The following is a 64,276-nucleotide window of genomic DNA, read 5'->3' as shown; positions in this document are numbered from 1 at the left end:
AGCACCAGTTCAGTAGGTCCCATTTTCTAACGGTGGCTTTTTTTTTTCACTTCCTATCAGCCAGAACAGAGTATGTGACTGCCATGGAATAAGTTTATTTGAGACATTGATATCCAATTAAATTCAGTCTTCATTTTCAATCTATTGTACATCGTACTAAGAATTAAAAAAAAAAAAAAAGTCTATGTGTTAGATTAACGCACATACTGTGTAAGTGTCATTTTATTTGGATAGGCTTGTCTAGTTCTTGAATTTAATTTAAAGTATTTATATTCATAACCCTCCCGAACATGGAACATCACATCTATTCTTGTGCTGTAGAAATTGCTTCTTCGATTATTTTAAATGTAACATTGATTTTCTGCCAGGTGCACTTTATATGATGCCTCTCCAAATGCCAGTGTAATTTAATGTAACAACAACAAAAATACATCACAATTACAGTATATACCATGTTCAGTGGGTATTGACATCTCCATTTTGGTTTGATGCTTAAACACAATGCATAATGTTTTTTAGTACTAAAAAAAAATGGTCACATATTTAAAACTTCATTGGTGTTCAAAAAAAGGATCAGCCCATTTAGAGGGATTATTGCATATGCTCATTTTCCATGAAGCCTTTTTAATAATCATCTAATTACATCATCACTGGATAACTGGGGCCCCATGCATGTGTCTTAAAGTGCAAATATTTAAACTACAAAGAAAAACTGCTGCATCCTAGTACCTTCTCCTGTAGGTGTCTAATTTCCAGCTACTTTTAAATTACAATACATAAACGGTTGGTTTCAGAGACCCTGATTAGCACTATTCTTGGACTAACTAATGTTATTTTAGGTAAGGCAGTCCACGATTAGTGCTGATCGGGACTGTGAAACCAGCCGAAGTATAAAATACAAGCAAAGACCAAAAGGTTTTAATAAAAGCAGAGCCGGTAAAACCATTGTTAACACTCCAGAGCCGTGGTGTCTTTTGATTCTGGTGAGGTACCATAGTGGTTTACCCGTGGGTGACACAGTGTTTATCACAGGCACAGACAGACTGACCCAGATTCCGTTCCGCTGTATTCCCAAGCGTGCCCTCTTTGAGACGTCCAGCTGGTTCTTATCACAAGCTCCTCTTAGCATGGGGGGCGCAAGATGGCAAACTGGAATGATGTTGGGTGGTTTCTAACATAACATGAATGCATATTAAAAATGAAAAACAAAGGTGTTCAGACTCAACCTAAATACATGCTGTCTGCAAGACAATAACATGGCATTTGCCTCCCAAAACGACAGTATATTTATAATTTTACATATGTGTTTAATATACAGCTTTATGTTGCAAATTATTGACCTCTAAATAAGTAGATTGTAAGTACAAACAAAAAATACATTTAATAATAAAATCATTAGCTGCTAGTGTGCATCTCTATAGGTGAAAAAGAAAAACTCCAAGTACTGTACCTGTTTTTTGTAAATTTGTTTTATTTTTTTTAGATGAAGACGCTTTGCGAAATGATCATATTTTCAGCTAACGAAAGTTTTTTTTGTTGTTCTGCTTTGTTTTGTTTGTTTGTTTGTTTGTAGGCTTAAGATATAAACATCCTAATGCAATTATCCTGGTTTGCATTGACTGTGTGATCCATTGGGTCAGTTCACAAAGATTCATGGGTTTATCAGACCTGCATTAAAAGGCAGTTACATTTGTGCTAATAATAATGTGGTTAATAATGTCTAAGAGTGCAATTAGTTTAATTACAATGGAACTGTATGTAGGATTGTGTAAGGTTTGGGTTGTTTGCTTTATGTATTTTGACTGATTTAGAAAGAAGCACAGTCAGGTCTTAAATCTGTCACGTGATGAACTTGTGCCAAACATAATAAAGAAAGAAAAAAAAATCTATATACAAATTGCAGTTTCAGTATGGAAATCATTCTGCAGCATAAAAGACCTCAGATGTGTTTGTTGGTGTTTTTTGTACAATGTGTTTATTATTATTATTATTATTATTATTATTATTATTATTATTATTATTATTAATGAAAATCAATGTGATTTACTCTAATAAATTATTCTTCTGTGAGAAGGATTCTGAATTTATCTTGTCTTGTTTTATTTGCAAATTACATTAATGTTTTGTTGTACATTGCTGAGTTTGAGTTGAGAATTGAAAAATGAACTGTGTTGCGTGCCTTGTTTTTTAATAGTTAATAATTCATGACACATTTGTTCCTTTGTGGCTTTTTCCCTAGAAATGTTGCAAAACTAAGAAAGCAAAATGGTGCCGTTACATTTATTGTTTTTGTATTTTGAAAAAAATGCTGCATACTTAATCAAGTAGTCTACCGGTAATGCAGTATGAACAATACATTATTAAATCATTTTCGAAAGGGTAAAAGACCGGTAAATAAATAAGATAAAGGTTAAAGACATTAACTAAACTCAGATGTTTTCAGAATGAATTTGGATGCTGTCCTGGACCAAGGCAACAATGTTAAGCCCAGCTCAAGGGGATAAAGGTTTCATTATCTGCACTGGTTTATGCCTCTGCTTGCGATGGGTTATTTATTGAAGCTAGGTTTAAAAGATTATTTTGGATGAACCACAGGTGTACTAGAAAATGTTCCTTCTCTCACTTTTGCATAACACTTAAGTGCTATTTATAATGTAATCACATTGGAACTAACATGAATAAGATTCCTAATAAAGTGGACCCTTTTCATTACATATGTATGTGAGTAATTGTGGAATATAAACATGAATTAAAGAGATACCTTTATTTAAACTCTTGGCCTAACACCTCTATCCAGCATACATTGAATAACCCAGAAATGTAGTTGACATTTTGGTTTTAATGTATGTACATTGATCAGCTGTCCTGGTACTTTACAAGTGTGTAAATGCAGGAAAGTTAAAAGGTTGTGGCATCTATTTAACATTTAAAAATGACATTTAGCTGTTTGATGATTGTAACTTTTTTTCACTAAAACATTGGGGTAGATGTAAGTATAGACGCAGTGCAAATAAATATGGATGCAAAATTCAAATTGCATTGCGGCCATGCAATTATTTTTAACTGCGCCCTGTCTAAGCTTAAGAGTAGTGCAAATTACTCAACGCACAAAAAATGATCCGCAATTATGATAATGAGGGTCTCAATGAACACATCGGTCTATTTAGCGGCTGCACTTGCAGAGTTAGGAGTACAGAGAGCAATAGGAGCTGTATGACAGTCGTGGAGCACGAAAATGCAAACCAAAAAATACGTCAGAGGAAAGGCAGCAAAGTCCTCTTGGCGCACAGAAAAGAAAAGGAAAGTTTTCTGAGGAGCAGCTGAGAGTCCTTATGGCTGAGGTCACTCAGCCTGAAACGGAGTTGTTTGGAAAAGCCTCAGCCAACATCAGTTATGCTAATGATATGTATTGGCCTGCCCTTTTTAGCATGACATCCATAAATTTCCCTAGCACTCTGAAAAAGGTGGATTGTGCTTCCCTCCAGACATTCCAAACTGTGGTCTGAAAGGAACCAGAGGCTAAATAGTTCAGAGAACACAGCACTTTCACATGTGCAGGGATAGCGGTCGCTAGATTGACACTGGGGTCTAGCTCATCCCTCAATTCAGCTATTAGGTCTAGGATGACCTGCGGAGTGAGACGATAACGCTTTAGCACTGCATCCTGCGGCATCCTAAACAAAGTGACCCTGGGATTGAATATGAGGGGTCTTCTTCGTCTTGCCCTTCTCCTCCGAACATGTTCCTGCCTCTCCTCAACAGGAGCCAAGTGTCGCCGCATCAGGAAGTGTACCACAGCAGCTATCCTGAAGCCAATGACAGGTCTCTGCAGGTGTGTGCTTTTATGCAGCTCTTAGTTACTCACTTCTACAATGGTTTGCACCTTGTAAGAAGAGGTGTAAAGTTTTTGGAGGGTCAGCAATTGCCTAAGTGCAAGGCAAAATCCTTACATCACATTATAATGTTTGCACCCGTTTAGTATCCAGATCCCGACCAATTCCATGCTCTTTTCTTCATTTGAATGCATTTCAATATAATTTTAATGGCTTAATGATGGCAAAGTGCAAAGGTGATAGCGGTTGCAGAACTCTAGGCCAACACCATTCTTTACATACGCTGCATTTTTAGCGGCCGCTAAAATCAGACTTAACAGCTCCTAAACACGATTTACGGACGCATTATGGGAGTTTTGCACCCATAAATCACTTATCCTTACATCTACCCCCATTATATCTACCACTGCGATGTTTCAGGCAGCGTTTGGAAGATAAGGTACAATTTGCTATTGTTCTATGACATGGTTATATATGTTACTCTTGACATTGTAATCCTGCTACTTCCCTCCAGTTGTCAAGATAACACCATGGAAAATAACTGTCAGTTGAGTGAATGTGACCTCAAGTACATCCTTTCAGCACCACACCCAACAAACAATCAAACCTGGAATTGTACAGATGCCTGAAACCACCAGCTTCTTCATTACTAGAAAGAAGAAAAAAACGGAACATGAACACTACTACCCTTAAAACCACTTCCCACTCTAAACCACACAATTTTTCCAAACTATTATCTGGCATTTATGGGCTGTACTGCCTTTAGTTACTACCTACATATATTTAAATGATGAGTCCAATAGAGCAACCACTAATATTACCTTTACTCATGAAAACGCTATGAAGAGTCATTCATTTAAAGCTCTTGGAAATATTTCTAATGCGTACGTAAGTGGGTTGTGCAGACAGGAGAAGCTGTTGTGCCAGTAGAGTAGGGAATAGGGAGATGCATTACACAAACATTTTACACACAGTGCTGAATCTGCATTGGTATATACAAAAAGGAGGTAAATAATAAAAAAGAGGTGGAGAACCTGTTAATCTGTTTTTCCAACAGGTACACCTTTGTTCACCTTTCGGTCCAGCAGAGTTGTGTATGTAAATTCTAGTTATATTTGGAGGCGACTGGGTTTGTCGCTGTGTTGTTTTCTGTAGTTGACTTTCTTGGTTCCTGAGGACATCCTGTTACAAAATGAGCCCATGGGAACTCAGAGGTTTATTTATTGGTATTTTGTATACTATATATTGTAGTCACATACAATGTAAATTAGTGTAAAAACAAGGTTCTCACACTTATGTATCTTAGACCTCCTGACCCATGTTAAATTTTGAAATTACTTTTTTTTATTTCAGGAATTCATTCATAAAAGGTAAGGCAGGCTTGTTTTTATATGAAAGCAAACTTGGGCTTATATTCTCAGTTACTGTTTCAAATGCATCACTTTCAGTACATTTAGAGGCGGTGTTAATAAATGATTAACAAGAAGAAAGACCTTCAGCACCTTATAAATTGCTCTGAAGCAATGTCTTGATTATACTAATGTAAATCATGGGAAAGGTCAAAGCTACATCTCTGAATATAGAGTGATGACTATAATAACTGTTTATATCTAATATTAAAAGCATTTTAATGTAATACTTACTGTGTACATAAATATATTTGTTATTATTTTTGTTTTTACTATTTTTAGTAAATTAATATGTATTCAAATTCGTTTTGCCATTTGTCTTCTTATTACTGGCTCTTTTTTAATCTTTTGATCTCTATATAAAACACTGACATTCTTCTTAAACCCCAGAAGGGCTTTTTGTTTACAATATCTGCTAACCTTGGCCTTGAAGACTGAAGATACCATCTGATACTTTAGGGAAATAGCAGCAGTGTGGAGTAGTGGTTAGAGCTCTGGACTCTTGACCGGAGGGTTCTGGGTTCAATTCCCGATGGGGGACACTGCTGCTGTACCGTTGAGCAAGGTACTTTACCTAGATTGCTCTAGTAAATACCCTGTATAATATACTGTATAAATGGGTAATTGTATGTAAAAATGTGATATCTTGTAACAATTGTAAGTCACCCTGGCTAAGGGCGTCTGCTAAGAAATAAATAATAATAATAAATAAAACTGATAAACAATATTATTCAAATCAAATATATGTTTATTTGTATAGCTCAGAAAATAATAACTTTATATGGATGTAGTTATAGGCTCTGGGCTACAGCGAGATCAAACTAAGCAATCGGCACAGCACTCCTTTCAGTTTTTAAAAATGCCTGCACACACACGCTTGTAGTGATGGAATTGGACTGTAAGGTTTATGTAGTTTTTAAGAAGGTAGAAACATTCCTGTGAATTTCTTATCAGTGCATTCACCCATAGACCCCTTTCCCCCTCCTGCCCTTTATGACATTACTGAACTATAGTGACCTATTCTCAGATTCTCATATATGTCTGCTGTAGACAACAACATTTAAATAAGAATTTATTCTAATATATAAACTACTACAAAATTCCTGCAATACCGATGTGTCAAACACAAGGCCCCTGGGGCATATGAATCCTCCAAAAGATAAACTTATATGTTAAAAAATATTAGCAATATTTATTTGAATACATTTTCATTTACTAAAAATAGTACAGATAATTTAAAACACTTAACATTTGTCTATTAAATATCAGTTTTTTTTAAACATTCTACTCACATTCAATCTCCTGCTCTGTTTTCTACTGCTATCAACAGGAAGGGAGTGTTAAAACAGAAGAACGAACACACACACACACACAAACACACACAGACAGACAGAGTAGACATTGTTAGAAATGAATGCCTGTACATTTCTGCAGCAAGCATATAAAAAATCTGTTCTATATCGAAATAAACATTTGGCAGCAGTCAAAACTCACAATTGTACAGTGAAACCACCAATCAGGGTAATATTCAAGTAGGGTAAAACCAAGTAGACAGTGAATTTGTCTGATTCAGTGTTTTCTAGTTCTGGAATGATTCAGATGAGTAAGGACTAGTCAGAACTCAGATGTTTAAACCCTTCTCATTGTGTTCCACAGACCATGTTCAATGTGACGCTCATGAGTGAAACTCTTACCATGTTTAAAGAAACCCGGGTATTCATGCTGACATTTTTTTTTACAGGGTTTCATCTGGTCAAATGCGCCTGATCAAATGCATGAGAAGGTAAATCCTGGATTAGCCCTTGTGTAGCAGTGCCTGTGTTCATTAATCTGAATCAGTCCCTCGGTTTTCAAGGAGAACAGCATAAACTACACAGGATCATTTAAAGCACATTATCTCTGTGGTATATTCCAGTATCTTTGGCAGTTTTACCTCATATTTAATCTGTAGCTTGCAGAGACGTAAGGGATAAACAACGCCAAATGTTGAATCAGTAAAAATAATTCACTGCTTCAAGTGGATTATTTTCTCACCGATTCAACACCTAAATGATATTTGTTCGATAACAATGTTCAATTGATTGTTAATTTGGTAATTGGATTTGGTTTTTGCTCTTTTGCCAAGCTTAGTTCATACAAACATGTTTGTATCTCTCATATTGTGAGAATGTTGTCATGAGTGAAGTGAAGATAGCAGTGAGGACTAGGTTTTAGATGTAGAAAAGTGGAATTATAAAAATAAAAATGCAAAAAACAAAGGAATGTGAATCAGCAATGGAAATATTGATTGTTTTGCAGAACCTAAAAAAGATGTAGACCTAATATCGTTTTATGAGAAGTACTCAGGCAGTGTAAGTGGGCTGTAAGCTTGTTTAAACAATGGTTAAACAATAGAAATGCAGAAGCTGAGGATTCCCTTACCAAAGTGATACAGAATACTTTCAGATAAATGTCATATAAAGTACATTGTTTACAATAAAATATATACACTCTATACAGATAAATAAGCACTGTGATCTATTATAAAACACATGCAACACATGCAGATGAGTTTATATCTAATGCTCAGGTAATTGATGGAGATTTACAAAGCGATGATGCTGAACCTGTCCAGAAGATATGTGAAATACAGTTTAGAAGGGGGTGTATATGTGGAAATGTATTAAAGTTAGAATATGGGCTAAAATGGTAGAAGACAGATACATCGGATTCCACAGGAATAGTACAGTCTTTACCCTGGAATGTAAGGTAGGAATTAAAAAATATGGGTGGAAAAAAGGAAACATACAGCTCCCTGTCTGATTGACTGACATTAGCTGTCTGTGTGGAGGTAAGGATCAGCGTATAGACCTAAATGCAGTGTATGTTAAAACAAAGAATACTAAATCCTGGATTTGTGAATATATGTTTAAAGTCAGAGATCCTGTTAAGTTTAATTAGTGCTCAGGAGCTAGGATTTCTTTTAGTTTTGTATCTTTTGTTAAAAGAAGCTGCGTCCCACTGGAAAAGGACACCGTGGAACAGATAAGCAATCAGGTACAATCCTATTTAAACCCATCCTTTGTTGTCGAGAGTGCCTTTATCCACCAAAGAGTGTTAAGAACCTAGAACTGTGTTTAAAGTTATACTGTAAATAAAGAAGCTTTTTCACAATGTGTAATTATGAAAACCTTCTTTTACATTATGTTAATGTATAATTGTATTACTTTCAGCAAATAATATGAAATGCTAAAGTGAAATTGCAAGTCCTTTTCTTAATTGTTATATTTGAAATGTGTAATACTATAATTAACTAATAGTTGAAATGATTGTTGCATATTAAAATGGTATTCGCTTTTCTGTTGAATTATCAATATATCTGCCCCACACTCCCCTTCACTTCAAAGCCACACAGCCAATTTTTAGTTAGAAGATTCATAGAATTAATCAATCAAAATATCAAAGGGTGACGTCACAGAAATGTTTTAAAAACAGTTAACTATGTGGCCTTGGCTTACATGGAGTTGCTATAGCAACCATCTCACCTGACCACCTTAGACAGTCTGATTTTCCAGCAGGTAGGCATTTACATCTCTAGTGAGAGGAGTACAAATTCTCCTTTTAAGGAGTGGGTCTTTTATTTTGTTTCCCCCAGCAACGTACACACACAAACACAGAGTTCTGGAGTTGTGCTCTTTGGTAATTGAATCCACAATTGTGACAGTACAAAAGTGAAACAGAATACTTTCAGATAATTGTTATACAAAGTAGATTGTTTACAATAATATATATACACTCTATACAGATAAGTACTGTCATCTCCATCTTGTAAAGCGCTTTGTGATGGTGGTCCATTATGAAAGGTGCTATATAAAATAAAGATTGATTGATTGATTTACTATAAAACACATGCAACATCACTACATGCCCCTATCCCCAGTTAGGGGTCATTTAACTAGGTTAGTAATCCCCTCAATTAAACCATAGATCTAAGCAATTATTTCACAGTAATCTACTAAGAAGATCAATGACAAAAGAGGGTATGAAGAACCGCAGCAGACAGCAATGTCATAGGATGCATAATAGGCTCTCAAGTCCATCTAAACATTAAATCAAAATAAACTGACTCTCAGTTTGTCTGCCTGAAATGAGGCGCAGGATGCTGGCCAATGCCAAACTGCAGTGTTCCTCGTTGGGTCAAGGGCCAATCACACCTCTCAAAAAGCTCACAGTACACATGAGACTGTGTAAGAAATACATTGCATCCCCTCCTTGAGTTTTTATGAATAGCAATGACATGCAGGCGAGCGTGGTATTCCACACTGAGCCTGCATTACTTCACCACAGAAATGGGAGAAATCAGCAGTCTGCTCACTGTCGAGGTGTTTGAAGTTTCCTCTTGTGCTTGTAAAATAACAAAAAAGATGAATCCCATTCAGCTGATAATTGATTTATGATAATGTTTTGTGTGTGTAAGTATCTGTCAAATCATGCCTCAATTTGAATCCCATTGAGGAATGGTAATGTGATGAAATAATATAGCATCTGCCTGCCATATTGAAATGTAATTTGTATTATTATTAACTTTGTATTTGTCTAGTGGGTGAATATCTGGAGTTCCGTAGCTATAGGAATAGAATCACCAGTACTTCCTCTAACTACATTTGAACTAGAAAATAAGGCAGATTATACCTTTGAGGTCAGAATATTAGTAACTGTAGGTTGTGCAGTATGTACAGTATATTAAGTGTTTTTTTGTGATACAGAAGGGTGCAATATTGTATTAACTTCCACCTTAATAGCAGCTATACAGTCACCCTAACTGGCAAGGCAGCAAGTGAGAGGCTTCCATTAACAATTTATTTGCTAATACATTTACATCCCAGTCACCACCTGGCTCTATCTTCATTGCTTAAAAAAAACCTCACTCAATAAAAACATTAAATCATCAGTCGATCAGCGTTAAATATAATACTTAAATAATCTTTGTACATGCCACATGAGCATGATCAGAAAACATAAAAAACTGGAAAAATGTACCAATTATTTAGATTGCTACTGCCAAACAATGCAAAGTGATGCCTTAAGATAAGCACGCACTATGAGCTAGTTTAACAAGAACATTGAACAACTGCACTGTGAATGATCTGTGCATCTCTAGCATCTCTTTGAGTCTGGCTTGGGGGTGTGCTGTGATAGATTTAGCAGCTGACTGGGTTTCATTTGATTCACATTATTTTCATGTGTTTAATAGGTTTGATTGTTACTATTGATTGTTAATATTGAAAATGAATATATCAATTGTATTAGCTTCAGTCCAGCAATGGCAAAAATGTATCAGCCTACTGTAAAATAAAACATGTTGTCATTTCATAAGAATCACATTCCAGGACCCTATTACCCTAGACATTTCCTTACTTTACATATTTCCTTAATGCCATACAAATGGATGTTCCTTTGATGAAGTATAGTTTGTAATGTACAACATCTGTAATATTTCTATAAGACATTTAAAGGTTTGTAGAGGTAAAAGCCACAAATGGACTTTCTTAGAGCATTGTACAGGTAGGGTAAGATACACAGTACTTTTCTTTGCAATATGTTCACTACCTTTATGGAAATGACCTTGCTATAAAGCTGAAATCTTTAAAAACCATCCTGATAACTTAATTGATTCCCCGAGACACTTACTGTGAAGAGTAACACAAAAGTATACGTGTACGTAGTAAAACATGAGAGTTATTTGGACAGAGTACGTTATTATTTCTTTAATTTTGCCTGAGCAACACTAAAGCTTTTACCAGCTACAAGAAAAAAATGAACTCTAGTATCCAAAAAATACAACAGCAGGAATATAGAAACTTATAGCAAACTGTCTGAACAGAAAAGGAAATATATTATATGTTATCTGTCAGTCCACCATTCTCTGTGTCTTCTTGGTTTCTGGTCACAAACTCCCCCACTGACAAAGAATGCTTTTAAAACTGCTGAACAAATGGCTTATCGTCACAATTGCGGAATGACTGTTTCGGCGCCGCAACCCAGATAGTTCTGGGTGTTTTGACACCTAAGACAAGAACCAGTCCATCACATAAACCCAGCCGACAGGGGGCGGAATAGCGGACCGATGGAGAACAAGGGGTTGCATCTAAACGAGAACAACCAATGAAAAATACTCCATGTGGACTCAGGCACCGCCCAAAATAACCAAACTATCCAAACTAGCCGCTGGGGTGTCAGCGGGACTCACCCCAGCAGGCTGCTGGCTGTCAGAAACAGCTGGCGATGTGGAAGTTGCAGGCAAAGGTGACCCTGAGGGCCCAGCCCCCAGGTTGTCGCTGTGCGTCCCCCCCCCCTGGTATGGACAACGCAGGGCTGCAGCTGGACGACTCCTGCATGGCAGTAGGGGGGGGCTAACAGGACCAGGGGCAGCTGTCTATACCAGTCTTTCTGGTTGCTAGCGGTGACAATAGCCAACTGGGCAGAAAGGGTACAGTTAAACTGCTCCACCAGCAGACTGGTGGTGCTCCACCCACCTCTGGGGGTGCAGCAGTGGTGCAGGTCTTATGTATCCCCAGGTGATGTCACATTGCGCCCCTGGTCCAAGTGCAGCTCCTGTGGTACTTCAAACCGTCAGAAAAAGCATTCCAGCAGTACTTCTGCCACTGTCTCCGCTTCTTGATCCGGTGTTGCATACGCCTCTGGCCACTTCACGAAGTAGTCCATAGCTACCACAATGTAGCGGTTCCCCTGATCAGACCACAGAAAGGGGCCCAGGATATCGATCCCGATCCGTCCTATGGGCTCCCCGGCTGGAAACTGCTGCAGTGGGGCGTGCGACTGGCCCGGAAGTCCCTTCCTTGTGACACACTCATTACAGCGCCTGCAGAAATCCCCCACGCCCTGACGGCAGCGACCCCAGTAGAACATCTGTTGGAGCCGCATGAGTATTTTGGCATGCTGTAGTAGCCCGTCCCGGATGGCCAGACTGCTCCACTGTGCCCACATCGCCTTTGACGATAGTGACTGCAGGGCTATACTGTCCTACAGCGACCTCTGGTGTTCCTCCAGCCAGCGCAGCACTGGCTGCAAATCAGCATCCTGCCGCCTCCACTCCGCTGCTGTGACCATGGTCAGCTCACTAAAAGGTCACGGTGGTCGCCCGGCTCTCCCGCACTGCCTGGTGCACTTCTCGGTCCCTACCCCCTCTTTGCTCTGTCGCAACCAGCTCTTACTCCCAGATCTCCCGCTTGTGGCAGTGGCTGCAGTCCTCCTCAGTACAGGGGCGACAGGACGGTATGTCCGCATTGTTGTGGTGAGTCCCGGCTCTGTGCTGGATTCGGTTTAAGGGCTGTAGCTTGATCGAGCATGCCACCTGCCCCTCTAGTTCCTGAAATGACAACAGCCACTGCAACGCAGCATGATCTGTGTAGATAAGGATGGGCAATCCACACAGATTGATAAGCAACTCCTGTTAGGTGACGCCGTACCACCGCTATGCCTTGTTCAGGGACCTGTTGAAATAAGCCCCTACCAGCTCCCAGTCTACGCCCTGTTGTGACAAAACAGCTCTGATCCCTTCATTGCTGGCTTCCGTGTGAAGTAGGAATGGAAGAGTTGGATCAGGGGGAAGCAGTACAGGTGCCTGAGTCAGTGCTGCTCTCAGGCTATCAAAGGCATACGGCTCTTCCTTCCTCAGCAACCGGTGTAAGGGTACAGAGATGGTGGCAAACTGGGCGACGAAGCAGCGGTAATAGGAGGCGAGCACCAGGAATCCTCGCAGCTGGCGTTGGTCTGACAGAACGGGCCAGTCCCGGACAGCTCTGATCAGCGGGCTCAGTGTCGATGCCTTCCCCTTCTACTCTGGTGTCCCAGGAAGGAGACCTCTCTCTGCATGAACCTGCACTGGGTAAGTTCTGGCGGGTCACTTAATTCAGCTGCTGGTAGTTCACACAGAACCTCCAGTTTCCATCCTTCTTGGGGACCATAACGACCGACGCAGCCCATGGGCTGTCGGATAGTTTGATGAACCCATCCTATCAGCTGTTTCTGGGGTGTGCATAGATGGGGGACTGCAGACCCGGAGTCGTTTTCCGACACCCAGGGTCCCGAAGTGGGGAGGCTGTTGCCTGGCAGTGCGCCTGCAAGTGACCAGGCTGGCCACAGTTCCAGCAGAGCCGGACCTGAGAGCTGGAGTGCTGGCAGCCACTGGTGGTAAGCACCTGCACAAGGGCGACGATTTCAGGGAGCCAGGGTGGTGTAGGCGCGCTGCTATCGGGTTCCCTTTGGCTGAGCTGGGCTTGGCGCACTGCAGATCAGCTCCTTATTGATTCCTCTTCCACCATCACCTCCTCCCAGTCCTGCGCCAATTTTTATTCTGCCTGGCTGTTCTCTTGACCCCACGTGTTTTCTTTTGACCATTTGGGTCTTGCTGCTTGAGGCTGGTCTCTTCCTCTGCAGCGCCCGCTTTGACTCCGCTCAGGAGACGCTCTCTCTTGCTGCCGATTTCCGCCTGGACAGTGGCTGTGTGGTGGCTCCAGTCGCATATTCTTTACTTTCCATGGTGTTCGATCCATCCCACCCTGACACCAATGTAGCACTGGATGAAATTGCTATCAGGAAAAGAAGGCAGTCTTAGCATCAGCAGGTTCACAGCAATTAACACAGCTCACAGCACACGATTCTCCACCGTCTGAAGCCACACACACACACACACCTGATGCACCTTCTTTTATCCCCCCTCAGAACCAGACACAGAAAACACAAAGTTACAAGTATGTGAGGCTTCGACCAATCAGTGCCCATTGACCTTTAACTAATAACAATGTAATAGATTCACGTTCCTCACCCAATCAGAGTCCTGTACAGCCACATGAGCTTCACCTGAACAGCACCTGGTGACCCGTGTAGACTGCCTGATCCAGCGCCAAGTCCCAGCACCCTGCCACATGGTGCAAGCAATCAAGTCCCATAAGTTAACAGTTCCGGAATGCAATACAGCCGCAGACAAAGCCGGTCCGCCAGCACCCGCCGCTACAATATATTCTTTAAATACTACAGAGTGAGGACCAACTGAGAGAAAACAAAATGTCTGTGCACAACCTGGTGGATGCTAAATATGAAATGGGAAATCCCTTTTTTTCTGTTAATGCCAAATATAAGCATTTGGTGCTCTCAAAAAATAATAATACTGTAATACAAATAGGTGGGACAACTGTTGTTGTGATACTATTATATGGGTCAGAATGCTGGAACATGAGGGATTCTGAAGAGCGCAAAATAGGAATTGCAGAAATTACCTGGTTTAGGGGAATGCTAGGTGTCTAAGATGCAGAAAAAAAAGAAAATGATCATTATGAAGCGGCTGAAACGGGAAACAACTCTGCTGCAGAAAATTCAAGAAATATGACTGCGATGGTTTGGTCATGTATCAGGAATGGACACTGATAGAATACACCACTTGGATAGATACCATCAAGAACAACCTGCAGCAGAAAGGATTAAACTAGATGAACGAGGCTGTGGAGTTTTTTTTTTTTTCAATAATTCTGTATTGAGAACATGTTAATAGTCTTATTTAAATTAGGATTTTTTCAATTAGGATAATGACTTACTTAAATGTTGGGGTAATTTGCATAGCTGTATAAAATGGTTATGGAGGTTAGGGAGTAAGGTAAGGCAATGGCTTAATCCACTAGTCTCATCATCAGGCGGTCTAAATTTAGCACTCAGTGGATAGTAGTTTACGTCACTAAACCACCTACGAGGAGCAATCAGCATAGGGCACCTTAGCTGACAGTTTCAGTCAGGCAGAGAATTTGACAGGCAGGCTTGAGGAAGTGATTCGTACTTATTTTTTAATGAAAAGATAATTAGTTCTATTGGATGCAGTGGTACGTCATAAGAGTCCTATTGCGAGTTGTAATTAAAATCAGGAGCTTGCAGCTGTAATTAGCTATTTTTTTTTTTTTTAAATCCATACTTCAAAACGTCACTTAAAAAAAAAAAAACCCTAATGCACTTTCTATTCAACAGATTTACACTGCAGTAAGATGCTAATCCTGTCTATGTTGTTTGGTATCCTCTAGTGAAAGGGTCTTGCTGGGAGATTGCTTACAGTAATAGCATGAAGCATTCCCTTGTCTGCTGTTCTATAGTCCAGCACGCAGTATAAAGTGCTGGATTTAAGGGGATGGAATTATATGACTCAGCTTTTATCCTCATCAACCACCTCCTTTCAGCATAGCCCCTTGGGGACAGGTTGTGATGAATAGGGGGCAGATCTTCCATCTCACAGAAGATTATTAAAATGAAAGCCTTTCTCATTTGACAGCTACTTAGACTAGGTCCAGATCATTTCAATCTTCTACCAAAAATGATTTCAACACAGAACTTTAACTTCTAATATAATTAGGAGTCATAATTAACCAGGAATTCAATTAGCTGAAATACCATTCCAAGATGAATAAAACAAAGTTACCTTCATGACTGTATTCTTCACAACCCCACGTACTCATCATAGCCCCTCCCAAATAACAGATCACCATAAGAAATGGTATTCTATAGTTGCAATCCAAGCACTATCATTGTGCAGAACAGCACAACAATTCCTTGAGAGTTTTTCACTCTATGTTAAATTAGTAGATTGGTGTGCCCTGTCAAGGATGAGAAATTTGGTAGAATCTTGTGTTTTTGAGTTAAGTGTACCGTACCTACGGTTTATGTCCATTTGCTTCAATCACCAGAAATTCGGGCATAAACGTTTTCATTTCTGACGCACGATTCCAGATCTTCCTGAAGACTTCTATCTGCCCACAGAGAAACTAGAGCCTTTCTCATCACACTCACTGCCCACCCTGTTTGTTGTCTTTCTTTCTGGTGCAATGACTGAAGCAACGTAATGACGAAAATCCTTAACCCCGCCTCCAGCCCAGCTGGAGTTTCACGGTTTGGTTCTCGCTCCTCTCGACAAATAGCCAGTGGAGAACCATCCGTGCCCGTACCGTACTGAGCCCACGGGTCGGATGTGCCAGTGGAGACAGGGTATAGGCTTTCCTTTTCTTGAATCCCAATGTTTCCTGTTGGTTTCAAGTAAAACAGCCTTATTTCCAGCTAGTTACACCAAATGTGTATTGTTTGCATATGGCTGGAATTTACTGTGCTGTATAATAAATAAAATATATACAAAATGAAATATATAACACTATAACAATGGCTCTTAAAAAATTCTAGATAAACCAGATTTCTGCAGGAAGGCATTTAAAAACATGTCTAAATACATTTAGTGTTTATTGCTGTTTAAACAACTGTGCCTCCTGGAGGAAATGCAATTAAAGCCGCATTACTCGATCAGCTCAATTTATCCTCAAAGACATTCTTCAGGGAGTAGGAAAAAAAAGAAAGAAAAACTTCTGAGGCTTCTAAAGTGCATGTCCCCTGGCTGATCTGTATTACTCAGTGTTAAGTGCCTGTTATGTCCCTATGCAGCATATTTTCTTTCAACTGTATTGAAACATGAAGAGGTTCTAAATGACACATATTTTTTGAAGCCACTTCAGGTACAGTACTTAGACACAAATGTAATGTCTGAAACTGAATAGATGCAACAATAACACATATATTTATGTTTTAACAATAAAAGGAAAATCCATGTGCAGCAAGTTCATAGTGGAAATAGCCAATCAAATCTTACAGCATGCTATTTTGAAATTGCTAAAGGCACAATTAGCAGAACAAAATGTCTTACTACTTGTGTTTTTTTCTTTCAGAAGTGAAATGCAGGTAGTAATATACTGAAGACAGGAACAAAACAAAACATAACAAAAAAAGTCCAGCACTGCTGGTATTAATCAGACAATTCCTCATCTTCCAAAATGAGATTACCCAATATAGATACGTGTATAGAATAAACTGAAGTAGTTTGTTCAAGATTCATGTACCCACCTTGCTCTAGGGAATCCTTGCAAAGCTGTCATTAATTTGCGCATGGATTATCTGGATGTTATAAAGGTGAAAAGGAATTGAAATACCGTGAACCCAAGTGTCACCTTTTTACCCGTGTAACCCCCTGCACCAGTGAAAAAGACACCCAATATAGAAAGAGGTGTGTATATCCATGATGACCCCACCGTTGTTTCATTCTGTGCTCAAAATGTTAGGTTGCAGACATAATATACATGGCATCTTTCTGTGATAAAGAAGTTACTAGGATGTTCTTATGAATTGTAATTTTAATCTTCCAGCAGGAAAAGTCCCACATCTTGTGATACGCTTCTAGGAGAGCAAATTGGAGTTTCTCAGGAGTTGTCAACTGTAGAATTTGTTTTCAGATCATCGGACATGTTCCAGGCCAGGATTATGGTGTCTGCATTTTACAATGGCTAGACTGCAGCTTATCAGCAATTTCCTTAAATGTGCAGTTTTAAAATGCCACGATGTTTCAGAGCTGAGCAACAGACTTAATTCATTTGGATTACATGCCAGATGTCTAGCAGGATCCAAAACATTTATAGGCTGCCAGGGAACTGATGAGGGCCCATTTTCTTCATTTACAAATGTTTTATGTATTATTAATGATGGATACAGTAGCGCAGGGAGCGCTATTAGAGAACCTCTGCATGGAACACCACCCATTCGGGCTGGCATTCTGCAAGACGTGTTTATAGCAGCATTTCCTGACCACCGACACAAACTCACCCATAGTTTGTGTTACTACCATACCGTTTTTAAAATGTCCTTGTACGCTCCCTCACCACTCAAATTCTCCACAACAGTTCAGGAGCTTGGACAATGAACATTCTCTTATCCCATTACCAAGCCAGCTGCACCTTTACACCCAAGAGCAGATGTCGGCGAGCTAACACTCAAAACCACTTTTTACCAAACTAAAAAAAAAAAGCCAGAATAGTGGACAGTGTACCTCCTGCCTCTATAAATACGGCAGGTAAAAAAGTAATACGTTTTATTTTAGCAGGTTAAATGGCTCAACTAATCTAGGTCAAACAGTTTCACATTTTAAGTCACTTAACCATCCTATTGTCTGTACAACATTGACATTTTTCATTATAATATTTTAAATAATGAAGTCAAGTTCATAAGATACATTTTATAGATATCCTCTTTGAGAGCACATCCAAAACTGCCTTTGATTAACTCCTTTATTTTCAATGCACTTCATAACATTGCATTGACAACCTGGCTTGTAGTTAATTCTTTTAACACTCAGTTTTAGACTGGAATATCTATACACAAATAAAAAATAAAATGCTTTCATAAATGTGCACCACAAAACATTTTATATCACTTCATTAGAAACACAAATTTCAAATGTCAGCGTTAGAATATAGTTTGAAAGTCAGTCAGCCCTATACTTACTTTACACTGAATCCACTTTAGGAATATTTATTTAATAGATTTTTAAACTTATTTGTTATCTTTGATAGGCATATTTCCTCAATAGACCTAACATTAAACAATTGATAAAAGAAACATATTATTAAGGGTTGTGCAAGATAGCAAGCACGATTACTATGCCTACTGTAACATTCATATCAGTATAGAACACCATCACCTCACAGTATTAATCACACGAGAGCAACACTAAGATGGAGACTGTCAGCTCTACGCTGGATTGGCAGGTTTAAAATTTGGAGCCTAGCGAAAACAAACCAGCAGTAAAAAGGACAAGGCACTATTCTAATCAAACCTCAATAATTTTATGTATACAAAATGTGTATCAGTGTACTTTGTAATACTGTTCAGTGGAACTAGTTGAAAGATTTTTTGTAAAAAAATGGAAAATTATTCACTTGTTCTATATAAAAAAAAATTATTTTTTTCCCCTTCATTCTTGTAAATATAAAGTTGTTTGTGCTCTACAGCTGTGAATACCATTACAATTGTTCCAACAGGAGGGGAAGTGCATATTGTTAAATAAGTTTATATAGAGTATCTGGAAATTTTGTTTAAACATGTTTTTAATCTATTTAACTTGAGATGCATCGGTGCATTATCCAGACAAAAACAAGTTTTTGGAATAAACTGAAAAAAGCCTTTTAAAAAAGATACACAGAACCAGTTGTGATACATTACTGTCAAAATGCTTCATGTGGAAAATATGTGTTTCAAGGTCCACACTATCCTACTGTTAGAAGAAAATTAAACAAATAAACTAAAACATTTCCCTAACAATAAATCTCCTCTGACATTTCTTAAAAAAAAAAAATTACACAAGTTTAAATAACCAAAAGGCACCATATCCTTTTAGTCTCAGCATTCGGTTATCACATTTCCCCCCCAAAAAAGTACAATTATACCACCATTCTTATGAATTTCAGAGAAGCAATCATCTTGAATTAGAAAACAGTACCTTTGGGATTAAGGTTTGAGAACACACATATGCAAATGGAAAGTGAAAGATTGCTATATATACACATACAATTGCATTTGATACAAAGGGATCCTTGTCTAATTAACATCTAGACCAGACTGACAAGCAAGATATTCTTTTTATGACTGTCAGTAGCTGAAGTACAAATTACGTCCTTTCTTGGGTAAAGAAAGATTTCAGTCCCTGTTTTTGTAGTACAGTTAAAAAAAAAAAAACTATAAAAACAATCACAATCCAGCAAGTGTGAATGGTAAGTTCATTATACTGCTGTGTTTTACAGGCTACTGTCCATTTCCTCTGCACCTCATTGTAATGTTTCGGATTACTACTGTGGGGGCACATTAACAGTCCCTGGATGGGGTTGGGGAGCTGGGGACGCAACACTAGCTGGCTGGGGGGCAGCAGATGGCTCCATTTTGCTAATGTGGGTTATAAACCGCAGGCGAAGCTTCACTGCTGGTCTCAGGTTGCAAATAATTTTTTCCACCTGGTTAAAAAGAAAAAAAAAAAAGATCCCATGTATTTTTTTTAAATACACAATGTGATTTTGTTTTGTTCCCACTGTCACATTAAAAAATAGGAGGACTGGAAATGAATCCAATGAATGTGTGCATGCGCTTTCTTTGAAAATCAAGATCACTACCTCACACATTGCTAATGTATAAAGAATGGATATAAAGTCCATTCCCAGTTAAATCTCTCAAGTACTTAAGAGCACACAATTTGACAGCCTGGTACTTGTAGACAGATAAACAATACTAGATGTCAAAGATCATAATAAAAAGTAAGCCTAACATCATATCTACGTACTTGTTCTTTGACGCTGTCTCCTGTAAACATGTACTTCACATGATAAAGAAAATCACAGATGGGGTCCATGTAGTTCAAGTGTTTGCTGTAGTGGTCAACATTTTGGAGCATCTCATAAAAAGCCACCCCTATCTGTAAGAAATAAAAAGTGAATTGAAACTACTTGATTGCTAGATATACAAACAAGCTCTTTTGGAGTCATCTTTTAGGTTAGAAGTAAAACAGGATCAGGAGACATGAAACCATTTTGTATCTGATATTAATGACATAACTCGTTTGGCATATTAAGATGAAATACAATTTTAAAGAGTGACATTTTAAATGTGTAACTTTGAGCTGGAACAATCTGCTAAAACTCAGGAGGTAAATTCACTAGGATTAGTACTCGAGATTCATACATCTAAAAGAACCTTCTTAGCGGTCAATTATTCTACATGCACTTAAAACAGCCTTTAAAAAAAAATGTCCTAATCAATAGGTCAATTTCCCTTTTGCTTACTCTCTAATTATTGACTAGAATGAATAACCATGGACAAAAGCAAACCATTTTTTTTTTCATATATTTCTACATTAAAAAAAAAAAACACATCTGTGTGCCGGTATATGAAAATTCAAATATTATGTAAGCAAGCAATTTATAAGGACAGTATAAGATACTATTAATGTGCACATATTGTGATGATAGCTTGGGAAACAATATGTGGATGCATTTATATAATAAATCATTGAATGATAATATCAATAAAATCTGGTAACAAAATGCAACGACTGGACTTTACCTCTAGCATACATCTTGTCCTCTCCTGCTGGAACCTCTGTAGAAATGGCCCCACAAGGTGGTACACATACAACAGCTGGAACTCTGTCTTCACGATTGGTTTTAGCACCTCGGACAAAAACCTGCGACAAGTCACACAATACAGATTTACTTCACTAGACTGAACGATTACCTCTGGGTAATGCTGTGCTAAATGAAGCCGCTATAACCAACTGCAAAATACACAAAGTGCAGTACTAGAACTCCATGCTATTGTGTGGAATATATAAATGTGCAGTGTAAAGCACCGTTTGCAAGTTCAAACTATGTATGTCCAACTGATGTTATATGATACCAGAAATTGAAAAATGACAGCTCTTAATTAGAAACCCGAACATTGCAAACCAGAACATTCAGCATCTAATAAATTGCATTAGACCTCTTGACAATCTTTTCTCCTGCATAATTCTACAAGAAAGACCTAAAACTGGAAGCAAACATTTCAAATGCAATGTTATATGTAAATAATATATACTGTGAGCACAGGTAATACTGCATATAAACTGAACAAGCAAAACAATTAGAATAAGGAGATGAAAAGTTTCAGAATCTATCTGAAATTTGTATTTAAATGAACAGACTGCAGCTAGAAAAATCTGATCTTTAGTTCTCCAGATTAGACATAATTCATGTTTATGGAAAGGCTGTCACATAAACTGGGCAAGCTCCCATGCTGCAGTCATATGTCAGTGAGAAGTTATTGTTATAATACCAGCATTCACTCAGCAAGAAGCTTTAACTTTGGCTAAGGTTTATTTTACTTTTAAATCAATCCCAATTTCTCAAGACACATTCATAAAACCCATTATTAATTCTTTAAAGTTTCCATACAGCTGACGTTTTTATGAAGATTTTTGGCATCTTAAACTCCAAAAGGAATTGCCTCACTTTTCCTACTGCATGTTCCTTTTTTCTGTGGAATTATTTTAATTTATGGGCCAGCATTTTACCTGGAAGCATAGTCCAACACTGACCAAAATCAAACATACCAATTGCACTGCATTACACACATAATTAAAGCAAATATTTATTTTGCTGTATTATTGTGAAGCAAGTATAAAATAATATGAACAGCATCAAAAGTAGCAATATACTACCGTAATAGAAATGCTCCTTCCTGCAACGAAGTTGATTCTTGTTAGTTTTATATTGTTACAATTTCTTTATTACTCGAAAAAAAATTACATTTGTACTTGCTTCTAAAAATCTCTTATCTGGAATAGTACAAACACTACATTATGGCAGTTATATGAAGTAAAAAGGGACAGCACATTTACAAACACATCAATCAACCTACTTTGGAATAAGGGAAAGCTGTCCTATGCTTGAATGATGCCACACTGCATGAGCCAACGCTAGAACATAGCTACAGTACATCTCAGAATAAGACTGGTGACAAGCTGTGAAATCAAACAGCTGAAATGGGTACCCGACCCACTCAGTTTCCGTTGTCAGAGTAGGGCTGTTGACGACATTCACGATGCGATCGTGGAGAACAATCCAGTAAGGCTCCTATAAATAAATAAATAAAATGAGCTGCTAATAATATAAAAGTACTTGAAGGAAGGGAGTATTCGTTTAGAATATTTGGTCAGGAGAATATATCCAGTATCCCCATTGTAAAAAAATGAATACATAAATACACAATTATTGGCATTACGTTAACAATTCTAGGCAAAGTAATGCATAAAAGCCATCCCCATTAATTCAATTGAATAATCCACAGAGTGACATGTGATTTCATTCTGCTCATTGTTTCATTTCAATGTTTATTAGAATTTTCGGTTGAGGAGTATTTCTACTACAATTGTCCTCCTTCTAGATTAGGGGGTCAGCAATGTATATGAGAACAGTAAGATGTCTTACAGGTAAGGCAGTGATTACAAGTCCGATTGCATTCATCCATGCAGTAATACTCTCCCTGGGTACCAAAGGTTGGCTGTTTTAAAAAATAAAAAGTTGTTTAGTTTTAACTCCTTTTTCTTTTTGACCAATAAAATAAAAGTAAAACAATACCCAAGCATAGTCACAATCATCTGCGATTGTAGCCTTCAACTAGAAGTGATGCTTCCGACCACTAAAACTGTTATACATTTTTGTTTCTACTCATTTTATAATTAACCAAGTAACTAACATCTAATTGCTTGCAGCCTTTTATGCTGGACAGTTTATTTGATACAACACATTGTTTAGCCTTTTTGCACAACATGATTTGCCTACTTTATCCCATGAATAGTTTCTAGTAAAGTGGAAATGCTCTGTAGAAGTACGTTAGTGATCAATGCTGGCAAAGAAAGCATGTACACAATTTGTATACACCATGCATAACATCATTTTTCTACTTTAGCTCCTTATAGTTTCCAATAGAGTGGCCATCCATTGTACGGAATGTACACAATATAGTAGATGAGGCAGTGATCTGTATAATCCCAGACAAACATACCTCTTAAGCACAACACTGAGAAGTGCATTTCCAACATCTTTCCCTGGCACAGCCAAAGCCATGAGCTCCACACAGGTCACATGGAGAGCATGCGCTGCAGGGTTAGGAAACTCATTGAACCTCCAGTCGCAGTTAGGGAAGGGGCCGGGTGATTTTCCAGCCATTGGTAATATACACATTAAAGAAAATATACATATTTTCAAAACCAGTACAGATAAACAGGAAGTGCTTGGAATACAACCATGCTTTGAACAAAAAAAGAATATGTATGAACACCCAACAGAAAATGAATGTTTGCCATTTCCTGCAATTAAACCTAGGTTGAATGTGAAACATTGGCAATTATGAATTATAAAAAGTAATGTGCTGTAGTTTGTATCAATTGGTATTTTTTCTACAAAACCGCTAAAAGAATTGAATCATAAACCAAAGCTCTATTTTTTCAGTAAATCTGAAACAAAAAGAAAAAAGTGATTGAAAACAATTCATAATTGTGTGCGTTTTGGACAAGATATTTAAAACTATTAATATGTATGGAGTGGAGATTTAAAAAAAAAGGGGTGGTCACACCAAATATTGATTTGATGTAGATTTTTCTTCTGTTCACTCACTTTGCATTTTGTTAATTGATAAATATAAACTATTAACATGTCTATTTTTGAAAGCATTCTTACTTTACAGCATTTTTTCACACCTGCCTAAAACTTTTGCACAGTACTATATATATATATATATATATATATATATATATATATATATATATATATATATATATATATAGACACACACACACACACACACACACACACACACACCTATTTTGGAATCACACCTGATGGCTCAAGCTTTTATACATTTGTTCTACCGCATTTATTATAACCAAGCCTTTCTGCAGTTAAATACCAATTTTTGATAATGAAAGGATATTATCCACTAATCGGCCAATGAGCTTGCAGTAGTAGGTGTCATCAGGAATCCATGGGTTGTCCTCGCGTGCATTCATTGCACATTTTAGGTATGTCTCACTGAGGCACCAGCCTTGTGTACGGTTTTCCTTCAATGAGCTGATGATGGCATGCACAAGCTTGCGCTTCAAGTTGGTTCGATCACGAAGATGTTTCTCGTAGTAGTGCAGAGTGTTGTAGAGATATGTCACAGGACGGTCTGGAAGAAAAACACATGTTGAATTAAAAAAAAGACTTCATTAACCCAATCAAAGTCTAGGTCAGATGCCATGACCTAGACCAGAAACAATCAAAATTGTATGTAAATATTATCTGTGCAAATTTAAATAAAGACATTAAGTGGCATTTTTACCGACATACATACATACTTTGTGCTTTATAAAATGAGTCAGTTAAGGCTACAATTTTGGCACGGCCATTTTTTGTACATTTCATGGGCGAGTTGTATGCAAAAAAAACAAGAATTCACAGAAAGGTCACCAAATAATGTAATTATAGCTACATCGACATACATGAGTTTTTAAACAATACACCAAGACATACTGCAGTTTTTAAAATGGAAAAAAGGAAGCACTTAATCAAATGTGTTTTTACATCTATTTCACAGACTATTCAAATTCATGATTTTCGTGACCTGCGTGACAAAATTGTAACCTTTGTTTTAGTGAATTGATGCAGCAGATTTTCATTGTTCTGAAAACAATTGTGATTTTGGTAACATGCTTGAGATTGCAGTAAATCAGAACACACCGTGAAATTTATATAAGCCACCCAAATGATCCAAGAGTGTCTCCAAGGACTTGGACACGGGAAGGAGCTCCAGGAACCGGTGGATGACGATGTCGAACACAGGCAGGAAGCGAAGACAGACGTTTCCAAAGTAGATGGGAAGGTACTGAGGCTCGATCTGCAACGGTGGGCTCACCTGTTCTGCTAGGCCTTCAAAATACAGTTTCTCAGGATACTTCTGTAGAGTGAAAGATGATACGCAATTTCACATTTTATACATTAGATCCAGTGCATTCCTAACTAGTTTATTTTATATAGTATAAGGTTCAATCTTTTGCAAGGGAGTTGCAAAAGATTCTCATAAGAACGCCTGTAAAATATCAGTGTTAAAAATGGTTCCAAGAATAAACAAAACTACTTAATTTCCTCAGTCACAATAGGACTGGAAAACAACAAGGTACATGATAAAAAGACAAAACAATACAACCACATAAATACATCTTAGATTACTGGACATTAAAACAGAGGGGCACTGTTTTTTTTTTTTTTTTTTTTTTTTTTTGTTAAGTGCAAAAATGTAGTAAGATTCCTTGAAATACCCAAAAATGGAATAATTAAATTGTTGTGTGGTATTCTCAGTAGTATTGAGGTAGACTACATTTTAGAAAACTGTTAAAACACATAAAAACAAATTACTATTTTCCTTTATCACTGTTGCTTTACAAACATCTCTGTAACATACATTTATCTGCAGAGCTGTAAATTCAGAATTACAGCTATCAGTATAATGAAACTTGACGATGACAATGACATATACCAGTAGTACAGACTGAATAGTATAGAAGAAATAGCAATGAAATGTTGAATTGCAATTTGATAAGCAGCTCTCCTTCAGATATATGCAAGTATGTACATGTGACAAACAGACAGATTAGAGACAGACTGACATTCTCAATAACTTAACTGTTAAATAACGTTACTGCCAAGTTTCATGACAACTGGATATGGACAGACAGACAGACATCCCCACACACTGCAAAATGCTTGCAATATGGCAGTGCCACTGTTTCCTGGAAATTGATCTATGCAATGGCTAAAACACAAATTAAATTGTGTTGAATTAGTGCTGGTGGCTTTACAAAGACATACACACTCTATACAGGGATGCTTAAAGGTTAAAAAAATAAACTCAAAACTAAATCTGTGCAGTTAATGCTGGAAAAGGTCAGTGTTCTTTATACAAAAATGAAGGATCACATAAATCTCATTTTAAAAAACATGACACATCACTATCACTGGTATTAGTATGCAAGTGCGTACAGCTACAGCTTCTCACATCATGATACAAGCTGAGAATATGAACGGAAGCCAGTTTTACAGTTTCTGAGCTTAAGCCAGAGATAGTCAATAATAAATATTAAAAAATAAAAATAAAATGTATGCAGCCAGTAAAAAAGGCATCGAAAACAACTGGCATATCTAACCTTTGAAGGTTTAAAAGCAATGTAATGTCAGAAACTATTGTATTAAACATGGCTTGTAACTGACTGCAGCAGTAAGATGCATTCTTCATCACATGCCTTGATGTAATAAATTAGCCCACTAAAACATTTTTAAATCTTTCAAAAAGTTTCTTCAACTTAAAAACAGATGCAGATGAAATCAAATCTTACATCAATGTGGATATTAACAAACAAAGGCCTGTATGCTCAACTAAGTTTCATTTGTTCATGCCATTAAAAGAAACCAGTTTTGAAACAAACACCTTAAGGGTTCATTTTTGAAAAGTGAACAAATACCAAAATCTCAAAAGATCAAACCCATTAAAACACCACTGCAAATGAACACAGTGTTCTTTGAATATTACCCATCCTCTAACCTGAACATCACCCTCCCAAAGAAATGCACACATTGTTTTTTCTGCTCAAAGGATTCACTGCAGGGTTTATTTTTGCAGTTTTTAAATTCGCTGAGAGCGAGCTATTTTTAACCCACCTTGTGATAGTTCATGTGTTTAGTATGCCAGTCATTCTGCATCCAGTGTTCTGGGAAGTTTTCTTTCACAAAGTCACTCACTCGGTTCCTGAAGTCATTGGGCTTCAGCAAAAGCAGCTGGATGATGAAGTAGCAGACCTGCGCTTCATTCCCTTCATGACTTCTCATTGCCTAAATGGGGCAAGACAGGTTACTTTCTTAAAATGTCTTTTCTATAATACATAATGATAATAATAATAATAATAATAATAATAATAATAATAATAATAATATCAGGCCAGGAATTTAAGTCAAGATCCTTACTCAGTAGATGTATATTTAAAACATAAACTATACATAAGAAATACTGTACATGCTTGTGACAGAGAGAAGGGATCTAAACTGTAAATCTCCCTCCTGGCAAGAGAAGGTGCCGTGTAAGGTTGGTTGTACACTTTTCCAGGATGAGGTCAGACTGACGGGAGGTAGACACCGAAAATCGGCCATCTTGGGGAGGTCGCGTAGCAACAGAGCTGCTAAACAAATCCATTGCAATCAGCTGCAGGGTCCGCGGCGAGTGGATAGACCGGGGCGCCAAGCTGATTGCGGGTAGGAGTTGGGCAGTATTAAGCGAGTACAACCCCTTACATTGATGACTAACAAACCAAAGCGCTGTGTGTTTGTTTAGTTTTGTTTTTGCTTATTGTTGCAGAGGACGAGTAGCACGGAAGCTGCCGCCATGGAGCCAGCTGTTGATCACTGCGCACAAACCTCACCACTCTACACAGGACACTTGTACAGCACCGGCGCGAAAACAGCACCTTGCCATGCATGACCGGACGCAAAACGTGCAGGATTTATAATCTGTTTATTATTGTTTTTGGGACCATGATCCTTTTTGTGTGCTCCCTACCATCGCTGGTAGTGGAGCAGTTTATTTTAGTAGAGGACTGTATCCTTTTTTTTGTATACACTCCCTACCATTGCTGGTAGAGGAGTCTATTATTATTTGTTGATTGTTTTTCTTGAGAATAAAAGTACCCCGAGGGGTTTAATAATTGCAAGTGCTGACTGGACATTGACTGCTTAACCCTGACGCAAAACTGGAATAAAAAAAGAAAACAAACAATGAGAGACACTAAAATTAATAGTCCTTTTCAATCAATTTGTTCATGTGAAATGAAATACAGTATTTTCGATGTAATGTTTATATTTAGTTTAGTTTTCGTTTCTGCTATTATAGACCATAACATATAGTAATTCTTAAAGAAACATAGTTCTTTCTGTTATTACTACACAGTCTTCATTTAGTTAGTTATGGATGACATCTAGTCTGGACTGGAATTCATGTAGTTCATTGTCAGCACTTAGTTCTTTCCTGGTTGTGCTGCAAATACATTTATTTGTTAGGTAGGGAATCTAGTCCAGTCTAATTATATAACCAAAACAAAAAATATTATGCAGTTTATTGTGTGTGTTTGACACTATGGGATGGAAATCAGGAGCATGTCTATAAAAAAACAGGCCTCTAGTTTGCAACATGTGCTGTACATAGGAGGGTTAAAAATGCCCATAAATGTGTTTTAAAAACATATTAAAATGATTAACATCTGTTAGCTTACCAAACACAAAATGAGTCTGTCTAATGTAACAATATTGTATTTCCAGACCATGTCATTGAGTATCTCAATACATTTATTCAGCTGCTGGCCCCCGGCTGAAGTGGAGAACTCATACACAAGGAAGTCAGCAAATGTCCGGACGTGAGCCACCAAAGCCCGAGCCCCAATCCTCTCCAGCACCCTAAAAACACAACCAGATCACAGTTATATGTCAAACAGTATGGAAATGTAAAAAGAACATACGAGTGCTCCACACTGAAGACTTGCACAAACATTATTTCAGTTATTAAAAAAATAAATCAATAATTTAACACACAGAGTGCACTCCTGATAGAAGAATCAACCACATATAGTGATCAAAACCATTGGGACAAAATCATTCCTACACTAACCAATGTAAAATACTCCACTTGTAAGAATCAAGCAATCCGCTAATAATAATAATTTCGTGACAAACTAGTGGCGCGATTAGGCACATAGGCAGCATGGATAGTGCAATGATGCAGGAAACACTGCATTGTTTGTAATCAATCCTGACTGCGCCAATGCATTGTGCAGGTAAGTTTTTTTGTGTTCTCTGTTAGTGAAAAATTGTTTCAATAAAGTGGATACACATTCATTGAATACATACTGAGTACAGCAGTGTTACTGTGTGATATGCATGTAGAGGGAGTGGGATTGCGGCGCAGCACGCTGAGGAGGAGGAGGATGAGAGGGGATTGCAGCGCTTTGCATCTCCGTTTGATGAAAAACTGTGAGATTTCAATGCAGAAAATAAGTAAGCTACAGATGCTTAAATGCAGTGGTAGTCCCAACAGTAAAATACTGAACTGTAATGGCATTTCAATTCAAAGGCCATTACATGTAACACCGCACGGCAGTTAAACTAGGCACCCTCACGAGACGATCGCTTCAAGTATACAGTAGTAAAATAGGATTCTGCAGCCTTGAGTACACATAATCGTGATCATATAACAAGCTGCTTACCCACAAGGACTTGTTTTGATATATTGCCCTCAGTGACTGAGCACCATTGACATCTGTACACTGTATTTAAACTGCTGATGGCACGCTTTTGCTAAGTGTAATGCTACAGAGTGGCCGAGGACAGTGTAAGTTATCAAGCTGGAGTCTTGATTTACAGTTTTAAACTGGTGTTGGTTTTATTTTTCTTACACTGCGGTGGCGAAACAACTGCTAATAAAACCACCAAAATAAACCTAGCTCTCAGTTGGAGTACTAAGTAAACAATACTGTGTGTGGAACAAACACTAGCTCTCTTACTCACGTTTTGGTTTCTTTTTCCTTTGCTTCCTTACTCCTCTATACCCCCATCATAAAGCTATCGGCTAAGCCATTTGTATCGAGGTGTCATTAACTTTAACAAGCAGTTAACCAAATGACTATTATCCATAATTTGTTAAGGAAAGCAGCTGTGGATTTTTCGTGGGATTGCACACATGCGGGAACTCGTGACATCTAGCGGTCAACCCATTACACTGCAGCCAGGGAACAAGCTCTTGTCATTCTCATGCAAAGTTTGATTCTGCACCACAGTAATCATATTGGTCCGCTTTTAAGAATCAACCGCTTATAAGAATCAAAACACCTGGGACTAATATGATTCTTATAAAATGGAGTGAACTCTGTGTGTGTATGTACATGTGTTATATATATACACAGTACTGTGCAAAAGTTTTAGGCAGGTGTGAAAAAATGCTGTAAAGTAAGAATGCTTTCACAAATAGACATGTTAATAGTTTATATTGATCAATTAACTAAATGTAAAGTGAGTGAACAGAAGAAAAATCTAAATCAAATCCATATTTGGTGTGACCACCCTTTGCCTTCAAAACAGCATCAATTCTTCTAGGTACACTGCACAAAGTCAGGGATTTTGTAGGCATATAGTCAGGTGTATGGTTAAACAATTATACCAAACAGGTGCTAATGATCATCAATTCAATATGTAGGTTGAAACACAATCATTAACTGAAACAGAAACAGCTGTGTAGAAGGAATAAAACTGGGTGAGGAACAGCCAAACTCAGCTAACAAGGTGAGGTTGCTGAAGACAGTTTACTGTCAAAAGTCATACACCATGGCAAGACTGAGCACAGCAACAAGACACAAGGTAGTTATACTGCATCAGCAAGGTAGCCAGGCAGAAATTTCAAGGCAGACAGGGGTTTCCAGATGTGCTGTCCAAGCTCTTTTGAAGAAGCACAAAGAAATGGGCAACGTTGAGGACCATAGACGCAGTGGTCGGCCAAGGAAACTTACTGCAGCAGATGAAAGACACATCATGCTTAGTTCCCTTCGCAATCGGAAGATGTCCAGCAGTGCCATCAGCTCAGAATTGGCAGAAAACAGTGGGACCCTGGTACACCCATCTACTGTCCGGAGAAGTCTGGTCAGAAGTGGCCTTCATGGAAGACTTGCGGCCAAAAAGCCATACCTCCGACGTGGAAACAAGGCCAAGCGACTCAACTATGCACGAAAACACAGGAACTGGGGTGCAGAAAAATGGTAGCAGGTTGTTGTTCGCCGAAGGGCTGGAGAGCGGTACACAAATGAGTGTCTGCAGGCAACAGTGAAGCATGGTGGAGGTTCCTTGCAAGTCTGGGGCTGCATTTCTGCAAATGGAGTTGGGGATTTGGTCAGAATTAATGGTCTCCTCAATGCTGAGAAGTACAGGCAGATACTTATCCATCATGCAATACCATCAGGGAGGCATCTGATTGGCCCCAAATTTATTCTGCAGCATGACAACGACCCCAAACATACAGCGAAAGTCATTAAGAACTATCTTCAGCGTAAAGAAGAACAAGGAGTCCTGGAAGTGATGATATGGCCCCCACAGAGCCCTGATCTCAACATCATCGAGTCTGTCTGGGATTACATGAAGAGAGAGAAGCAACTGGGGCTGCCTAAATCCACAGAAGAACTGTGGTTAGTTCTCCAAGATGTTTGGGCCAACCTACCTGCCGAGTTCCTTCAAAAACTGTGTGCAAGTGTACCTAGAAGAATTGATGCTGTTTTGAAGGCAAAGGGTGGTCACACCAAATATTGATTTGATGTAGATTTTTCTTCTGTTCCCTCACTTTGCATTTTGTTAATTGATAAATATAAACTATTAACCCTTTGCGGTCCTATGTCGGACCTGGTCCGACATTGCAATTATTCCTATCCGGTCCAATGTTGGACCCTGTCCGACATCATCAAAAAGACGCAAAAAACGGGTTTCTAGTCGTTTTTTCTCCGGAGAAAGCTGAGAAAACCATTCAACTGCTGTGTACCAAAATGATCAATAAGAAAAAAGGAGAAAAGGATATTTCAGGTACTTAAAAAGGTAGAATAATTGATTACAAATCAATTATCAGGACGTTTCGGACTACAAGTCCTTCATCGGCTGAATACAAAAAAACAGTACTTTAAGAAGTTGATAAAAAACAAGCAAGCAGTCTTTATCAACTTCTTATATTGTATAAAAAAAAAAACTTTGTACTTTTTTAAACAGACCAAACAAACACAATTTTCAGTGTTTCTACTTATACTTCCACTTCCAGGATCTATTAGGAATTTTTAGCTCACACAGCCTTGCTGTATTAGTGTGACAAGTAATTATGAATGACCTTTACATAATTATTTGTAGTTAGACCGAAAGCCTTTCAAAATAATCCATTCTTATTTATTTAACAAGCTGATTATTCACCTGGAACAAACACCTTTGTGGGTATGCATGCGACTGTACTGTTGAAAAACACTTGGTTGTTGATAAGAACAATTGAAGTAGAAAATTTGTTTGCAAAACGATGGCCTCGATAACAAATTTCTGTTACATACCAGCTTAATGTAGGAAGCACTTTTTCTGTTAGGCCGCTGCAAACTCAGTATTCTTTGGGCTGGTTAGCCAGTACAAGAAAAGTACCATGTAAACAATCGGTTCCTGGTACAGCCTGTCACTGTATTAAGGAGTGCCCTGGGCTCAATCTGATGTGGAGCACTTATTTAAAAATAAACAAAATCTGCAGGGCTTCGCCAGTAAAAGGTTCTTTCTTTTGATATTACTTTGATTGTACATTGTTTAGGCAAGTGACCTCGTAATTCAGCATACTACAGTTTTGAAGAAACAAAAATTAACCAGATTAACAATGCAATATTACATTTAACAGCTGAAACCTGGTATGTAATAGTGAGCTCTACAGTGTACATCTGCATACCTCTAACTAGACACCCCAGCCTAATCTGTTATTAGGTACAAACGTACCTGTAACCAATCTGGTTAATGTGATCTGTCTCGAGCAGCATCTTCCAGAGCAGGCAGAGGAAGAGGGGAGGGGAGCCTTGCATGGAGAAATGAGTGATGATGTCATTCTCAATGGCCATTGATTTCCACTTCCTGTACTCCTCCTCCACATTCTTCTTCAGGTTAAAGCGGCTCTCCTGAGGGACGTTGTTCTGTCTAAAGAACGCCTGGAATACAAAATTTAAAAAGTAAGTCATGGAGTACGGTAGTTATTCCATGAATGGGCATGGTTGGTTAAACGTTTTGTGAGGCTATATATTTATCTAATGTGCCCCAAATCTGGGGGATAGTATTCTTTTACGAAAAAGCCAATGCCTAATAAACTAAACTAATATTTTGTAATACACACTTAATTAATTTATATATTGCCATTATCAAATTTTAGATTCCTTTTGACATGAGTATACAGTATGTTTTACCTGTACATTAGCGGATTTATTTAAAATAGAAGTGGACTCTTTCATGAATACAACAGTGCAAATTCTGTAACTGAACTATTATTGGGTTGGCTGGTTCTACACACCGCAAGATAAAAGTAGACCAAGCGCTAACTCAGGGTTTGTGTAACTAACCGCATAATTTCGAAAACTCAAAATGACCGACACCCCTACTGAGCAGTGATCCATACCTGCAGTGGCGCTGGGAAGCAACTCAGAGTGTGGGAAGCCCAGTTGTGGGGAGTAAAACTCATGATAGTCTGCAATATATCCTTACACCAGGTTCCTTGTATGGAATCAGAGCCTGTAAAGAAATCTTAAAAAAAGGGCACAATATATTATTGCTGTTAAAGGTATATATGTTAATTTTAACACCTGTGATGGTCTACTATAATGGCTTTTTAGACAAATTCAAGACAAAACAATTATAGTTTCAGGTAAGGAAATGTATTATTTTTTTCCAGTAATATTTTAAGTCTAGTGTGTGTCAAAGAATTACCTGTTACATGTGTTGCTCTAGCCAGTGTGAGAATCAGAGCTCGGTTAAGTTCCTCAGACTCTGCTGAAAGCACAGTTTTAGGGTCACTGAGAAAACGTGTGAACTGTGGCTGGACCTCTGAGCTTCCAAGTGCAGTGATCAACCTCAGAGCTGTGCTCTCCACACTGAAAATACCAAGTAAATGAATTAAAGTATAGCAATGTGCACACTTCTTTGTAAATTCACTGGCTGATCTCATACAGAAATAAATATGAAAGGTCACATCCTTTGGCAAGCAGTTACCACAACATAACCAGAGGCCAGAACTAATTCTAAAGTAGGTTAGCATAATCCAGATACCATACAAACTTTGTGCTAAGAAATGCCCTTACCAAGTTTCATCATAACTTAAAAGTTTTTTTTTCTTCTTCACAAAATATGTTTAAAAGGCATACATAGAGATGCCTCCATTATATACAGTATCTGTTGACTGGGATAATAATAAATTCACTTTGCAGTCATCTAGAACTTATAGTATTCTACATAATCTGGAATTCCTATCCCGGTCTCACAGGTTGTCTCCGGTGTCAGCCTACTTAAGCTACATTTTTGGATCAATATTCAGAGCTGAGAGTGTACCCTCAATTAATATGAATCCTTACTATCTAAAGTAAGGGAGCGTCAGGACATTTTACAATATACCCCTAGCACTGTTAACACATTATAATCTACAGTTAACCGACCAAAGATGCAGCTGGTTTTGGTTTGTCTGTGGAACAGCAGCAAGAGAATGAAGATGGCTGAGGAGCTGGACTCTGTAGTGTGGCTGGATGTGGTGCATGCGATAACTGAACATCTCAAGCAGTGTGTGCAGGATGCCCCAGGCATGGGACTTGAACACATTTGGAAGAAGCTGGCCTGCAAGAATTAGAAAAAGGAGTTGTTAATAAACGTTTTCTAAAAAAATCGGTATTTTTAGAAACTTCCATATTTCTGTTTGATCTTTTAAGTTGTTCTGTGTTTCATTCAGAGCTATCTACTTGAGTGTGTAATATATATTAGTCTTCCCTCAAGGCATTTAATTTTCCACTATGAGCGGAGTCTGCAGTACATATTTAATATAGGACTCAGTCAAGAAAATAAGTGAGGCAAGATTGGATAGTAAATATGACTATATATTGTATTTAAATATAGTTTTTTTGGTGTACAGCTGTCCATCTGGCTTGCTGACTGCTGCATAATCCAGTTTATATGCCGGCCATATTTGTTTACATTGGCAAATTTGTTTGAAATTCAGAAAGTCAAAAAAAAATGTCGTTTTAATCACCATTTTAATGTTTGGAGCATCATTCTTTTGTAGTATGTTTTGTAATTCATTTTCTGTTAAGTCACAGAAATGCTATTCAGTAGTTGTTTCACATTTAGCCATTTCCTCTTGTTGTAAGGAGTGCAGGGGAGAAGGGCATTCCTTTGAAAAGAGGCGGGTCTGATAGTGATGTGAACCAATCACATGACACAGTGAGACTATTGCCCGGTGGTGTAAGGATGTTAGGGCAATAGTCCAATCTATTTTTGCTCCTATGATGAGGTTTTAACCAAATCGCAGGCAAGAATTTCCAACCACTGATTCATATTCATATTAATTTTAATTTATATAGAGGAACCTGATTTAGGGTTGCTAGCAACCCTTTCCAATCAGTGGACAGCATCTAGTCAGAGGGAAAGAACTACTGTACAGTATTGATCACCTTGCACCCAGCAGCTCCCACTATAAATCTTAAATTACTTTGGCTGTGCTTAGCCTACCAGATGAAATTGTGTGAGCCTGAAGTTAACCTTGAAAGAAATGTTGATTTATTTTAAGTAGAACTGCTCAAGTTCCATTCCAGTTGGAATTTGCAATAGCTTCATAGTAGGTTGCATTTTGCAATAGCTTCATATATTTTGCACAATTTTATTATGGCTTATAAAAAAAAAAGTTTGCTGGAAAACAACCATCCTTGATTATATGCAGTAGGAAAATAATGTGTGTAAAAGAAAACGTACTAATAAAACCTTTGATCCCCAGGGATTCAATTTCCATGTAAACCAACAGCCGGCTGTACGTTTCCACCAGTGCAGGAGCCAGGGCAATGCTGGACTTAGCATGGGCTAATTTGATGACTCTTGTGGCTATACTGTGTATAAGACTAAAGGGAAGAAAAACAAACAAAAAAAAAAAATACTGTGCATTACTGAAGGTTTTACTTTATATACAAACCTATTTTCACAAGTCAATATAAAATCTAAAGAATCAATTCACTGTGAATCAAAGATAGTCTGCTCACCTCATTTTGGCATGCACTGTCAGTGAATCCAGCAGGTTCATTGGCAGGGGGGAAACTGATCCAGATGCCATGCAGCTTGTCCCAGGAAGAGGGATCCTCATGTTGCCATTTCCATAGATGGTTTCTACCAAAACCCCCATAGGCAATGTGAAGCACTCAGAGTTAGTGGAGTACGCGTTACACAGCAGTGCAATCTTGTAGTCTGTCATCTGAAGGCTCTTATTTCTGAGACTTTGCTGCAAAAACCTAGGTTAAAACAGAAACAAATATTTATTTATTTAAATCAGAAGTGACAAAAGCTACTACAATATAGACAATACACAGCATTCATGTATTTTTTTTAATGTCCTTTACTGCAATATAAATGTCCAATGTTAAAGGGAGACAAAAGATTTACCATCACATCCATTACGTAACTGTTCCCAAACCAAAACTAACAGATTGCCCATGTTCTCATAATAGATAAACAGTATTCTCATTATAAAATACACAAAAACACAGTACTTTAGGATCAGTTACTAAATTGTGTACACATCTCTATGGTGTAGGATATGCATTTACTGTATCTAATGGAATTGGGCAGTTTTAATATTTGTAGCCCAAACTCCATCGGCTCAGAGTCCATTCAGTACTTCATGGAAGCACAAAAAGCATCCCACTCACCTACTTCTACAACTTCAGAGCCTCCAACTATACACAGGATTTGCCAACATAGTTTCTACAACCAAGAATGGTATTCATGCATGAATTATATATAAAGGGCTTCATTTTTACTGTCACAAACCTTAAAAGAGCACCTTGTTATGGATATGAAATGAATTATTGTAACTGACGTTTTCTTCTGGTTTAAATTCCCTTTCTATGTAATTGTCTATTTCAGTCATCAAATTCTTGTGACATATTTTTTTTTTCAAAGCGTCGCTGTGTCCTCAACAGAAGCAAGTCTTCTCTCTTAGTACAGCTGGTACACCAAAGCGTAACCATCAACATGTCCCTCTGCCACACTCTTCCCCGAGTTGATTTAAGAAATACATCAGCAAGAAATGTCTGTGTTGCACACTAACAAATTGAACACTACTATGGTTTAAAGTCATGCCAGCCATACTGTAGTGCATACACTGAATACAGCAAGTACTTCCATGACTCACAAATAAACAATCAATGGATTTGAGTTAAACAACTGTAATGGACAGACTTACTCGTGGTGAAGCTTAAGAGAGTGAGGAATTGGTATCTGAAGTTTGGAGTTGTCATTCTGGGCCTTCCTATTGAGATGAATCCAGATACAAGTCATAGCAAAGGCATGTGTGGACTGGGGCTTGTTAATGTCAGGCACAGGAATGCACTGGAATGAAAAACAAATGTAAATTACTTTACTGCCCGAACCCCTTGAAATCTCAACCTTTGTCCTTGAAATCTCAACCAACAGACCACATATACTTTCTCATGAATACCTGTAAACTATGACTGGGACTTTCAAAGTATTTTTATTACTTCTTATTGCATGGACTATATATATATATATCATTGTGTTTTTTTCACCTGTTAAAGTACTCCCTACCTAAATGTTTTAAGAGAGAACAAGTAGTTATCTTTTAAAAGTCTTTATGAAATCCTCAATGTCCTGTGAGCAGAGCAACTTCTCACCTCTTTCTCTGGGTATAAAAGATCAAAAAGTTTCATGACAGGAAGGAAGTCTGCCAATGCATTCTTCTGGATGCTGCCAGAAATAAACTGCAGAAGCACCCACATCAGGTGGTCCCTGCCTTTAATGAGACCTCGACCAGCCAACTGTAAAACAGCAACAGCAAAAATCATGGCACATTATACAGTACTTTCAAACTTTCTCTTCTAATGCCTCGTACAAATAGTCAGTATTTCATTTTTAATTCATTGGCAGGCTCAGGTCCTATTGGTATCAAATAATGTTGCGGTATTAAAATATAGCTAATATGCAAGTTGACTGCAGACATCAAGAAGACAGCGTGGGTCTTTCAACTGGGACCAAATATGAATCTGCAATATTACGGTAATTTAAAAGCCTTTTGAAAGTTGTTGTGAACTCAGGACCATAAAGGTAAAGTAAAAATAAAGTATGAAAACTCATATACAGTTTAACTATAGTTCTAGTACTAATGTATAGGCAGCACATCAATGAAACAAATACATTCCATTTAGCAAGTCATTTAAATCCAGCGGTACCCTATTTTTTTTTTTTTTAATATAAAAATAAAAAGCACTGGGTGATAACGATTGATGATGACAAAACATTAGTCGCACTAATCAATCCAGTTCTTTTCTCTCACATGCTTAACAGTATACAGCATTCCATGACCTATTTATATCAAATCTACCTTTTGATGGAGGGACAGCACCATGTGAGGAAAGCTGGCAAACTGAAACAGCACAAAGAAAATGAGCTGGCTGGAGAGGTGTTGCCAGAGCAGTTGGCTGGTTCCTCCGTCGTCAAACTGCTCCTCTGTTTCCGAGCGCTCCATAGCGTACACCACCAGGTCAACCAGCTGGTCCTCAAGCACTGGGCAGCGTTGTTTGTGCTGCAAGGCAAGAACCACATACAGTATTCTAATAGGAGCCTTATAGGAGTGATAACCAAGCCTTACATTTATTTTCTTACCTCTTGTTAGCATTAACAAGATTATCACTTTCCCCATTATTGTTATTTGCTTTTTGTACATGAACATCCCCAATTGAAGTAAACAGGAAGTAAATAACATAAGGTATTCATGTCAAAGATTATCAGCGATAATCTTGCCAATGTTAATAATATAATATAAATGTTATAAGCCTTGGTTGTCACTTCTTTAACAGAGAGGGACTTACTAAATATTACAGGAAATAGATAACAATGCATGAAATGAAGACAGAACCACTCATAACCAAAACACAATCCTGGATCCAAGAAAGCTGCACTATATTACATGGCATATTAACCTCATGGGCTAAAATCTGTTTTTTTTTTAGCATAAAAATAACCTTAATCTTAGGAACATGTAAAAACAATCATATAAGCCGGTTCTTTTCTTACTGACAACATTGAAATTTGGGTCTAGTAGGGTTTTAGAATGTGCATATTTAAGGATAACATCATAACATCAGAATGTTTTTCATCTGTTCTGATCTATTTTTTTTAGGTACTGGTAAAATTATTTCCTATTGGTAAAATGTTATATGCTTAGTATTTACCACTTTAAAGCGCCAGTATCAACAAGTAACAAACAAACTGAATTCCACATCTTTTCGTTGAGAATAACTTACTTAAGAAAACCACAACAGGCAAGCTTTACTAGCCTTTGGTTTCAATAGTATTACCAAAGCCCCTTTCATATTGGCACGCCTACCTGGGTTCTGGCTACCCGGGTCACAATCCCGCATAGTGTGAAACCATGTACCTGGGATGTGGGTCCACACACTTTGACCCGGGTTGAGCGAGACAAAATGCATGATGAGCGGACGAAGTAACAAACGGCCATACCTGCATGAAGGTTTAGGCTAGGAACATTTCTGTTTATTCTGTCAAGTGAACGTTGCTGCTTCCGGGGCATTGCCTATGAACACTGTGTACTGGCTTCTGTCACTCAGGTCAACCCTGCTTCTTCAAAAAGCAATGCGAAATCGCATAGCCAACCTGCATGACACCAGGTCACGACCTGGGTAGAGCACACCAGTGTGAAACTGGGGATTTAGATGTGTAGATTCAGTTGTTTTCTTCCCTCAGGAGTGAAAAGAAAGCCCTCTTGTGGGAAAGTGTTGTATAGCAGAAAGTTTTAGTAAGTAACTATAGCTCTGCTTTAGATTTTTTTTTTTTTTTTTTTTTTTTTAGTAAAGAAAAACATTGAAAATGATTTTGCCTAAAATGTTAAATATGCATACTTGTATTATAACCTATAATATACTGCAGCTTTTCACTGATTTAAACACTGGCAAGGGTCCCACATACTTTAGAAACAAAACGAATAAATATGGTATAAGCTAAAACTAATAAAAAAAAAACTAAATCTGTAAGATATCAATACCTTACCATGCTTATTTTGAAGGTTAGTTTATTGGATTTAAGGCTTATATGGGAAAAAACACCTTTGAAACCAATTAGACTCAGATTTGCATGCCACTGTTTATGGGTTTTAATATTTTTATTTATTATTCAATAATCACAACTATTGCATTTTCGTGAGGCTTGATAAGCAAAATTAGATATTGAAATATTCAGTAATAGAAATGATTTCCATGACTACTGCACCTTGTGCCATGTAACTCTATATTAATGGTGTCTAACAGTAATGGATTAATGAATTGAAACCTGAAGAAATTGGTAAACATATTTAAATACAACTGAAAATAATAAGTGTATTGTAGGTATTAGACTATTCCAAAAATTTGATCCAAAATAAAGGGGAACAAATTCAAAGCACTATTCAAAGTTCGAGTTCCTAACAACAAAAAATAATCCCCTTTTCAAGGTCTTTTTTTTTTTTTTTGGTAAATCGGATTAATTACATTTAATAAAAAACATGGCAAGGGGTACAGAAAGCAATTTAAGAAAGGAACTACATCTCATAGATATTACCTACAGGTTATTAAACCTCTAAAATTGGTCACAACATTAACAAAAATAGCAATACCCTTGACATTTAAAATACAATGGGCTATATTTTCAAAGCATTTACTCCAAATAACTAGCTAATATATTGCAAGGCTTCCCAAGCACACTCAAGATGTTTGCTTCTCTTTTGGCAACATTAACATAAAATTTTCTCTTTAGGTGTTAATTAAAGACTGGAGTAACCGCTTTGAAGATATTGCCCAATGTGTTTGATCTAATTCATGTCCTTTATAAAGCCACTGTTTTCGCTCTTTATCCTTCTTAAATGCATTGTAGTTCTAAATTTTGCATTTGCTATAATTCAGCAACAATAACGAAACTTACATAATTCCTAAACTGTCCAATTTTCTTTAATCCAATATTCTAACCTCAAAAAAAATACATAGATTGTGCTTTCTTTAGCATGCTTCAAACCAAAAATTAAAAAAAAAAAAAAAAAGATGAACCACGGCAGATTTTTCCAGAAACACAATATGTATGCGCCAACAAAAGTACATACCACAAGTAACCAACTGAGAGCAGTGAGAATTATTTCCAGAATAAAAAAAACACACCACAATTGGCAGCAGAGCACAACAGACAAGACTACTATCTACTCCAGCATGCAAAAACTAGTCGATTCAGGGCTTGAAATTAACGTATTCCTCTACTTTAAAACAGGTTTCTTTCTAATATTATATATATATATATATATATATATATATATATATATATATATATATATATATATATATATATATATATATATAAATGAGGCTGCTCATCAGATTCTGTTGTTTTGTGTCTGTATGTCATCTCTAGAATGCTGTTTGGAAGCAAAATGCTACATAAATAGAAATGAATGGATACAAAACATATTATATATAATCTACAATTTAGCATTGTGGCTATATGCTGGCATTTCAGTATTGTACCTACAGATCTTCAGAGAGTAAAATGAAGATTTTCTCTTACCATTACATTGTTATTGCTTATTGTGTCACTATAGGTGTATTATTATTATTATTATTATTATTATTATGTGCTAAACATTTCATTGTAGGTGGGCAGAGTAAGGTTATAGCTCAGGTTATAGTTTGGTGACCCGTTAATTCAGGTTTCACTGTAATTAATAAAAGCTGTACCACAGACCAGGCTATGAAACATTTTACCACCCTGAAACTGTAGAAGATGAGGGTAAAACATGAGGCCATGATAATTAGAGTTCAGAGCTTACAAAATAATTTCATCAAATCTTACCTTATACTAATTATATATTGCCATCACTTAGTACATATCACATTTTGGAAGAGGCACACATTAAGGTAAACATTAGATAGATTCGATTTTAGAATATTTATTTAATTTAAAAAATGCAGTCCACATTGAAACTGATTTATAGAAAAAGCAGCAATAGATTACTAACAGAGCACGGGTGACAAAAGGAAAAAAAAATGATTAGGCTTATTTTATTTACTCTTCTTGAACATAATTGAATATGTATTAAATATTATAACAATAAACTTCATAATTATATGATTAAATTTAATTTAGCCATCCGACGAAAGCTAAAGTTGAGAAATTGTAGCCAATTATTAGAATAGTGATAAACCAACATCATGCAATATTAACAATAATTGTATTCTTTTGAGTCAGGGCAAAACTGTAAACTAACCTTTTCCTTTTTGCAAACTGTTAAACATACATTAACTTATATAGAAGGTATTGCTAACTACAAAAGCAGCCAGTGGGAAGACATTTTGCACAGCAGAATATACAGCGAGATGAATTCAGAGATATGTCAGTGTTCAACAGAAAGTCACTTAGAAATCCTCATAAACCATTGCAGCCTGTTCAGAATGCCACCGCTAGAATTCTGACTAAAACCAGGAAAAGTGAACATATTAGCTCAGTTTTGGCCTCTTTACTCTGGCTCCCTGTGCAGTAAAGAATTGATTTTAAGATTTTGCTGTTACCTTACAAGGCCCTGAATGGATTAGCACCTAGTTATTTGCAGAAGTTACTGACCCCGTATCTTCCAAACCGCACTCTGCGATCACAGGATGCGGGGCTGCTGGTTTGCATTATAGGTACACATATCCCTGTATTGGATGTTTTACTGTTATGCTTTGCAATATGAAGAACTGTAGTACTTTTAAGTTTAAAGCATGCTATTGTTTTACAACCTTTTATCATTGTTAAAATTAGGTGATCTTTAACATGTCTGTTTTACACCAACTTGCTATGCAGGGTTAACACTTGTTTTTGTCATCAATATGTTGTTCAAGTAACTGTAGATATATTACAGAGCACATTCACATCTTGCAGCACTTCATATGAACAGTGTTTTCTTTCATTATTTAAAGGTCAATATGTATAATTATTACAATTTAGGTTTCTGTGTTGAGAATTGGGTAGTTTTTTTTTTTTTTTTTTCTAAAGCTGCAAAATGTTTTTAGCCAGGCTAACCTTCATCTTTATAGACAGGTCTCCTGCAGTTAATGACCGAGTGCCCCTCACTGATACAGTAATTTCAAGCCCCCAAGGTGTTTACAATCTAGATGGAATCAGTGGCTACCAAGCGGCCAGCATCTAGTTAGTCACAATACAACAGTAAGATTGTGAACATACCTGAGCAATGTTCAAGGTCTAGAGCATTGGAGGATGGGCAGGACAAGACAGGACAGAACAAAAATAAAGGAAGAAAAAAAAAAAAAAAAGAAAGACAAAACAGTGACTATGAGGCCAGCCTCATGTCCCCCCCCCCCCCCCAATAGTTAGACCAAGTTCCACAAAAGGAAAAACAAAAAAAAGAAAGAAAAAAGCAACTATATAATATTACCCATGAGGCTAGTTATATAGTGATAAAAATGTACACAGTCCCCAAATCATGACAACTCTTCAGAGAGGAATGAGAATTGAAAAACAAAAAGGGGTTTTGTGTTTTTTTCTTTATGTGCCGTTATGCGTTTGAGTTTTTGCATGTTTTTTCAACTAAGCAACTGGAATCATGTCAGAGCTAGTGTGGCAGGGAGTATACTGGAGGCTGGCCTTATAGAAAAAAAGCAATGCAAACAAAAAATTCTATATTTTTCTTTCAAAAAGCTGTAATCAATATGCTACAAAAAAGGATCTCAAGCAAGATCTTTGATTGTAAACTACCTTTTGCTACAATACAATGTCACAGAGTATCTAATAAGCAGCCTTATCTCCTTAGTTAGCCACAGCAAAAGAAAAGAGAATAGAACAGTGTAGATACTTTTGAGGAAAACTCTTGAGGTTGTGTAGAGTACCTGCTTGTTGAGACCTAGCATGTTGCAGACCATATCTCTTGAATATGGCTGTTCCAGCACATATCTTAACAAACCCGTTTGTGGCTCAAAGAGGTCCTGGAATGGAAACGCAACACACATGGTATTTAGGTCAATATATTCTTAACAGTACATGGCACAGTGGAAAACTGCAACTTATTTCTTAGTTATATCAATGTTAATATCAATTAGTACTTCATATTAATGGCAAACTGTTTTTGTTGCATCTTTTTTTCTAAAGGAACACAGTTTTTGCTTTTACTCAATTACAGTTAGTATAAACATGTCCTACTTTCAAAACGATGCTAACTAAATCTATACTGTACCTGCCTTTTCCTATGTTTGACGTAATAAAGTTATGCTGAAGGACAATATTAGAAAACATACTTACTTTATCATAAGGTAGAAGCCCTTTCAGAGGGAAACGAAGAGTCGTTGGATCTAATTTCCATGAATTACAGATTGCACCAGAGTTGTTTACCACAGGCAATAGACTACATCTCCCTAAATATTAAAGAAGATTAATTAATAGAGTTGAGTATACATTTCTAGCTGTCGTGCTTTAAAGAAACTGGCATAAGATCTTCATTTGAAAGTGGCCCAGGGTTTATATATATATATATTATACACACACATATATATACAGTGGTTTGCAGAAGTATTCACCCCCCTGCAAAGTTTTCACATTTTGTTGGCACCTGAGCGTACTCCACTTATCTGAAAGGAGATATGGAGTTTGCGAAAAGGCATGTAGATGATACTGCAGATACGTGGCAAAAGGTGTTGTGGTCAGACGAGACAAAAATTTAACTTTTTGGTCTAAATTCCAAGTGTTACGTCTGGCGCAAGCCCAACACTGCACATCACCCAGTCAACACCATCCCAACTGTCAAGCATGGTGGTGGCAGAATAATGTTATGGGGGTGCTTCTCTTCAGCAGGGACTGGGAAGCTTGTCAGGATAGAGGGGAGAATGGATGGTGGAAAGTACAGGCGAATCCTTGAAGAAAACCTGTTTGAGTCAGCCAAGATTCTGAAACTGGGGAGGAAATTCACCTTTCAGCAGGACAAAGACCCAAAGCACAAAGCCAAAGCCACACTGGAGTGATTGAACAAGAAGAGAATTAATGTTTTTGAGTGGCCCAGTCAGTCCTGACTTGAATCCAATCAAAAATATATGGCGAGACTTGAAGATTGCAGTCCATTGACGACCCCCATCAAACTTATCAGAACCTGAGCAATTTTCCCGTGCAGAATTGGCAAAAATTTCACCATCCTAATGTGCAAAGCTAGTAGAGACCTATCCAAAAAGACTCATAGCAGTAATTGCTGCAAAAGGTGCTTCTACCAAGTACTGACTTAAGGGGCTGAATACTTATGTAACCAGTAAATTTCATTTTGTACATTTCCTTTGCAAGTTTTGCTGACATTTAACCTCCTCCTCATATAACAGTGTTCAGTTTAAACACTACAGCTTTGAATAAAAACAGTTTGTTTGAAAAACTGTGCATACATTATTTGTAATTCAACAAAATGTGACATTATTGGTAGGGGGTGAATATTTCTGCAAACCACTGTGTGTGTGTCTATATATATATATATATATATATATATATATACATATATACACATACACACACACACACACACAGTATATATATATAAATTTTGAAATTTCTGCTGTAACCTACACATTTGTAGGAGTCTAGTTTTCTAGAGGGTGTACCTAAAGCCATCATTACTTTTTTAGTTACTACCTTTGAACAGCATACACCATGACAGATATCCAAGTCAATGTAACACAGCAGTATCACTGTTTGTTGCCTTTATTGAATATTAAATAGTTAGACTAGATGTGAAGATTGTGGTCTTACCGCAAATGGAGTTAATTCTTGCAGTTGCTCTAAAGCTGTCAACAAAATCTGATATAAGGCTTCCCAGCAACTATAAAAACAATTTTAACAGTTAGTTTACCAAATCTAAATTTAACTGGGATAAACCATGCAAAAAATGTTTACCAGTAGGTGTAACCACACACGGTTTATAACACAAAAGACATTGACAAAACGCTCATTAGAAAAATGTCTGTCTCAATATATTATGTTTGACAGAAAGTAGTACAAAACCAAGTTTCCCCTTTGTATTACTGTGTATCAAAATGTTCCAACAGTTTTACTTCAGCTGATCTACCCATGGTCACACAAACAAATCAGATGCTAAGGCTGAATTTGAATCTCCTTGAAGTCTTCAGTTTAAGCTGCTAGACTATTATATATTAAACAGTCCATTCTTAAAATATATCATGACAAGAAATGCAGATGCAAGTGATAATCTGTATAAACGTTCTATCACTTACCCAGTGTGACAGCTTTCCTTCAGGATAGAGTTTTCTGATCTCTGTAATAGCAAAATAGGCTGGCAAAAGACAGGCATTTCTATCCAGGATGTACTCAACAACCTTAAATAGAAAAGGGTACAATAATAATAAATAACAAAGACATTCTTTGGATAGCATCTATTGAAACATCCATTCTTCATATTGAGAAGTTGGTTCATGCTTTTGTTTTCTCTAGGATTGATTATTGTAACGCCCTGCTGCTGATGTATAATAGCATTCTCAACAAATTGCAATATGTTCAAAAGTCTGCAGCTAGAATTTTGTCTAGGTCACACTCTAGGGACAACATTACACTTGTGTTCGAGGCCTTGCATTGGCTGCCTGTTATGTTTCGAGTGGATTTTAAAATCCTTCTCCTGACCTACAAGGCTCTCCATGGGCTGGCTCTTTATTTGTCAGATCTTTTAACCTTTTACACACCCATTCGCAACCTCCGCTCCACCGATCTTAAGACTGTTGTGTGTCCCTTCTGCTTGCCTGCGCTCTATGGGCGACAGGGCCTTCTGTTGCTAGGTCCCAAAACTGTGGAACTCTATTCCATTAGAGATCAGGGATTCAGCAACTAAGGGTTTTTAAATCTAGCTTAAAAACTTAGTGCTCTGAGATACTTTTAAGGGCACAATATAAAATAGCATTTATTATTATAGAAGTCTCAGTTTAGCAGTACAGTGCTACATCAATATTTAGCTGTCACACAAATACTGAAATACAGAAAAAAGTGAATTATTGAAGGGCACTTACACAGTAAAGTATTGTAGCGTGCACGGGGGAAGGCAGCAGCAGGGCTGATAGGTGATGTAATCACACAAAGACATAAGCCCGATATACGCTCCCTCCAATGGAGCCGGCTGTTTTTAACAGCGGTATCGGCGCTATGCTTTAGTGTGAGAGGTCCCGGGTTCACGCCTGTCCTCCGCCTATGTGTGGATTGCCTCGCCCTGTGTGATGCGCCTGCCTGCGGGTACTGAGGTTCGTTAAACTGTAACGACCCAGGAGTCTGCACTAACTCAAAGGACTTGTTTTACTGTTCGGACGCGGGGAGGGTGTTAAGCAGCACGGGGCAGACGAACACTCCAGTCTTAAAGATTCAAATAAGGGAGCTCTTAAAAGAGAGACAGCAATAACCAGCCAGGTTTATTATTTTGGAGGCGTGGTCAAGGCTGACAGTGACTAAATAAATACAGTACCTGTAAATAATAAACCATCGAATTTGAGAACTGCACTCCGTTTCCGTCTGTCTTCATTTTCACATGTGTGAAATGTACAATTTACTGTCAACATGAACTAACTGTGAATTTAACCTAATTTGTGAATTCTCACACCATTCTCCACATTTCTTCCTCAACTGCATACCAGCTGGTACCACTATGAAATGTAGGGATTATTTCTGTCCCATTCCAAACAAACATAAAACTGTTGTGATTCCACCTGCTCTACCTATCCAAAAGCATTCAGCTTTTAAGTTAACCGGAAATAAATAGTATGGTATATTGACGAACTAGAACCAGTATCCTGTTTCAAGAATGTGCAAACAGACCATAAATAGTACAGGCCCTAGAAAGTTAATAACAACGTCTTACTTCTCGAGCTGCTAGGAGCTGCTGCACAACAGCAGAGCTCACTGTGTTGGGAATAGAATGAATCTTCTCCAACAAGGCTTTTAAGAGATCACGAACCCCCTAAATAAAAAAATAAAAAGGAAACACTAAATGTTAAATGAAACGTCTTTTGATTTCCTGAACTTAAGTCTGTGTGAAACCTATAAATGTTTTAGTACAACAGTAACACATTTCAAATGTCTAGATATTTAAATCATGCACAGAACAAATAAGTAGGTCATTGTAACCAAATGTTCATCACACTTGGGAAGCTGCGAATTAATTATGGCCATCAACAAAATGATCATCATGGTAAAGTCTGTGAATTCCATATGCCAGAACGCCATGCTTTATGTTTGGGATAAGGCACAATTTGCAACCGCATTTACAGCAATAGACACTCTATAATCACATTAATCAAAGAATACCTTATAATCAACACCACCAATTATTTTCCGAATTAGTCTAAATGTCAAGGCCCACAGCTGTGTTCTTTCCCACTCCAGATTGTCAGAGTTGATCAGAGCCTCACACACCATCCTGAACAATTAAAAAAATAAGCAAGTCAGAAACATTCATACCCATCATGGCTGTAAATACAAGATCAGTAACAAGAAGTGTCATGAAGGAAAAAAAAAAAAAGGATGACCTACTGTACATCCACTTATTCACATGTAAAAATATAAGTTTGACATACTGAGATTCCCCTATACATACTGAGATTCCCCTATTAAGGTTCCCTCAATAAGTTGGGCTAGAGAATGTCCAAACCATTTCTTCCCAAATGAATAAGCATTTATTTCCTCTAAACAAGGAATAAGAACACCATTTTTTTTTTGTTTTGCCAGTACAGATGTATTTAATCTAGAACAGTTATGCAAGTGATTAGAAATACCGACCCTAGAGTACTGATTGTATTCAATAAGCACTCCCACTAGACACTGACTATAATGTCCCTTGTGAAGTCACAGAGATGGTTCTGCTTTCCCAGTATTGTTGTTGAATAATTGAACTCTCACATTTGTTTATTGATCAATACGCTGCAGACAGATGGATTTAAAAAAAAAAAAAAGTTGTCAGTGTAGTATTACTTATAAAAATGTGCCCTCCTTTACCACAAGATATCAAATGTGTTTTCTTACCTTGGTGGCAAGAGGCCCGTTTCCACAGCCATTGCCAGGCAGTCGTAAAGGAAGGATATTCTTTTCGGACTATGCTGGCCATGAATGAATCTAACTATCCACTGCACACACTGGTCATGGGATTCCTAAAAACACATATTTCAGTTTAGAAATTTAGGAAAAACTGCAGCAGGGACTTCTCTCAAACAGCATCTAGGAGCACTGCTGTAGTATGTCCACATACTGTATATTTTATATGCAGATGGCTTAAATTGAAAATCCACGGTACTGTACCTCTAAGTAAATTAGTATTTTGTCAATCTGAGTGAAAAGTTTTTCACCACAATATCAAACAGAATCCATACCTTTTGATCCATAACCTATTGGCTAAAAAAAAATAAAAATCAGAACAGAAGACTTGATTTCTCACCTGAGGAAGAGTGTTCCAGTACTGTCGAAATGCTCCAAGACAACTGATCAGCTTTGTTCTTTCATCTTCAGGTGTGTCCATGAACAAGCTACGATCATTTAAACAAATATGTACACAAACAGACATACTAATTAAAAACAGCTTAATTGCAAGCAACAGCTCTAAATTGTGGCGGCTCATCTCCACTCTTATCACCCTGACAATTGATACTTTCTAAAACAAACTGCTCTGCCCAGATGCATAAACTGATATTAAAATATTGCAGTTGAAACAAGTCAGTACACACTTACCCAGCAAAGGCTTCCTCTATGATCTCCGTTTTCTGGGGGGTGGGGAAAGAGTATGAATAATCAATTTTCAATATATGTTACACGTAATAAATACAAATATATTACGGCTATCGGTAGTTACTAGTAAAAATGTTATAATAGGTAACTTTTCCTGTTGTAATATTTCGAATAGGTAAGATTTAGCCTACCATATCATATTACTTGTAATGGGTAGGGTTCCCCGCAGAACAGCGATATTATAAAGTAATAATGCTAATACTTATTTTTCTCAATATGTCCCACACCCCACAACAAATTAAATTAATGTACAGTTGAACACGTTTGACAAGCATGTCTGTCGAGTGATGTTTGATGTAGCAAACATGGTATGGTGGTAGTACTACATCAGTTAAAGTAAGGCATATATATATATATATATATATATATAGTTACATAATTGTTACTTATGAAGTTCTGCCATGATACTGTTACTTTAGACCACATTTATTTATACGCCAACTGCTAATTAACCAAGTGCTATAAAATATATGTAAACTGACGTTTCCCATTAGAACTGGCTTTAATTAACATGCAGACAACCTTTACTTTATCTATAATGTATCATCACATTTGAGAACAAAGGATTACTCACCACAACCTCCTCAAATATGCTCTGGAGCTGCGTTTCCATTGAAATGGCCATTGTCCCGTCAGCAAAAATGTCTCTTTGAGTATTCGTTAAAATATTTGAATTAAATACAAAATCCCTCCATGCGAAGTAATCACATTGTCATCTCCTAGTACTTACATCTGCTTTTTTCCCCCTCCCTCCCACTGTGGCTGCTGCGTACAGGAAGGCGTTGCTTGGCTCTAAACATTCCGAACCGAAACTACACTATAGGTAAATAGGTTCCGCAGGTCTCTGTTGTTTTTAGAGCATTCTATTATTATTATTATTATTATTATGATGTATTTTGTGTTTTTGTTGTAAGTACTCATTTACTAGGTTTATTTTAAAATTGTAATATCTGCTTATGCATAGTCAAGGTAGTTTCAGTTGTTATCAAGTTGTAGTGATTTCTTATATACCGTTACATTTGGGATGCTTAATAATAATTGCTTATGTAGCGTTCTCGGTTCCCGCAGACATGCGCATCACACAGAGCGAGGAAATCCACACACAGGCGGAGGGCGGGCGCGAACCCGGGTACTCTCGCACTCAAGCATAACGCCGATACCGCTGTACAAAAGAGCCGGCTCCTTTGCAAGGAGCATATATCGGGCTTATGTCTCTGTGTGTGTGATTACGTCCCCTACCAGCCCTACTGCTGCCTTCCCCCGTGCACGCTACACTTAGTTTTAGTGCAATGGGATTATTTTAATATTATTTTAAAAAACACTACTGGTAGTAATCAGCCAGGTTACAGGTCATTTAGAATAAGAAATAAACATATAGAGCAAAGAACATATAACCTCCCATCGTCAAGACATTAAAACAGCAGTCACTATTAGAACAGAACATAAGAAAAGTTTGAGAACAAGAAAAGGCCATTCGGCCCATCAAGGCTCGTCCCTATTAGCACCATTTTAAAAGCACAGAATCAGTCTTTTTAAAATCTTCTCTGTGTTTTAGAGCCTACTACTTCACCTTGTAGGCTATTCTATGCAGTTATAACATGTACTAATTTCTCTGAAAACAAGTGTTTCAGTAGACATTTGTGTGTGGTGAGGAACACAATTGTTGGCTGCACTTACACTAGCATCCAGGAATTCATTCTGGAGTTAAAACAGTGAATATAAACACAATTTGTGTGATTTATTTGAAGTTTGCGATCATAGAAAACAATATACACAATTAAATTTGTTCTCTGTTATGCAAATTAAATTCCCCTTATCTACTTTGAAATGACTGAACATGAACTATATACTTCTGTATTTTACAGTCTGTATTGTTATATTTTCTTTTCTTCATAATAAAGCAGGAACTGCATTCTGGTAGAGAGCCTAAGGTCATTTCATAATGAACTTGTTCTGGAAACTTTTCAGACAATTGTTTTCATAATGTTTCAAGGCTGAATAAATAAATGATAGCAACCCACAATGTGTTAAACAAACTTGCAATTTTGGGGGATTTTGTACAGTAGTTGGAAGTTGCTGAAAATTTCAAGCAATTAGTATGGGCCTTAAATATTGTTAAACAGTGGAAAAAAGAAAAACAAATCTCAGTGTGGGGAAGCAAATGGACAAACAGAATGCTTGAGCTTTATAGTCAAAAGTGTAGAGTACAAATCAGAGGAAGTTACGAAAAGTAGTTCAGTGCACTGGTGAGACCACACTTAAGCCCTGTCATACTATGCCTTTAAACCATATTAGTTGTCTTTAAACTGGCTTAAAAGTGCTACATACGGTTTGCATCCACACTACGAAGCGTTTAATACCGTACTCGAGACCACAGAACAGGCACCAGAAGGACTTGCAATCAGTGTACACACTGCATTAATTTTTTTCCTTAAAAAAAAAAAAAATCTGTCAGAACATCTATGTAACATCTAGTGGGGAAAATATCAAAAGCACAACGTTAAAATAGGCCACTACAAAATGAAGTTAAAAGTAGGATCGGGATGAATAATTCACTTAATTTGTCAGTTCTGTTTTAAATAAAATTAAGGGGACCAGAATTAGGCGCAGTCAAAATATGAAGGTAAAAACAAAAATTGTTTTGTAATTAACAGCTTTTTTTTTTTAGTTTAGTTATGAAAACAGAATCAGCTCAATTTGTCTAAGAGAAGTCACCTTATTAAAAATAAAACCGAAAACTTCAAGCCCTACTTGTGTGTGTTCATATTTACTTTTTCCAAAATACTTGTTTTATTTATTTTTAGCAATATGAAATCTATTGATAGCATAACACATTATTTTAAAATAAAACACAGTGCATGGTGGGATACTATCGCATTAATTTCCACTGTTCACTGCGCTACTAGAAACCGTAATCAAACTATTCTAATAGTGTGTGGACACATTAAGCCCGACTAAAGAAATTTTACTTCAGTGTGGACTTGTTGAGCTGGATTAATTAGAACGGTTTCGAGTATGGTTCTCTAGATCGGTTATGTAGTGTGGGCAGGGCCTTAGAATAATTAGGGTGGCCTTGATTTCAGTCTTAACATTTTTAAAATGAATTGACACAATTAACCCTAACCAATACTTTAAACGCAGCACAGTAACCAGAACTAGAGAAGACAGTTGAAAATGAATTGGAGATAGACTTAAGACAGAAGGTAGGAGACACTGCTTTACACAGAGATGGAATGAAGGTATGGAATGGGTTACCTAGCCATGTTGTTGATACTGAATCATTGGGATACTTTTTTTTAAATCAATCAGCAATTTGAACCGATTAAGCACTGATGATTCTATATATGAATAAGTAAAAGTATGCATAAATAAAATACTATTTTTTTTTTCATAAAATATTTTAATATTGGAACGTGTAGCCAACTAGGTTTACCTGAACTACAGGAAGTGGTGCAATTACATTGTATTCAGTCTTGTTCTGCTATTAAATTGAGGAAGGAGATATATTAATAAATTGGTGCAAAGTTCCCCAGCTTAAGTCACTTTGTAGAAAACAAATGCAAGTATGATTTTACAGTATTGCATGGTACTCTTCTTCTCTGTTGAAATTGGTAAGTACAATACACATTTGCAAGTAAAATGTATTTGGTTATATATTTATGTACAGTATGTATGTATGTATATCTGTATGTAGGTATGTATTTACAAACACCCCAAAATATTTTAACCAACCAATTAATGGTCAGACTCTATAGCCCTATGAAATCTCATCATAATAGCATTTACATGTATTATTATTTTTACTATTTACTGTAGTTTCATTTTACCTACAAATATTATGGGTCTGGCATCTACTATATACTTAATGAAGTAATTGTAGGAATAATTACAACATGACATACTGAAACTTACCCAAATCTTAATTTGCTGCGCTGGGGATGTTTCTCAGTATGAGAAGGGGATGACTGGGTAATCTGTTTCATCAATATCAAACTTGAATTAATCAAAAAGAGATTTTATTTATGTATTTATTTATTTATTTAAATGCTGTTTTGTTTTTCTTTTCATAATCAGCTTTATTCTCCAAGAAGGAGATAGACAAAAATACTTGCAAGTAATGTATCATTGTTTTTTATAGGCACTTGCTCATCCCGAGACTCTTTGAAGCCTGTTGGTGTAAAATTCTTCTCTATAAATCTTATAAATAATCTCCATTGGCAACCAGGGAATGGAAGTAGTAACGAAACACTCTACTATGTGCAGCATAAAATGTAAGTATTCCATATAGTGCATATGTTGAAAGCAAAGGCATTTCTTTTTTAATATAGCCCAAAGAGATCCAGTACCAATAGTGTGAAAGGCCTGTTTGCTTAACATTTATTTACTTTTTAGTTACGGGGACACAGACTGGAAAAACAAAACAGAATGCTGGGGTATCTCTGCAACTTCTTGTGATCTCACAGCAGAAACAGCAGACTATGCAGAAACATATCATGGGCAGGTGCAAGCAAGAGATCTGGACGTTACTTCTGATTGGACGGGGAGTAGCAGTTTCATCCCTTTTGATGACAGTAAGTGTATTTGATGACAGTATTGTTTTATGCAATATCAGTACAATGCATTTATTGGTACGCTGGCTTTGTAACTTTGTGCAAAATGTCTTCATTGTCCTGAATTACAAATTGCTGCTAATCATTTTAAAATTAAAAAAAAAAAGTTTTATTTTTATTTTTTCTGAAGCTGTGATTGATTGTCCAAAACTGAAGGTAACACCAAAGGTTAACTCCCTGCAGATAAACATTGCTCCTTTTGACAAGCGGAGAAGGACACCTTCTCTGAGGAAAGTGTTAGAATACTTAGTAACACTTTCACAACCTGACAATCAGGTAAGGAATCAAACAGTTCAGTTACAGCTGATCAATGTAAAATTGTTTTGTATTGTATTTGTCAGTTTTCTTTTACCCACCATATATTTAAAAGCATCACTGATACACATATACTTAGACCCTTTCTATTAGTGTATAAATACAATGGTGATACCAGGGCCATAGCCAGCCATGTAAAATCCCAGTGGCACTTGCCCGTGCCACTCGCCACTTAAGTTTTTATAGCGGAAGAAAAAAAAGATCTGACATTATTATATGTTGTTTATTTAAATACAAAAGTTTAGTTAACAGTTTTTTTTTTCTGAATAAGATGCTATTGTATAATATTGAGTACCTGAGGTTCTAAATTTGCGAGACCTGTGTGGTTTTGTGCAGTGCAACTAAGTAGCTTTTTTCTATGCATTCAAATTCAATATGAAAGAACATAAGAGTACTAATGCCAGAATATTTGTTGTAGACACTGTACAGTTTTAAATCCTTATCTATCAAACATGAATTTTAACAGTGATGTCATTATCCAAATACAGAGAAGACAGGAGTGCTTGCATACATAAAGTTTTGTGTGATATTCATTATAATTGTAGTTATAATAAGTTCTGAGTTATACGCATGAATATGCATTTGACTTCTATTAATGGGATTGGTCAGCTGTAAGGCTCCTTGCAAACTGCAGCCCGATGAACTCGACAAAACCCTCAACTTAACTACCAGTGTCAATCACGCACTGTCTGAAATAAACCTTGAAGTATCCCCCTTACTTCAAATGCAAAAGTCAAATGCTTCTAAACAGAGCAGAATGGATATTTAGGGTTTCTGGTTTTCGTCTTTTATTTCAGAGCGCTATATGCACACAATGAGGGATGAAATGCATTTTATTTTGTGGCAAAGCAATGTGTAAAAGGGCCTAAATAAATATTTATTAGTATGATTTTAACCGAGGTGCGTGCCTCGGGTGCCTCATAACTGGCTACGGCCGTGGATATGTTTAATAGAGTTGGTGGAATATAAGGAAGGGGACCTTTTTAGTATATATTTTATATATTGTACACATTCAGCAGATCCTACTTAACCCTCCCCCCACCCCCCTCCCCCCCCCCACACACACACCCCTCACACCCACCCCTCACACCCTAAAAACAACTTTGTTGTAGTGTGTACATTGAAAAACTAAGGTAAAACTAAAGATGCCATGATTTTTTTTTCCAGATATATACAAATGAAATAATTTCTAAAAATAGAACGATATCTATTTCAACATTAACCCCAGGAACAAAGTATTGTATCACTGTTAAAACACAATATTGTAAAACAAAAGCACCAACATCTTGTAAGACCAGTAAAGCAAGTGAGAAGTATTGTGCAACAACTAAGAAAGGTAAGATTGATCACAAATGCGTATTTGTTTTCACAGTAAAGAGACCCTTGCCAGATTATTTATATTTATATTTCTACGGTTGTGGGGTTAAGATGATACATACTTGGGGGTTGTGAGGCTAGTGCCAGACACTTTCATAATTCTGCCATGGAGTTAGGTTTATATAAATTAAAATAACATTACTAAACAGTAGGGGTGTTAATTGTTCAGAGTTTAAACGTTAGTAAAGTGTCAAACGTTTTTAATTTTGCTTAATCGTTTAAACTTTGTCAAAAATGTGCAGGTCAAATATTAAGAACAAGAGGGTGTCTGTGTAAATAACCGCTGTTCAAGAGTTGTTGTTTTTTTTCGTTGTGTACTTCCTACCTTTGTCACGTGGAAACAATGTCACTGGATATTCACCTTTTGCTCACGTGTCTAGCAAGGTCATCTTCGGGAGCTCGAAAAAGGTGAAGTTCTGTCTGCGATAAAAAGGGAGACCAAAAAGTAAAATGTAGGCTATGCCCTTACACTGGCAGTACGGGAACAATGTTAAATAACATGAAAGTAAAGTACTGTATCCAGTACATACGATGTCAATACTCATGTACTTAATTGGGACTTAGTCAAAACGTTGTGGTTGAATTGAGTTCGGCACGCCTCTAGAGCATCCATCTGAAACTGGCCTCTAAGCGTCTAATCTTTATTCAAGCTATAATACACACTTTATTACAACCGTTATGGGTAACCATATTTACATTAATACAGATTAGTCGATTCTGCTTTTAAATGAAAAAGCATGTCAAATTTAAAAGCCTGTTTAGTTGTTTCACAGAAAAACCTGTAAATTAAATCAATTTTACTAGTTAATGCTTTTCTCAGTTGTTATTGAGAGGCACGAATGGCTTCACAGGTATCAATTGCATTGTTAAAGAAGAGTAGAAAAGTCGGGGTAAAACACCGAAAATCAGAAGCCCTATTATAGACATATATGCGGTAATGTATAAAAAGACATTTGTTTAAAAATAATTAATAGCACTTTCTCATAATGTTTATTTTTTAAATTAACGTTTAATAAACTTTATATTTTTTAAAGTTTAAGCATTTAATAGATTAAACAGAATCTAGCACCCCTACTAAAAAGTATATGTACATTTTAGCAAAGCTTAAACAAAAATATCCTGTTTTATGAGGATCTTGTATTGATTTTTTTTCCAGTAAGTATTATCTATGCAGGAGTGGATAACTAATATAACTAATATACCAGGTTTAACAGGTATAATGAGATAATTAACTATTTTACGACCTAGCTGAAGGTTTTATGTGGTTCAAATAAAAAAATAAGAACATAGTTAGAGCAAATATGATAACAGTGATACTCTGTCTCTTTCAGTCCATTTGAAAGCAATAATTTGTTTCAACCAGATGCTTAAATACCTAAGTTAAGACCTATGTTCAAATGAACAATTTAAAGATTAAGTAGCGGGGTTCTGAAGAATATAGCGCTGCACATACCCATTTGTTGCTACAACTGTTCAAATAACGTGTCATTTTTCTTTTCATTGTTAACATCATGACAACTTTTTACACTTAACTTTTTGAAGTCTGTTTCAAAGCTCTTTTCAAAATGTCTGCTCTAGTGCACTGATAGTGTGAGGATTATTACCCACATTGTCAAACAGGTAACACAGCAATAATGATGCATGATGTGGTACGGAACAGAAAGGCCAGAACTTTGTTGATTTTTTAAAAAATGTTTATTTAGTGGACAGATCTCGAACCCCAGTGCACTACAGCGGCCATTTTGAAACCGACTTTAAAGTTCTAGGTTTAAATAGCTGTCAGGATGTTAACAATGAAAAGAAAAATGACAGGTACTCTATTTAAACAGTTGTAGCAACATGTGGGGACGTGTCACACTATATTTTTTGGAACCCCACTACTCTTTAAGCCCTGGGTGGAAGGCTCTGGATTAACATTTTGTTTTATTCATCCTGTTTTATTGCTTTTCACAGATCCAGTAACCATGAGAATAATTCAGGCTTTGATAGGCGGTATATGTGGAGTCGTGTTTGTCTGTGTGCTTAAAGTATTCTTAATATTTATTTATCGGTACACATATCGACCCAAAGCAAGTTTACCAGCCTCCTTGGTAAGTATAAGATACACACGCACACACAGAGACATTTTTTACATCATTTCTTGTATGATATACGTTTTTTAAATATTTAGAAATTCTCCAGTTAGCATGACAAATATTCCGTAGATTAGACCTACAGATACATATTGCTGTCTATTGTCAGAGCTAAGTGATGATTCAAAAAAGTTAAACAGACTCAAGGACACAGAAGAAAAGGCCTATTTTTTTTTAATAAGATGTTCTCAAGTATTGTAGCTCATTGAGTTATTTGTACAATTATTCAGGAAATTGTGATATTTATGAGTTTACTCTGCAAATGAATAAAGGGATGTGTAGTAACGATAAGCAAATTAAATGTATCCACTAGGTGGAGACAGTTGGCCAGGGATGTGCTACAAAATGCAGTCTTCTGGCTGATACAGAACAAGATTGCATTATGAATGCAAAAACAGGATTCTTATTAGCTGCAGGAAATAGAATTGTCAATAGCCTTCCCCACAGTGTACGAAGACACAAAATATAGCACCGGCTGAGGAAAGCAATTGTCACTTTATACGTTTACAGTCATTTTATTCACATTGCAGGTCTCGATATCTAAGAAAGAAACTCTGTTGGATTCAAAAGAACATAGCGTGGAAGCCTCTAAAAGCACAGAAGATCGTAAAATGATACTTACAGTGGAAAAGAATGTGTATGTTAGCTGCCCAGTTAATCCAAGGTATGTGGCTCAACTGCAGATGAAGAACCATCGCACCAACACAAGTCACAGTGCTATATCCAATCAGTTATATCACATGTTGCACCACAGCCCTGAATATACTGCCCAACACGACTCTACAGGAGAACAGTCAGACTTAAGAATGACAGGAGTGTGTTCAGAAGGGATGCTACAACCTGAATACGGCAATGTGCAAAATGAAGAAGATTGTCGTGAATATGGCCACGTTCAAACAGTTGAAAATGTGTCTGAAACTCAGAATATGATAAGCCCAGGTCAGAATACTGAGTATAAGAATGTGGGTAACTCTGAACAGCAACCTGATTACAGTAATGTAGGAAATCCTAAAAAAACTCTGGAGTATAGCAATTTGCAGTAAATCTTGAACCGCAGTGGGTTTACAGCAGCAATCATACATACAGTACATTAAGACATGTCATTTGATTGCTATTGTCCAAAATTACTACATTTTCAAATACAGTACTGTATGAAATTAAACATAAAAAAATGTATATTCGTATTCTGCCTTTCAGATGTTTTTTTTTTGTTATTCCATTGTTTAAAAAGCACAGTGAATTACTAGTTTGATAGCTGGTTGTGTACTATAACCTACTGATGATAAAATGGTATTTACTGATTACACTGTAAAGTAAGAAAATACTCTTTGTAAATATTAAATATGTTCAGAAACTTAAAATAAATAAAGTTGGGATCCTGTGCCAAAACTTTATAAGAATGGGCTGTAATTTGTAATTTACAAATATGGGGATTGTTGGATTTTGTGCTATTTTAATATTGTATATCTGTGTTATATCAACCTGCATATTTTTTGTACATATGAATTGTTGTCAGTCAATTTTAACTAGCCCTGCTTATCAGGGCCGGATTAACCCATCACTGGGCCCTAGGCAAGCATATGCTTGGGGCCCCCCTACCCCACACATATACATACAAACATATATACATACACACACCTCTATGTACATTATAGCCTTTATAACTAGCCTTCCACTCTTTTACAACAGCTATAATTCTCACATAATTCAAACAAACAAGGAACACCATATGAAGCTGAAAAAAGGTAATATATAGGGTGCTCAAACTTTTGTTCACTAACGGTAGCTCCACAATAGTCCACAAAAATAAATAGTAAAAAACGAACATACCTGTACATTGTTGTGTAGTCAAATACGTTACAATTTACTGCACACAAAATCGGCAATGATGTTTCCTTGTTTTTTTTGTTGATCGGGTGGGGTTTGACTTGCTTCATTAAATAAAATACCTTTTTATCCAGAGCAGAGAAATCGTAAATGTTTTTGGCATACAAGGAACTTCAGGTGTTACATATGGTAGATTTCTGTACCCTATAGAATGCTGTACTCTTGATTGCACACCGACACAGCTGCATTTTTTAAAAGCTCGCTAGACGTGAACGCTTGATGTTTCTGAACAGTATTTACATGTAATAAAATGAAAGGGTGTTAAAAGAAAGATGAAGTTTTATAAAGTTACTTTAATCACGGGTTTCATGTATTGAGCAACGCAGGAGGCTGAATGTACTGCAATTTTATTTTGCCACAGAATTAGTTTTGTGTTATTTACAATATTTGTTGCAACTGCAGCAGAACTCAATGGTAGTGTTTGAGAACACAGCGGAGCTCGGGCACAGAAATATTGCGCGTGCACGTCCAGCATTCTTTGAAAAACGATCTGCACAGGCAAGGAATCATGTGGGGATTAAGAATTCTATAGGGTACAGAAATCTGCATAACACTTGTCAGAACATTTAGATTTTGGGGCACATGCCTCGGTTTGAATGTCAGTGATTGAATTATTTTTTCCAGTTGAGGCGCAAATCTCTATATATGTAAAAAACAAAAAACAAACAAACAAAAAAAAAAACGAATAACCGTCTTACCCCCCCTGCCCCCTGCCGCCATGAGTTTGGGTCCTAGGCACATGCCTAGTTTGCCTATGCGTTAATCTTGCTCATTGCTTATTGTGTTGCATTAAAGTGGAAGATCTAAAAAAGCCCAGTTTCCTGACATAAAATCACATTTTTTTGAGTATACACAAACATGGCAACCAGACCACACCAAACTAAGACAAATTAACATAAAAGAAGTGCTGTCTTTATTATCCCAGTCATTGTCCGCATGCCAGAACCAGCACAGTATTATGTCAGTCATAACTAAGCATTTATTCCCAGGGGTGTCTACATCATTTGGACAACAATTTAAAAGATAACGATACCGGTATCTACAAATACTAACCATTTATATTTCTAGAAAAGCCTACAGACTGCACAATATGCTACTCTCAGTCTATCAACAACACAGCATTCCTAAAACTTTTGCTACTGAATTCGTGCAGACCAGTAACATATTTTTTTACACTTTTTAAAAATAATGAAACAATATTTTTCTAGGTTTGTGCCGTTGTGATAACATCATAACGAGCGCTATATTAGAGCAACTTAAAAGCTGTCTTTAGGAAAGGACATGCGTTGCTGAATGCTGGTCATATTACGCAACAATAAATGTGTTTTTATACCACGTTAAATGACAAATCCTCTACAAGGCGCATTGGAGAAGCTGCCAAGTATCCTTTGTGCGCCACTTAAAAATGTAGCATTGTCATTGTTTTAATACTACATTTCTCACACCTTAGCTACGGCGGCACACAACATTTTGATTTAACTTGCCTACCAGTTTAAGTTTAAATTGGATTGTTTCTAGTAACGTAAAAAAAATATTTGTTTAAAAAATTGGAAGAAGTTAGACTGGAGAAAGGTTCCAATTGGTTCCAATTTTCTCCAGTTTGACAGATAGAGAATGACATACAGCAAACTGATCTCTTAGTGTAGGCTAATGTCTTTGTTGCATAAAAATGGTGGTATTGGGTGTGTAACAGGGACCGTGTCCCATCACTGACTTCTTGGATGCATGTGCATGGTTTGTAGGAGAGAACCAGATGCTCTGCTTGTGATGTGCTGTTTTTTTTTTTTTTTTTTTTTTTACAGGGAATCTTAGCTAAAAAATTGGACTCAATTCCTTAACCAGCTGGTGGGCGCCTCCCAGTGGAGCATCTTGCAATAAAAGGGTGCTCCCAAAATACACCTCTGCTTCGAGCCAGGGCAAACCAGTCCGTATGTCTGTTTTAAATGTCGTGACGACTGAGTGTAAAAGCGGGATCAGAGAGCGACTTGTTATTGTATAGGAATAGGATAGGGATTAGTGTCAGGATTTTAGTCCTGGGAAAGTATAGTGAGGTGTGCTTGAGGGACCTCCTTTAAGGAGGAGCAGCGGACGGCCATTTTCACGACACCTTTTATTTAATGTGCACACAGTTGTTTAAATTTCACTTTCTTTACAGCCTTATATGAGGACATGTGCATGAAAGGATTAAGGAAATCAATCTGTTTTTTGTTTTTTTTTAAATGGGTGTGGTTAAATAAAGTAGATTATTTTAACAGCTCCTAATCTTCCAAAAACCTTCAGGCAATGAAACCAGTTTTCCAGATAACCTGTTTAAATGCAAACTTGCAGTGCCCCAAAAGGGGGTTACCGTGAGTGAGTGTTGTAGGATTTTTCTTGAAAATGCATATTATACTATATACCTCAGAACTACATTCTGACTCACGTGTGGACCATGAGTTACACAGCACTTGTTTTGCATGCACCCACAACCTACCACAAAACTCTTTCTCCATCCATCACTAGTTTTTTTAATTTATTTTTATATACCTGTTCTGCATGGTGCTGCTACAGTTTATATGTAGAAGATCCAGTTCATCTAAATTCCAAGCTGTTTGTTCCACACTGACTCACACACCAAGCATCCTCAAGGTGTGCCTACTTGCTACCTTATTTGATGTTAGTTTGTAAAGTCTTTCTTAGTGGTGATAGATTTGTGACCATATTAAACAGCTACAGTGGGCAATTGTAAAGTGTGTCTTTAGGTAGTTTATCAGAGTCTGCAGCTGCTATAAACTGAAGATACATTCAAGGTAATCTGGAGCAAAGGAAGAAAGTAACCATCCAGCCAAAACCCAAATGAACTGAACTCTAAATGCTGAGACCAGGATCATTTACTACTGTTTTTCTTAACAATAAAGGTCACCGGTAAAATAAAGAATGAACTAGAAAGCTTTTGACAAAGTCCCGCATAAAACATTAATTCTCAAACTGAACGCAGTAGGGATTCAAGGAAATGCATGCACATGGATTAGAGAGTGGTTAACATGTAGAAAACAGAAAGTACTGATTAGAGGAGAAACCTCAAAATGGAGCGAGGTAACCAGTGGAGTACCACAAGGGATCAGTATTAGGTCCTCTGTTATTCCTAATCTACATTAATGACTTAGATTCTGGTATATTATTAATTTCTTAGCAGACACCATTATCCAGGGAAACCTACAATTGTTACAAGATATCACATTATTTTTACATACAATTACATTATTTTTTTACACATTATTTTTATATACAATTACCCATTTATATAGTTGGGTTTTTAATATAGCAATCTAGGTAAAGTACCTTGCTCAAGGGTACAGCAGCAGTGTTCCCCACCTGGGATTGAACCCACAACCCTCCAGTCAAGAGTAGAGCCCTAACAACTACTCCACACTGCTGCCCCTGCTGACCCTGCCATTTTGATTGATTCTGGCCCTCGCGGTGGAGGTGGCTGCACCTATACGGAATGAATGGGGGTGTAGAGCCGAGGAGGGAGGTCTGCTCTGGAGAGGGTGGAGAGGTGGGTTGAGAACCAGTGACGAGTGATGATAGAGCGAAAGGGCAAATGGCAGGGTTTCTGCTGGGGAGATACCTTGCCTGTATAAACTTGTT

The 64,276-nt window shown here is 37.1% G+C and overlaps 2 protein-coding genes across 3 annotated transcripts; one reads left to right on the top strand and one right to left on the bottom strand.

Annotated features, from left to right (window-relative positions):
* Positions 1-18,499: 18,499 nt before the first annotated feature.
* LOC117411162 (mediator of RNA polymerase II transcription subunit 23) lies at positions 18,500-51,199 on the bottom strand. 2 transcript variants are annotated; one of them, XM_034018394.3, is made up of 30 exons: positions 50,900-51,199; positions 50,269-50,300; positions 49,979-50,066; positions 49,570-49,694; positions 48,856-48,967; positions 48,410-48,508; positions 46,788-46,889; positions 46,306-46,375; positions 44,824-44,936; positions 44,415-44,510; positions 43,753-43,770; positions 38,876-39,076; positions 38,169-38,312; positions 37,721-37,866; positions 36,522-36,767; positions 36,241-36,383; positions 34,938-35,112; positions 34,216-34,379; positions 33,908-34,032; positions 33,241-33,446; positions 28,971-29,151; positions 27,370-27,540; positions 25,396-25,612; positions 24,608-24,844; positions 23,681-23,846; positions 23,104-23,176; positions 22,535-22,749; positions 21,200-21,320; positions 20,421-20,552; positions 18,500-20,097 (listed from the first exon to the last, which is right to left on the bottom strand). In XM_034018394.3, exons 1-30 carry the CDS (start codon positions 50,948-50,950, stop codon positions 19,936-19,938), a joined length of 4,131 nt encoding a protein of 1,376 aa, XP_033874285.3. In that variant the 5' UTR covers positions 50,951-51,199; the 3' UTR covers positions 18,500-19,935. The 2 variants fall into 2 exon arrangements, with proteins under 2 accessions (XP_033874285.3, XP_033874286.3); XM_034018395.3 differs by lacking the exon at positions 43,753-43,770 and having other exon boundaries at positions 50,900-51,197.
* A 2,664-nt stretch (positions 51,200-53,863) lies between these two features.
* LOC117410907 (interleukin-20 receptor subunit alpha-like) lies at positions 53,864-60,816 on the top strand. Its single transcript, XM_034017850.3, has 7 exons — positions 53,864-53,936; positions 54,464-54,596; positions 54,718-54,896; positions 55,066-55,211; positions 56,418-56,586; positions 58,581-58,717; positions 59,290-60,816. The coding sequence occupies exons 1-7, from the start codon at positions 53,891-53,893 to the stop codon at positions 59,800-59,802; spliced, it is 1,323 nt and encodes a 440-aa protein (XP_033873741.1). The 5' UTR covers positions 53,864-53,890; the 3' UTR covers positions 59,803-60,816.
* The last annotated feature ends 3,460 nt before the right edge of the window (positions 60,817-64,276 follow it).

Source organism: Acipenser ruthenus, chromosome 6, assembly GCF_902713425.1.
Source record: "Acipenser ruthenus chromosome 6, fAciRut3.2 maternal haplotype, whole genome shotgun sequence".
Lineage (NCBI taxonomy): Eukaryota > Metazoa > Chordata > Actinopteri > Acipenseriformes > Acipenseridae > Acipenser > Acipenser ruthenus.
The sequence above is the reverse complement of the archived record's forward strand: the minus strand, read 5'-3'. Positions and strand labels throughout refer to the sequence as shown.

What these genes read in the sequence shown, in the direction of transcription:
- LOC117411162 (XM_034018394.3), bottom strand. Translation starts at nt 50,950, where the DNA reads ATGGCCATTTCAATGGAAACGCAGCTCCAGAGCATATTTGAGGAGGTT. An exon ending in TTGGTGGTGTTGATTATAAG is followed by an intron (nt 48,509 to 48,855) that starts GTATTCTTTGAT and finishes TTTTTTATTTAG; the next exon opens with GGGGTTCGTGATCTCTTAAA. An exon ending in TGCTGTCCCTCCATCAAAAG is followed by an intron (nt 38,313 to 38,875) that starts GTAGATTTGATA and finishes GCTGTTTTACAG; the next exon opens with TTGGCTGGTCGAGGTCTCAT.
- LOC117410907 (XM_034017850.3), top strand. Translation starts at nt 53,891, where the DNA reads ATGATTTTACAGTATTGCATGGTACTCTTCTTCTCTGTTGAAATTG. An exon ending in TTGTGCAACAACTAAGAAAG is followed by an intron (nt 56,587 to 58,580) that starts GTAAGATTGATC and finishes TGCTTTTCACAG; the next exon opens with ATCCAGTAACCATGAGAATA. An exon ending in CAAGTTTACCAGCCTCCTTG is followed by an intron (nt 58,718 to 59,289) that starts GTAAGTATAAGA and finishes TTCACATTGCAG; the next exon opens with GTCTCGATATCTAAGAAAGA.